Source organism: Nyctibius grandis, chromosome 6 (assembly GCF_013368605.1).
Source record: "Nyctibius grandis isolate bNycGra1 chromosome 6, bNycGra1.pri, whole genome shotgun sequence".
Lineage (NCBI taxonomy): Eukaryota > Metazoa > Chordata > Aves > Nyctibiiformes > Nyctibiidae > Nyctibius > Nyctibius grandis.
This window is the reverse complement of record NC_090663.1, coordinates 52273071-52345159: the sequence shown is the minus strand read 5'-3', so window position 1 is coordinate 52345159 and position 72089 is coordinate 52273071. Positions and strand designations below refer to the sequence as shown.

At 39.0% G+C, this 72089-nt stretch overlaps 2 protein-coding genes across 5 annotated transcripts; one reads left to right on the top strand and one right to left on the bottom strand.

Annotated features, from left to right (window-relative positions):
• Positions 1-14967: 14967 nt before the first annotated feature.
• On the bottom strand, positions 14968-17723 carry TIGD4 (tigger transposable element derived 4). The gene has a single exon (XM_068403901.1). It carries the CDS (start codon positions 17699-17701, stop codon positions 16169-16171), a length of 1533 nt encoding a protein of 510 aa, XP_068260002.1. The 5' UTR covers positions 17702-17723; the 3' UTR covers positions 14968-16168.
• Positions 17724-18338: 615 nt separating this feature from the next.
• Positions 18339-64805, top strand: ARFIP1 (ADP ribosylation factor interacting protein 1). 4 transcript variants are annotated; one of them, XM_068402906.1, is made up of 10 exons: positions 18339-18599; positions 23017-23096; positions 28538-28639; positions 37884-37998; positions 40737-40832; positions 42284-42393; positions 47226-47447; positions 50919-51076; positions 54140-54314; positions 63207-64805. In XM_068402906.1, exons 2-10 carry the CDS (start codon positions 23019-23021, stop codon positions 63360-63362), a joined length of 1212 nt encoding a protein of 403 aa, XP_068259007.1. In that variant the 5' UTR covers positions 18339-18599; positions 23017-23018; the 3' UTR covers positions 63363-64805. The 4 variants fall into 4 exon arrangements, with proteins under 4 accessions (XP_068259007.1, XP_068259009.1, XP_068259011.1 ...); XM_068402907.1 differs by lacking the exon at positions 18339-18599 and adding an exon at positions 18992-19067; XM_068402908.1 differs by lacking the exon at positions 23017-23096 and having other exon boundaries at positions 18340-18599.
• Positions 64806-72089: the final 7284 nt, after the last annotated feature.

The following is a 72089-nucleotide window of genomic DNA, read 5'->3' as shown; positions in this document are numbered from 1 at the left end:
ACAAATAAGTACTAGGTCTGAAATTCATCTCTCTGAGTCCAGGAGAGTCTGCACCCCAAATTTTACTCTGGAGCATCCCAGGTTTGAGCCATTTTAAATACTTGCATAAAAATTTCCAGTAATAAATTAAGGAAGAAGAGATGTATGCTGCCAGTGTAGCAGTTTCCCGGTGCTTCCCCTAGACATTAGTCTGTGTCAAAATGTGATTTCTGGTAAATTAGTTGAATCTGGCAATGGTGGATCTTTCTGTTTAGATTGGTGGGAGCTGCCGAAGTGACCAATTGTTGCTCTGCTTCTGAGGCTAATAATTTCTCTTAACACACTGATACTTTCATAGGTCATTAGTTACAGTTTCTTAGCTTGAGTAGCTGAGAAATAGGTCATTGATTCATTTAATGACCAGCACGTTAATAGATTTAAAACAGCTGGATAATTTAGTTAACTAAAAATCTGAAGTGGTTGCTTAGTATTGTCAATGTATGTTTATGCACTTCATACCACAGTGGGGAAAAAAACAAAGCAAAGTTACAACACTGCAGCTACAAAAAGACAAAGAGGAGCTCAGAGTTATGAAACCACTGACTGACTAATTAAATATTTCTAGGAGATATTAATATAATGTCATAGCCATACATGACAATACTTACCAGACAGAAGTGTTAGAGGTGAGACTTGCGAATGCTTTTAAGATTTTCCTGTTTTAAAAATTACAGAAGTTCCAAGTATTAGTAATAGTGTCTAATTGATACAGATACTTTCAGTTATGAAAGTCCAGAAATTGAGGCTACCCGGCATAGCCTCTGTGCTCAGAGGTGCCGTGGCTTTGTCTAGTCTGGCAACGGGAAAACCGATAATCAGCCATTGGGGCTGCACGGGCAAGGACTGTCTGTGTTTTGATGAGCACAGACTCAGGCCCTAAGGCTGTTACTATTGTCCAGCCTTGGCTTTTCTTTAGCTTTAGTCAACAGTAGGCAAAGTCATGCCTGTTAACAGTATTTTTATCTGTCATTGATTTAATGCATAAAGGATGTGTTATCCTCCTTGCCGTTTCTTCTCCACCTCCTTCCCAAGTTTGCCCCTCTCTGTCTTTCCCACGCCCCCTGGGCTGAAAACATTTTACCTCGGTTTGTCCTGCCCTGTGGTTTTGGCTGGTTTGCCCCATTCTGTAGACAGCCCAACTCACTCATCCCTTACTAAAACCGCCTAGCTAGAAAGCCTAGCCTAGCCTCAAAGAGGGGAGGGAAAAGAGGAAAGGACTTACTGTTTTTATTTTGTATCTTTGCGGCATTTTTATCTCCTATTTCTAATATACAAGACTATATCCTTTCGTCTTCTCCCTTCCAGGCTTTCTATGTAGGTTGTAGCATTTCCCACTCGGATTCCCATCAACTATTTTTGACACACAGTCGGCTAACAACTCATCCCTGCCCCTTGAGAGCAAGATAGCCACCCACTGGTGTGTACCCAATTAATGATTTGTAAGGCAAATTAACGTTCAGGAAACATGACTTTGTGCCACGTAACACTTTAATTAAGACTTTAGAGTGATACAAAGGCAGCTTGGCATGCAGTTGACTATTTTTTTTTTTTAATTGTCGAGAAAGAGGAATGAGATATTTTGGATGCTGATCAATCGGACTGACATGGAAGGGCAGTTGCCTTGGTCCATCCCCACCAGCGCCGCAATTGTGCTGCCCCTGAAGCACTCCCAGCGGGCTCCCTTTTGCCAGGTACTAACCTTTGCCTTGGTCATCATCTTCAGCCACGTGCTTCTCTCTTCACAGTAGAAATATGGAAACCAAAAGCTATAGTGACAATCCTGCTGCAAAACCAACTTGTGCATTTGGAAACACAAGTGGCTTCAGTCACAGATGATTTTTGCAAGAAGAGTAGATTGTATCTGATAATTTCATAGGCCTTAGTGTACTTAACTAGGATCCACAATGCGCCTTAGCAAAAAAGAAATACCTTTTCACAGGTGAGACAACTAAGTTTCCTGGGTGTTTTCAGTGTGTGTTACCCAGCTGGAAACAACTGCACACACTTTTGGTACTGTTTCATCGATTTTTATGTTATAAAGAGCCTTTCCTGCTGCCTAGCTAGGCTGTTTGCTAATGTTCTTCCCTAATCAGAGAAAGGTTTGCATCACTGAGATTACAGAATGTCATCAGTGTGACATTTTCAGAAAAACAGAAATGTTTTGTAATGCTGCAGCCCCTTGACTCATGCTCTTCTTATTCCTTTTTCCTATGAAAACCTCAACAACAACAACAACAACAGCAGCAGCTAAACTTTTAAGAGTGATGGAGCAAGCTGCTGGTTAGTTATAGGGCTTATATTAAAAACTCCTGATAGCGCAGCTTGTCTGCCATAGATGTCAGCAGCTAATCTGCCTGCTCTGAAGTGAAGGCAGGGGCTAGTGCCAGTCAAGTTCTGCTAGTCCCTTAATGACTTATTTCTGCCTCTGACATATGCTGGGAAAGGACAGATAAAATTTTCCCACAAGTCACCATGAAAGAACGGGAAATTGCACTGTATTGCAATTCAATGCAACATAAAAAAAAAAAAAATCCCCAAAGCAAAGGAGGGTTTGCAAAGTCCACAGGGCTCTTCTCAAGCCAGCCCGAGTGCCAGCTGCAATGGTGCTTGTGTGGGCTGCAGAGATAAGTAAGAGTTGCAGAATCAAGGCTACAATCCACAGCATCCTTGTGTAGAAACCTCACATGGATCTGGAACAGCATCCACGGTTGCACTTGTTTCAGAGCAAGCTTTGCCTGGGTGAGTTATAGAAGATAAAGCTCGCTCTCCAGTAAACTCTGTCAGTTCTAGATTATATGAAAAGACAAGTTACATTTTATTTCAGCCACAGAGGTGCTCAAGAAAAAGATCTATACCTTTCTGAAACCAATGCCACCAGTATAAATTAGAACAATGCTTAGAACAATGAGATATTGACCCTAATTGGGTATCATAAAATAACATAATGAAAATTAGAGTGATAATAAAAGCATAAAACCAAGTACCTGCCAGTTTTACATATCTCTCTGCTTAACTGGGCTTGTAAATTTCTGCTTTCTTTTATTGTCTTTTTCCTTATTTTCTTCCTTACACACAACACAGGCCATTAAATCACGGCTATAATATTCTGGAGACTTCAACAGGAACAGAAAGAATATATAAAAGTATACTTGAAAATATCCAGATGTTTGTATCGAAAATATCCAGATGTTTGTATCTAAGTTTCCTTTAACAAAATGAAAAATGGATTCAAAGGGAGATTTCTAACATTGAAAAACTCCTCCGAAATGAAAAAGGCTGCAGGGTGCAGCTAGGGTGCTGGCAGACTTACGTCAAAGTGTAGCTGGACACTTCATTTCTACTCTTTTTTTGGAACGCAGTACATGGATTTTAAATTTTGCACATGCCAAAAGCTTCCTAAGTTATTTGTAACTTGTGTAAAATCCTAAAATAGATGATGCCTGTATTATATTGTAGTACTGACTGTGTTTTGAAACACGCTTCCTTCTGGGGGCTCAGCTTTACTTTGGGCAAAATCCACAGCTGAAGACTGCACTTCTGAAAGGACGACCTCTCTTCAGCAAAGTCATCCTCTTATTCAACTGCTAGCGAAACACAGCATTATTATGGGATGTAGGCAGTCCCAGGCAGTGCCTCCGTCTAGCCTAGCACGGGGTTTGCCCATGAAATCCTTCACCCGTGATCTTCCAAGCCTCCCACCATTGAAATTCCCCCCTGTGCTGCAGGAAATTATTAGTTAAAGGTTTGTCTCATTCTTTGGAAATAATTATGTAAATGATGTATTACAGTGCTTGGGTCTAAGGTGGAATTAGAGACTGAATGATTTAAACACAATTTTTCTGCAGGGTTGAAATGTATCCCAAACACCTTTGGTATAAAAAATCCAAGATTAATATAAGGAACAAGTGGTTCATCAGGGCACTACAATTTTGTTGGAAGGAGAGGGTCCCCTTCCACTCCCCGCCAGAGGTTTGGGAAGACGCCTGACCAGAAGTGGACCCCAAAACTAGAGTTGCATGTGTATGCACGTAATAAGCTAGGAGGAACTAATTGCTTCAGATGCCTGGCAGTGGGACATGAGCGTGCGTAAATGCCTGTTCAGAACAGGAGCTGACTGCAGGCTCCAGTATCAGGAATAAAGTCTTTCTTTGTATGGAAACGACTGTGTAGGCATAGCAGCAGAGCAGACCTCGCAGTACAGATGGATACAGGACGGACAATAAAATTGTAATGCTAAAAAGAGTATCTGTGCAATTTGGAAAAACACTTCAGAAAATGGAAATTCTCTGTAACTGCTCCTGGCAGCAAGAGAAGAAACACTGCCCAGGTATCCAGCACGAGGATCAGAGCCTTGTCTGGCCACAAGCCTTCATGTGCCAGCTCAGTTAATAGATGCGTCGCCAGAAACTGAAAAGGGGGAAAAAGCCATCGGCTGGAGCATTCATTATCTTTACATGAAACGTCCGTACCGCGTGTCTTACATGGAGGTGCCTACTCATTAGCTGTCACTTTCAAGTCAGTGTTATCTTAAGATTTGCCTTGAAAAAAACCCACAATGCTCTACAGAAATTGAAACATTTTTCTTAAAGAGATAATAAAAAGGGAGATTGATGAAGTAAAGGATTGAAAACACAAACATTAAATCTGCCTCGGGTGTATTCATTGGTTAATTTAGTAAAATGAAGAGTAGAGAAACAAGGTACTTGAGGGAAAGTAAACTAGATTTTTTTAGTCCCTTATTTTTATTTCTAGGGTGCTTCAACTAACTGATTGAAGGTTATTTTCTCAGCTGTGAATGATTCATAAGACGATAATAAAATCTGAAAAGCACATTCTTGCAGTAATACTCTACCATAAAAAACAAACAAGCACATCCAAACTGTAATGTGACTACTAAGATTTTTCCAGCCACACCTTAAGTATCTGAAGATAAACTTTGATGTCCTAAAATAATGCTGCTTAAATGTTGCTTGGTACTTTTTTAGGCTATGGCAGCTCTTATTTGATCCTCCCATCTAAGTTCCTTTCTCTGTTCTTGAATTAAAATGTTCTCTACTTTTTCCTTTGCATATTTTCACTGTAATTACTGAACTTTACTTCACAAATAGCTAAACAGAGTACAGACTAAAAAAGAAACATTAAAGACAAGCTTTTTTAAAGCTACTTAGATACCTAAAGGTGCAAACAAGCACTAACTACTTTCAAGAGTATGGCTATCTGATCTGGGGCAAGTTTGATTCCTAGATAATTTGAAAAAGTGTATTTTCCTAGTTGGTCATTTAAATATCTTTAAAGGATCAAACCCAAGTGCCCAGTTGTAGTCGAGTGTTATAAGCCACCCTTTAAAATCATGGAGGCAGCCTTCAGCCCTGTCTTGGTCCAGCTCTGCAGAAGTTGTGCACATATTTAAGCATGTAAATAGTCCCAGTGGAATCAAAGAGACAGTGTCTGGCTGAAAAACAGACAAATATTAAAGAAAAAAGTGTGATAGTCTGTAGAGAGATTGTATTTATAATATATATACAAGCAAGAGGCTAAATTAAGGCTGTTTGGATGGCTTTCAGCTTGCGTTTCGAGCATGTGCCTTTTTAACTTCAGGCCCCTGTACAGAAAAGCGTTGATGCTCCTGAAGGCACTTTGTCCACTCTTCTATGCCAGTGGAAACTAGGACTGAAGCAATGAGGCATTGGTGGTTATTTTAAAATGGACCTAAGTATATTTTTGAAACACGATTTTAAAAAAATATGCAATCAAAATATTTTCTATGGCACTATATTGTTAATACTGGTTTGACCATCACAGGTGCTTATATGTGATATGTTCCTTTGTCAGTGTGATCATATTAAGCACACAGATCACTAACTCAGTGAGTTTTCTACAGCCTTTGCAACACCAGAGATGCTATTTCAGGGATTTGTAAACTTCTGCATGGTATCTGAAATCATTTAGACACCATGCTGCAACCTGGGGAGTCACATACTTGCACCCTCATTATCAGTAGGCAATGTGAGAAGTATCTTGCCTACAATTCTTATTTCTCTGAAAACAGTTCCCTGTCCCAACACGTGGTGTATTTAATCACTGACCAGCTCTTCACGCAGGTGATAATATTTTTTTTTTGTGATATTTTACTCATCCAAAATGCCATCGGTCACAACCCAGGGAGGGATATGCTGAGTGGATTTATGGCAGAAAGCACCACTTCTCAGCACCCTGTGTCTAAATCTAACTTTCCGTTCAGTACAGCTGACTATAGTGCTGCAAGACTACCTGAAAAATAAATGATCCGAAATTTTGCCTTGTGTCTTTTCTGCTACTTTATTTTTGTTTCTTTCTCTCTGAGATATGCCTTTCTTCATTCCTCATGAGAAACTATGCTGGTTTATTACATGGTTAAAGTAAGTTTATGCGTGTATTCATTTTGTCTGAATATACATAATGGCTCCATATTTAAGTTGCAATATAGCTCTCACTTAGTGAAACCTGAAGAATTTGATTAAGTGTGCAAGTGCTGAGCTTACCAAAATGTCACTTAGTGAAACCTCATGAATTTGTATAAATCGTAGAAACATTGAGTTTGCCAAAATATAAGCAGCTGTCTATGCTCCCTTCCTTCTTCTTGATTCTGGTATGGGGAGAAAACCTTTGCAGACAGCTGGGTTAGATGTGCTGTAGCTCATTTTCAGGTAGATCCATGTTTTGACCAGTATCTGTGACAGCAGTGCAAGCTGGCATACCTTCACTGGGTTTTTTTAGTTGCTGTAAAGAGCTGTAACAGTGAAATATACTTCAGTATGGGCTAGCAGCCCCATTACGTATGCTAATAACACTATACAAACCGATACCCTTTGACTCCTAAGGCTCTTTTTCTATGTACCTATCCATGCCACAGTCACACCTCCGTGCCAAAGTGTAGGTGCAGCAAGCGTGGTGTAAAGCAAGAAGTTCCTGGGTGTGACAGGCTGCTACATTGCCTATATGCTGCTCTCTGAATATTGACCTACTGTCAGAAGGTACCATTTTTATACTTAGGTGTACCCTGTGTACGAGGTAAGCAATATTAAAATTCTGCGAGAATTGGTATTCGTGCAGCTACAGGCAGATGCATCAAGAGTAAAAGAGGTCAATGCTAATGACCTGGTAATGAAGCCCACGATGGAAAGAATCGTAGATATGATCCTATAGGAAATAGAGGCTTCCTGGAAGCGAATGTATAATTACTCTGTTAATCCATTTTGATTCTGACTGCTTAATTGGGAAGCTTTATGTCTCCTACCATGTCTGCAAAGGTCGATTCACACACAGCCTGAATCTACAACCCCCTTAAAAGTCAGTAAGGGCAGATTCCGCCTGGTGTAAATTCTTATAATTGTATCTCCACACGGAGAGAGCAATGTGGAGTTCATTTGAGGTCCACAACTCATTCTTTTCCCATTAGAGCTGGAAATGCTTTTAGAGAATGCAAATATCTGGTACTCAAAAAAAGCAAAAAGATGCCTGCCAAATACAGGAGCTATATTTAAAGCCTGTAAATCAGGTGGGTAGGTGGCACGGAACTATCTCAGTTTTCTGAACTGGGGAACTGATCAGATCAGGCAGGCGGCTGATGGGGAATTTTTAATCTCCAAGGAGCTGGAATGGCAGACAGGAAGGAGAGTGCAGGATGAATGATGAAAAGCAAACCAGTACCTGCATTTCTGCTTTCTGAAGATGTAATCTCGCAAATATGTGCCTTGCCTGAGGAGTCGGCATCCTAGTAAGAGGCTGGCTTAACCCACTCGGGAGGTAGAGCCGCAGTTACACCTCCCGCTGGCTGGAGCATAAGGGCTGTTTTCCATACGCTGCAGCATTTCCTCCTAATTCTTGCAGACTAATAAGCTGGCAAACAGTAGCAGAGCTCCCCACAAAGAAGGCTGCTCAAAATGATACTGCTACCCACTGTGAGATTGCACCAGTGCAAGCCACTGGGTTCTCCCCTCTGTGAGATGAGGTGAGAGGATGAAGAAATGCAAAGGAAGTTTTAAATTCATAAAGCTCCTTAATCCCTATTCTAAATAATCCTTTAGGAAGCTTACATTAACGTATATTTCACATAATCTCATTGTCCAGAATGATATCTACCATCCCAGTATGAGTCCTCAACAGAACAACACTGTGAACGCAGGCATTTAAATAGGAATACAGGATTGCAGTTGCACATGTGCATTAAGGCTGGGTATAGATAATGGTGTAGGTATTGTTAGGGAATGATCAAGTTCTGTTATATTCCTAAAGCCTCTTGGTTGCTATTTAACCATGAATATTTAAGATGCAATCGCAAGATGGTTTCTAACCCATCTAAGCATTAAGTTTGCCAAACACTCTCCTGTTAGCAGTTGTGGGCAAGCTGCTGGCATTAAGTTAGATTTTAACAAATCTTTGAAGGTGCTGTATGACTCAAGGGACTGTACAGGTGGCCCCTTGTAGTAATGCTGCTAACTCCACATGGGCTGAGTGCAGGCCAGGTAAGAACGTGACATAAAACCCTACAAGCTTCATTATGCATTTACTTCAGCTTTACCTTTCATAGTTCTGGTTTCTGCTGCCAACTTCTACGTGCTACAAGGATATGAAGCACGACATTGCCAAATTGGCAAGAAATTATCAAATCTTACATCTCTTTCAATTCATAAGAGGATTTCCTTTGCTTTTTCAAAAAAACTGAGTTGGTAATGGGGCATGTAGGGAAAGCACTTCTGATGGGGCATAGGACAGTCCTTTATAGTCATTCAACAAGTGGAGCAAGAGCCTGTAGCTCTGTTTGCCTGTACATGTCTTTTCTGTCTTGCTGTTGCATGTCTACAGCGCACACCGTGTCTGCTCCTGCTTCTCCACATGTGCTCACCATACATGCACTGCGTCTGGTCACCCTCCACTCTCACAGGGAATTGGGGGTCTGTCTCTGCTAGAATTTGAATTGTTACGTTTGTCTGTGCCATGCGTCGAATGTACATGTAATGCTCTTTGCCACATTTTCTCAGAGCTGTAAAACTGATATCCATCAAGCCAGCTTTTCAAAAATAGTTCAGTAGTTGTTGGGAACTGCACATAATAAGTATCTCTTTAAGTCAGAGATCCCAAGTCCATACCACAAAGTGTTTCTTGGTAACTTCTGAAATGCCATGCCAATTTTCAAGCTCAGCTGACTCTTCCTGCAACTTCTATACAGAAATACTGCTCTTACACAGAAATGCTGTTTCAGCCTTGCTTTGTCCCTAGGCAAATTTCTATTTGCTTACTGAATGTAGATGAGCCCTGGGCAGTGCAGTGACATATGGTTTACATAGATCATGTCTCCCTAAGCTCTGGGAAAAAAACCCTTGTGTCAATTAATTTCGAAGTGGAGCTGAATTATGGGTGGCCATTTCTTGCCATGCTAAATTCAGACAACATGTGGTGTTATCTCTTGTATCAATTTCTGTGGCTAATTTGTGTATGGATGTGGAGACTTTCAGAGGACTCCGAATATTGATTTTGAATAAAAAGTTCTGCTTAACCTGAGTTACAAGTTCTCCTCGATCTCCTGCAGCGGAATCTCAATGGACCAGGACCTCGCCTTTTGACTCTTTTTTATGATCTACCTGCTTTTCTCTACAATCTCAGGCCATATGGGCTGGCTACAAAGCCAAACAGGGCACAAATATCTGAAAACTCACAAACAACCTATTGAAATAGGAAAAATCAGAGTGAAAATAAACAACAAACAATGTAAATTCAAATAAAAACCTTGATAGAAACTAATAAGGTCTGAGCTGGCTTTCAATCTGATTTATTTTATGCAACATTGTAACACAGTTAGCTGTGCAAACAAATAGCCCCAAACTCTTTCCTTGTGCCAGTTTTTTTTTTTTACAAGCTTAAAAAATGAATCAAATTCATGCTGGTGATCAGGAGTGCAAAAGAAAGGCTCAAACAAAGGAAAGACTTGAAAGTGCTAGGAATAAAGAATGGGAGAAAACAAAATGCAAAGAAGTAAATTTAGGGAAAATAAGATTACATAGTCTTTGATCTAAGGGTATCATGAAGACACGCCAAGTATAAAATAGAAAGTAAAAAACTGGTTGTCTCCAGAAAGAGTTAAATATTTGGTTTTGGAGAAGAGAAATAGACACCAAATCATGGAAAGGAGGAAAAGGGGGGCGTTTGCAATGTAGTTTAAACATCAGGTGAGGCCAGTAAAAGAGGAGGGAAGAAAGATCCAAAGAGCTGAGGTTAGGGGTGTGATATTTAGAAATGGAAATGTAAAAGTGAACTGTGGCAAGGATGCTATACAGGCAGATAAGGGTAAGAGATGAAAGAGAAAAGGGGATGGCTTAGATGAAGATACTAAATGTCAAACTGAGAATCTCAAAAGTACAGATCAGAAGGGACCACTGACAGAAGGAAAAAATGGAGACACCTGAAAGGAGAGAAAGATTAAGTGTTTCATTACCAATTCTCTCAGACATCCCGGGTGAGCTGGAAAAAGCACTGCTCACCCTCCTCTACAAAAAGAAAAGACAAAAAGAAATATGGACGTATTAAATGTTCTCAGCTAAACGAAGCAAGGACTTGGGAAGGCCACTAAATACAGCAATGGAGAAATTAGGGCCTGAGATCATGAGCACGCGTACCAAGAGGGTGATAGTAGCTGATACACGAGATGATACAAAAATACCACCTGGAAAAGACAATATTAGAAATAGGGAGAGTCAAGAGAAAAGCAGCTTACCGGAAGGTTGGGCCAACGTTCCTAACATTAACACTACAATTAGCAGGATATCAATGAATATAAAATGATAGAAGGCAATGGATCAAAAAAGATGGAAGAGGAAAGAAATACAATTTTGAATAGCAAAATATCATATTGCATCATTTGTACAGCTTAGAAGTATGAGGCACCTACACTGCTAGAAGAAAAGCAGTGGTTTCAGTAAGTTGTCTCCTTGTGTGCATGATATGGTGGCAGCCCCACAGCACATGTCTCAAGAGAAGTGGATGACTTTAGATTAGAAATCCAGTAAATCCTAGTTATCACACGTCGAAGTAATCCTCCTTGAATAGCGAGTGTTTTGCAAGAGCTTCTCCAGAGAGTAGAGCTCTTCAGCTTTGCTACTGAGCAGGGGCCAGGAGAGCTGAGACCTCTTACCACCCTCCGGGGATGTCCCGGATCCCACAGAGTTTTCAAACAGTTGATCAATATGTTAGGAATGGTGTTTCTTTTGGCCTTTGGGGTGAGGTTGCACCATCCCATCAGACCACAACTTTCTCAGACAGATGAGTCACTACCCTGGTGATTACAACCAAGTGCTCGCACAAACACACAAAGCAACACAAACGCAGGAGAAGTGGAGGATGCAAACCAGCTCTGGAGCTCACCTCCCCAATGACGTGGCTGATGACCTGCTTGCGGGCTGACAATTTGCACGGATTGTAGCTACATGGGCGGTGAGAGGACTGACCTGTTCCCTTTGGTGCTATTCACAGACAAGGCTTGAAAGTTGCGCCAGAGGTAGGGTGGCATGAAAGCTTAGGAAGAACCATGGCTTTCAGCTGAAATACTGTAAAACACAGTAAGGCATTTAAAAATTGTTTAAATATTGCATCTTCTCACTCAGCAGATCTGGAAATTCAGTGTGGCATTCATTCACTTTACTGATCACAGTCATTTGTAATTTACACATTTCTATTCTGCTCAAGGAGCAGAGGTGACACAGCTATGATAAAGTTAGCAAGACACTACTGGTTTTCCCACTCTGCCTTAACCCAGAAGTTGTATGGTTTAACTAGACTGACACAGTTAAACAGCTACAGTTGTAAGAGAGAAAATACATCTCAAATGGAGTAACTCGACTAGCAAGAAGGGCAATGAGCTATGCTTGAATTAGTAATCTCATGTAACAATTATGTGTTTACAGAACAGATAGTTACATCAGTAAAAGGGAATCACATCTCTATACATCACCACTTTAGCAATACAAAAGCTGTGTGTAAAAATAGGCTGTCAGACATAAAATTGTTATCTTTTCATCTGTTACACAGATTTTTCTATTGTTAATGAATGTATCAATAAGAAGTACACTGTCACTCATCACATGGCAAAAATTTCAATTAGAAGAGAGTTGTTTGCTTATGAATTGACTGATTTTCGTTCTGATTTTCAAGAAAGGAACCCCCAAAATAGTCATATTAAAACATCTAGATACAAATATTGACTTCCTTGCTTAAATATAAAATCTCTTCTCTGGTGATAGCCCCAAGAACTTTTCAAAGTCCTCCTTTAACAATTGGCTCCCAAAAATAGGAAGCATAAACTTTTATTGATACTAAAGGAAGAAAATAATGTGAAACACTGCCATTGCATGCCATGGTTGCCCGGTTACCACATATTTTAGTTAACTGTTGAGTAGGCCAATATTCATTCTAACATTTCAGTTAACATAACCGTCACAAAATCTTGAACGTATTTTACTAATAATTACTGTTATAATTTAATTGGCATTTATGAAATTGTTGCAGTTAAATTTGACTAAACCTGTTCCTACTGTTCACTGAAAAATTTGTTACCTACCTGAGCCACCATACCTTCCAGGGTGGTAGAGAGAACAAAGGAAAATGATCTGAAATTAACTGAAATTAGTACTTGCATACGATTGCTATTTTCTACTGTAAGAACACTAGCTAACGAAGTAGTATGGCATTTCTAAAATTTAAGATCACTAAAGATTCTGTGTGTTTGAGACCATGGTTCTCAAGCTTTACATAATAAATAATGAGAAATCATCCACTTATTTACTCCCTCCAGATTACTTAGCTATCAAATTGTCATGGATCTTGGCTACAGAGGCACATGTGGATTGCTCTCCTATAAATCCCTGACTGCCCCCTCTCTTCTGTTTTTGCCTAAAGGTGCAAAAACTTGTTAAAGTAATTTCCTTTTACCATTAGAGGTAACGTTCCTTTGAGTAACAATTTTAAAAGGAGGTGTAGTTTTATAGGTCTGAAAGGTATCCAGAACCACACACAACAGTAAGACACACAAAAATCAGAAATAGTGTAGTATCTATTAAAATTTTCAAATGCAGATGAATTTTGAAAAGCATACTTCATTTTAGATATTACTTGTCTCAAGAATGACTCTGAGGATGCTTTTGATTATATCAAATATATGTTCCAATATTTTTTTTTCTATTTTGGCCTTGTTTGGAAGTTACTCATATTCTTAAAACTTTGTATTTTCAGTTCACACTTCCAGAAGTAACTTTGGGTTACTGAAAGTGACCTCACTGATTTGATGTCAAAGCACGTAATTATTATCTGACTATAGCAGAAAGTAGAAAAGAGTCCAGGAAAAAGCACATAGTTGTCCAGGCTAATATCTGAAGTGTTAAAGCAAATGACAGCCTTAGTAATCTCTTTTGTAGAAAAGGTTCTTCTTTTTAAATATGGTGCGGTCTAAAGCAATATTCTTCCTCTCTCTCCAACAGATACCGCCCCAGACATAAAAAGCCAGTGTCCTGGTGGTTTACCTAGACAATGTAAAAAAACCTCTAGCTCAGACTGTGTACACTGGCTGAAATGACTGACATTTGCCAAGCGTACCACTTCCTTTTTCACTGCTAGCACTTCGTATCTGAGGAGTCTGCATTTCCCTGTGAACAAACACCTGAAATAGCAACAAGCTTCATAATGGATTTCGTGTCCCCTGTTCGACTATAAACATGACCAAAATCCACGTGAAAATAAATATTTGGGCTCCTAAATAGTTTTGAAAGCTCTAGTGTTATAATATAAAGTGTCTGATCTAAAAAAAATAGTTTTGCAGAGTACGTTTTAGCTTGGCTTCTCAGAATGAATTAGGAGGCTAGGAAAAAGTCATATATTTTCTAAAGATAAAGGATTTGTACATTTTTCAAAGCAAGTTCCACAATTCACCTTCAAAGTCCAGATCAAATTAGCAAACGCTTCCTGTTGTTTTCATGAGAGAGTATGACAGCACTCAGTAATTTACTTTGTTATCAACTAATGATGTTATTTCATATCTCCTGATTTTCTAAGCCTCATCTTGCAAAGAAAGACTACACTTCTTGCAGACCGAGCCCTTGTTTAACCAAGATTTGCTGCTTACTTACACAAGTCTTTCTCACTCAGATCAACATTTTCACACTCAGAATTCTCTTGGAAGTAAACAGATCCTTATCTGGACCCTGGGCCGATGAAGTCCTCGTGGAGTTGAATCTTAAAGTATATACAAATTTACTATATGGATAATAGAAACTTTTTCCTAAACTTGCCTTTAGGAGGAGAAGCTGTTGCAAAGAAAACAAAAGATTACTATAGGAAAATTATCCATAGGGCTCTGTGGGATTTAGCTGAACTTCAAATAAGTTTAGCCAAAATGAAAAGTACTTTTCATAAGTTTGTTCTAAAATATTTAAGCAAGAAAAATGTGTTGATTTATTTGACTCAGCTTCCAAATTTACAAGACTTCGCATCTGTATTTTGACAAAATAAATAGTTAACAGAGGTAATACAGAGGGGTGCTTCTTCCACAGAATCTATAAATCTCTGTGTGGGACTTTATTTCTTGGAATTTCAACAGAAATTTCTTATTTCATCAGAATATCCTTTGGATGGAATTCACATCAGATATTGCACAATAAGAAACCAGTTCATGTTTTTTTTTTTTTGTAGGGGTTCTAATAAAACACTCATACAGTTTAGCCATAGGCATTTTCTACCCGTCCCCCCCCCATATTTTCACTGTCTTCCAACAATTTGATACATTTTCTGAAATGCTTTTAGAAATGGATAAACTGTCCTCCACCAGAAAGAACAGTAAACAAAGCTTTAGCCAAACTATTTATTGAAAACTGAAGATTCAACTAAGCAAGAGATTGTTTGTCACAGTTTAATTATAGCCACCACAATAGACTCTTTATTACACAGGTTTCCTAAAGGGCTTCCATAAAATATTTTATTCTTCCTCTAAAATAGAAAAACTATTATCTCTAACTTTTGAAAAAATTTAAATTGGTAGATACGGAAAATATTTAAAACAGGTTTTGAAAAAAGTCATGAGCAGTATGTCTCAAACAAATGGAGATTTTTGGCTCTGGTATGATTACATTGCTTGAACCCCATACTTGAAGATGTGTAAATGTACTTTGCTTTACTCCACACTGCATTCATGCAAACAGCACCCCTGTCAATGACACCTGTAGTAGTGAACTCCATTGGTGCACTGCCTCCTACAGCAATGCCTTCAAGTACAGTAAATGAGTTGTCAGGTTTTCAGTGCAGATACTGCATAAGCTGATTTTTTTTTTTGTATTTACTGTAGAAATACATGGAGTTGCACAGAAGGACCTACAACAAATCAAATACCAAAAAGGCTGAAAGGGAGAGAATGACCTTCCTTTTTGACCTCTTCAAAGCCCAGCTAAAGATTTGTTTGTCTTTTGACTCCCGGATAAATGATTATTCCATTGGTGTGTATCCACACATGAGCAGCTTTAAGAAAACAAAACGCATCCAGAGCTGCTAACTTCCTGCTGCTCATCATCTGCTGCAAGGATAAACTATGGCCAGAATTCTTGAACAAGGACAAAAAAAAATTATTTTAAAAACCCCTTAATTCTCAGAACTTGTATTTTCTGTGTTATTCAATTTTTTAAGTATCAAATGCACCAAGCTGATAAATATTTACTGTGCCACTGTCAACAATACCAAAGACACTGGTGAAATTACCAATGTGAAGAAGTGCTAGTCTCTTCCTGAAGAAAGAGTTCCAAGTGGGCATCAGTTCATCCTGAGTGCACTGAACTGCTCAAAGAATTGCTTTTGCCTGCACTGTACTTACTATAGTTACCATTTTAAAGGTTCAACTTATTTCCTCTCTCAACCCAAAATTTTGTATTGTTTCCTCCTCATTTTGTGGAAAACTTCAGTTCACAGCCCTTTTTCATAATTTCAAATTTCTTTCATTAGGTACATCTCGGCACCTGAGCAAGACACGTTGCAGCAACACTTGTCATTAAACAGCCTATTTTTGTTTACTTACACAATTCCTTTTTTTTCAATTACATGATTTCATACTTTGCTAAAATATTTATTTACATGCTACATGTTGAATAAAATTCTCCAGGTCAGCTAGGGAATCGTGGAGAGAATCGTTCATGTCTTGACTTCTCAGAAACTTTCGAAGGGTATCTAAAGCACTCAAAGCCTCATTTTTTGATGGCAAAGGCTGTTCAGCTCCCTGAAATTGATCACCTTCATCCTCATCTTCATCACCAACAAATGTCCCAGCTTTATTTGATGCGCTTTCTTTGGCACACATCCTTTCATTATTTGTGGGCATTTCGCAAGTTACCAAGCCATCATCTAGAGCTGCATATTCCTCCAAAGAGAAACCTTCTGGAAACTCCACTCCAGCTGCCTGTGCATGTGCAATCAAATCAAAATCGCTTTCAACCTCTGTGTCATTACCATTTGCCTTGGTTTCTAATTTGAATCCTACTTCGTTACAAATTTTTACAATAGTCTCTGGTGTTACTTCCCTCCAGCACAGGTGCAACATCTCAATTGCATCAAGAAGAGTCAGTGTAAACTCTTTATTACCTTCTACACAATCAACAAATCTCATGATAAGACAGTGCCTGTATTTAACCTTCAGACTTCTGATAGCCCCTTGTTTTGTAGCTGTACATGAAGAAGAGTCTGGAGGAGAAAGCACTAATTTGACGGACTTCAGGTTCTTTACTTCTGTGTGAGCTGGGAGAGAATCAACAAGAATAACTACTTGTCGCTGCTGTGCTTGAAATCTCTCATCAAGTTTATGCATCCACTGTTCAAACACTTCCGAAGTCATCCACGCCATATCATTCGCTTCATAATCCACGGGTAGCGACTTCACATCTTTGAAACAGCGTGGACTTTTGTTTTTTCCTATAACAAGCAAAGGAAGTTTCTCGGAGCCATCCATATTTGTACCCACCACAACAGTTACTCTCTCTTTGCTTAGTTTACCTACAGAACAAGTTTCCCCTTTAAATGCAAATGTTTCATGTGGTAACATCTGATACAACAATCCACTCTCCTGCATATAAAAAACATTTTTTGGCTGATAATCACTTAAATAGTAAGGAAGAACATTTTGGTACCAAAGAGTTGGAGCACCCACTGTAGTAGCTGTTTCTACAGGCTGAGCTCTGAAAACTAAACCATACCTTGACTTGAAACGATCGAGCCAGCCATTACTGCACTTAAAATCACTATGTCCAAGCTTCTGGGCAAAATCGTTAGCCTTGAGGCGCAACATAGGACCGTTTACCGGCATATTCAAGCACTGAGCAATTCTGTACCACTTCATCAATGCCTGCTCCAGGTCGGTATAAAAAGCAGTCCTTAGTCTTTTTCTTTTAGGATCAAATCGTAAAGATTCAAAGGCTTCCAGAACTTTTTCTTTATTCTTCATAATTGAAGACAAGGAATTCTTCTTTATGCCATACTTGGCTGCGATGTCTGCCTTTTTCTTGCCACTCTCCACAGCACTTATGATGTCAATTTTTTCCTCAATAGATATGCTTTTTTTCCTCCTCACTGCGGGTCCGGGCAGAGGACTCCCCGAAGCCTCTGCCATGGCACCGAGCGCCGTCTCCCAGGCGTGCACACCCACACCCGGGCAGGCACGCTCCTGCTCTGCCGTTTTCGGCTGTGGGCGCCTTCGATGAGGCCGGTTTTCAAGACCGCACTCTGATCTCAGGGGCATGGCACTTGGCAGAGGCAGGAGCAGCCTCCCGCCCGCAGCTGGCACACACACACGCCAGCGCCGCGAAGCTTAACTCCGCGAAGGCCTTGGCTGGGCAGCGGGCTCCGCAGCTGCCGCCAGCGCCGAGCAGCAGGCCCCGACGCGCACCTCAGGCCTGACAGGAGAGGGCCTGCCCGCACACACGCCGAGGGCTGGACAGGGCCGCCACCACCGCAGTGACCAGCGTACCCCCCGCCCCGTGCCCTGCCCTGCGAGGAGCCACCGCCTCCCGCCGCGCCGCCAGCAGAGCGGGGCGAGAAGCCCCTCGCCGCCGCCTTCCCGCCTCTGGGCACCCCCTCAGCCCCGAGCCGCCCTTCCAGAGGCCTCCGCCGGGCGGTGGTAAAACACAAGCGCCGGGAGGAGAGGAGGAGGGGGCAGGGCGGGGCAGGGCTGGGCAGGGCTGGGTAAGGCGAGCGGGTGAGCAGCGGCGGCCCCGGCTCTGGTTGCTATGGCTACGGCTCGCCCGGGCAGCGACCATAGACACGCCCGCCGCAGCCTAGAGAGGCCGCTACCCGCCGCGCCTCCCCGGCGAGGCCGTCTCCGCCGCCTTTCCGGCCAGGCGCTTCCGGCTCCTCCTGGGCCCGGAGGAGGAAGAAAATAAAACTGGAGCGGGGGCACAGGCGCCGCCCCGCCCCGCCCGGCTTCTTCCTTCCCCCGCTCCCTCCCTCCATCCCGTCCTCCCTCCCCCCTCAGCACGACGCCGTCGGGGCGGCAGCGGCGCCGCCGGCAGGTGAGGGACGGGCCGGGGTGAGGCCGGGCCTGGCCGGGCCGTTGGGCCCCGGGGTCGGTTCGGGCCCGGCCTGGCGCGAGGGTCGCTGCGGCCGGGCGAGGAGGGCTGGGCCGCACCTCCCCTCCCGCTCCGTCCCGTCCTACGTGTCACACGGCGGGAGCGGCCTCCGCTTCCCCGGCCTCCCCGGCAGCCTGGGAGTGCGGGCAGCGGGCGGCTGGGCCTGTCGGCGGCGTGGGGGGAGCCCGCAGCCCCTGGCGGGGCCCAGCCGGGGGCTGTCCCCGCCGGCTTCGTCCTGCCCGCCGCCCCGGGTGCCGGCGGCTGGGCGGGTGCCCTTGCCGCAGGGGTCGGGAGTGCGGTGCGGGTTGGGGTCTGCTCATCTCCTCGCCTGTCTGCGGGGTTCACAGCGGGGTCCCCGCTCCGGCGGGTGGTGGGCCGGCACCCGCCGGCAGAGCCTGAGCTTCGTAGAAGGTGGGTTTCATGAGAGAGAAAGGGAACCTGTTCGTTGGTGGAGGAAGAAAACTCTAGGTGCTGCATAAACTTCATGCCCCTGGGACTTATTCCACGCCCTGACAATTATTGTTTTAAGTGTTCCAATTTGTCTTTTGCAGCTGGATTACTATTCTTAAAACATGGAAACACTGTGGTGTTGTGTGACAAGCAGGTGTTGCATCTGGTATTGTTTACAAACTATAAGCAATTCTTCTAGTGTTGTTTATAGTACATCTCTGATCTATCATTTTTAACCGAAACCCCCTCGTAGCCTTTCATCTTGCATCCCCTGAACTGGATGTAGTTTCAGTGTCTTAACATGCGCTTTTTATGTGTGACAGAACTGGTAACAAGGAGTTAGCACTTGTAGTCAGTGGCTTTGTTACACTTTGTAAGTGTTGATTCTCTAGAAAAGCGAACAGAAGAGTTCTTTTGCAGGGCTGGAGGAGGATGTCATTTGATCAGTGCAACTCCAAAACTAAACGGCTGTCTGAATCATATATATGTTTATGTATATATATTTGTACAGACGCACAGTTAAATGCAAGGAAATAGTAATACAGAAGAACATTAGATTGGAAGAATTGGAAGCTGAGGCAATATCTTGATCAGCTGCTTCTTTCTCTGTAGGTATAAATTGAAACCATAGTGGGAGCTCATGCCTTAGCTAATCTGGAGACGAGCAGAGTGTTAAAGCACCTAGGGGCAGATTGACCTAGAGTAGGGATTGTGGAAATTAGTGGCAGCCCTATTCTCCAGTCCTTATCTCCATCATGTCTTGTACCTTTCAAGCATAATTAGATCTTGCATGTGGAGCAGCCAGGGAATTCAAGAGCATAAAGAGGAAACTATGGTGTGATTGCAGCAGAAAGTGTTTAATACAGTTCTTTAAATTCTTTTTAAAAAGCAGTTGATCTTCATCTTGCCAAGAATTAGTGATAGTGTTCTTAGTTAGAAATTGAAATAAAGAAAACACACATTAAATCACTATTTTCTACCACCACTTGCATTTTCTGCAGCATTACAACAACTTTTATTGCTTATCTATGCAGTGGGGTAATAAGACAACAATAAAAGTGTGTAATAAACTTTGTTTAGACAGCAGATACCTTGTTTTTACCTTACTGGCAATTAATTTAAGAGAAAAACTTAAGTAAGGAGCCAGTGCCTCCTGCTTAGAAAAGCAGATGTAATTGCTGAGAATCCCATGGTTCTCATTTCTGAGACCACAAGTCATTTACTTAAGTAATGTAACTATGTTAAGAATAAACCCCTTATTCAAAATGAATGTATTGTTGATGACAATTTATATTTGCATGAATAAGCAAATATAAGTTTGCCTTTTTTATGAAAAGTCCATAAACATGGTCTTATAACCACTAATTATCATTGGTTAAATGTATCTGAAGTCTTCATCCTAGAGGAAGCTTAGTATGTTGTTTATAGCTTTTTACTTTGCCAGTTAAAGTAATCATATATAAATCCACAGGACATAAGAATTCTGTGGTTTTATTTGTGATGAGCAGAATTTAAAATAACTGAGATTGTAATCTGATATGCATTTAATGTATGCCCCAGCCATGGGGGGCAGATTCTTAGTCTATTCTGTCTCCTTTCTTCTACCCTGGTATAAATATTTGTGTGAATTTGCAGAATTGGTCTAGTGGGAAAAAAAGTAAAAATCCAGAGGGGCAGGAGTGATGAGGGCAGGGTTTTGGGCTTAAATTCATGTCAGAATATGGATCAGGCATGTTTTTTGCAAGTGGAACATCTCTGAGTTGTTGTAATAGCAGCTGATGGTAATGAATGTCTTACAGTCACCTAGCATGTTCTAAAGTCGTGGCTGCTTTAGTGAAAGTGCAGAATTCATACTGTATAGAAGATTAGCAAGCTCTTATAAAGAATGGCCCTTTCTCTGACACCTGCAAGAGAAAATAAGGAACTACTGAGATACAAAAGTCTATATGCCTTTCTGTAATGGAACATTAATTATAAGTAATATATGTATGTAGATACCATATTTGCCACAATTTCACGTGGATGTCTTAACTTCTTAATATTTGTAAACATATAGAAAGTTTTCATCCTTACATCCAGCATTTGATGTTTACATACCCATTTTTTTTTTGCTATAGAAGCAGTTGTCAGGGAATTCTGCAGTTAAACTAGAATGTACAGTTAAACTTTTTACAAAACCCACCTTTAATCTAATACAGTTTTCCCCTTCTCATGTTTTAAAGTTGATCAGTGTCATCCTGCAGATCTGTGTTGAAAGTGTTGATACTGCTTGCAGGAAAAGAATACTATAAAAAAAATTGGGGGGAAGGTTGTAACACAAATGGTGAATCAATTTGGATTTTAAAAAATGAATTATTTGTCCTTATGCAGTATTTTCTACATGAGTTTGTGAGATGGTTCATGGCTTTAGATTAGGTTATCAAGAGCTCTTAAGGCTATCAAGAAAGTATTTTTGCTGCTTATAACATTTAATAGTTTTAAACAGCGTTACCATGGTGTGTAAGTTTGTATGTAAGGTACAAACATAGCTCCAGGATCACTAATGTGGTAAAACTGAGGTACAGGTTGTCTTAACCAAGACTGCACTACAAGATGAATTTAGCTTCTTGTCTAACCGTCAGAGCAAAGAAATTGCACTTCTCTAATCCGTACTGGAAATTTTTTATCTACTCAGAAATAATCTGTTAAGCATGGAGGTTTTCAACCACAAGCAGAGTTTGGACAGAACTGTGTGGGAAAGCAGCACCTCTGCTGTATGGTCTTTCATGTTCAAAAGAATTATAGAAAATTAAGAAAGATGTATAAAGAAGTTATACTTAATTACTTTGAAAGGAATTTTGTATTGGTCAGAGAAAAATCCAACTTCATTCAGTGATAGCCCTGAATGAATTGTTTTTCTGGAGAAAGTCTCTTATTTTACGTGTTTGGTTTTCCAAAGTAAAGTAATAGGTTTATCCAGTGTAATATCATCTAGATAATTTAAAAGGTTCAATTTCTCAGCCTTTGTGTCCTTATTTTATTTCCCTTGTTATGTCAGCTGCTTACCTTATTATTTGCTCTAATTAAAATGTTTTATAGCTTGGGAAACTGAAATACAATATAAATATAAATAGTGATCTCTCCATAATTTTTCTTAATATGATATGTGGCTGAACGTGTATAAAATGGTGCAAGACTTAATGAACTGAAGTCGTGTGATTATACTCAATACTGACAGACTGTTTAATTTTTAATGATTGGTTGTCTCCTCTCAAAAGAGCTGAATGAATTGTAGTGTCACCTGTAATTACCAGCTATTTGAAATAAAATGTAGATACATTTCTTATTTAAGCTATATTAGGTATGTAACTTATCTTTCACAATCACTCTACTCACAGAGTTGATTTCTTACAGCTGTGTTCATTGTTACTGACTTTCTTTGCCTCTATAGGTGAGATTTTTTTGAGAATAAAATGAAAGGGATTCTGTTTCTAGTTAGGCATAACATACTGAACAGCTTACCAGGTTCCAGTGGCTTAGCATCAATATAAACATGCAACATTTGGATAAATTGCATGTCTTAACAAAATTGTGCTCTTTGCAATGGTAGGATACGGTCAGTGTGTTGCTGCAAGTGACAGTATCAGCTGAAGAACCTTGTTTGACTTCTTGGGTTTTATGTTACAAGCTTAGCTGTCTGTGTGGGGAAGGTTGCTTTGGCAGTGGGAGTTTATCCTGGACTATATTCCTAGTCTTGGTTAGATTTCGGAGAGCTAAAGACCTGGTCATCGTCAAAAGAGGGAGGTTTCTCTTTGCTTTAGTAGAACTTGTAAAACAAATGTTTCCTGAAAGCTAACTTCAGTTTCTGTAAGGTGCAACATCCAGCTCCTTTCACATCAATTAATGCATGCCAAACCTATTTTATTTTCAGGTATGTCAGAACACAGCAATGAATCCACAACACTTGATGAATCTCATCCAGCTGCAGAAGAGGTCCAGTCTGACTCTGAGGTGATTGGGTGATAGTTATATTAGTGTAAAATCAACCAATCCCAGCAAGTTTCAGACTGCCAAAAGTTCTCATGTACATAGCACAGTGAAGTTAATGTGGGGCTGTGAGTTCATGCACACTATCTTGAATGGGTGGGTTTGGTTTTGAGACACTATCAAGAACAATCCAGTTAATTCATAACAAAGAATTACTTCAGCCAGTAGGCTTTTGCTGTGCTACGATATTTGTTTTGTAATCTGAATAAATTTAGGCGGGGTAGAGTCTGAAATGTGTAGGTGCTACTGGAAGGAAGGGTTGCATCTTTGTGTAACCTCACTATAACAAGCCATTCTATTTGCTGCTGGAATGGTGAATCTTTTTTTCTTGGGAGCAGATACAGCTTGCACCTTCATTGTGGAGAAATCTGTGACTTTTTAAAATAATGAACAAATTCCTAAGGTTCTCAATAATACTTAGCCAATCAGATGTGTTTGAGAGCTGTTTCAGAAAGGTAAAGAGTAAATGTTTCCCTGGCTGCTCTAGAGTGAGAATGAAAAAAGTTGATGCTGACTTTATCACTATTAAAAGTGAATTGTTTTGAAACTTTTTATAATAACAGAATAGCGATTCCATAGATACTTATATATCTCCAAATCTGGTATTTGCAAACAGAGATGTGCTAAGAAAAAAGTTACTAAAGGATTAATATATCTTTCTAAATAAAATATCTAACTCAAATGTCACAATTTTCCATTGTGCTTATTTCAATCACGCCTAATACAGCAATGCAAATTTAGGAACTTCTTTATATTTACTTTAGAATCTTCCTACATATGATAAACTTTCTTCTGAGGATGCAGTTTCTTTATATACTAAGTTTAAATTGGCTGTGGGCTGCACTTGTCAAAGGGACACTTCAGCAGTATACTAAAGGGCCATTCTTTATAAGAGCTATATAAAGTGTGTGTGTATATGTGTATGTATATATATATATATATATAAAAAACATATACTATACTTCTACTTCACCATTTTAACAGAAGTACTGTTGTGATTTGGTGGCTCAGTTTTCTTTCAGTTCAGTAAGCTTACCAAGACTGTGTGAGGTTGCAGGAACATGAACGCAGAGGTAAAGAGAAATGGCCACTGGTTTTGGCGGTAGTCTACAGTTAAAGTATTTTGAGATACTGCACCGCTGAAGTAAGCTGGTACTGTGGCCGAGAGCAGTCCTTCATTTTTAATAGTGTTTTATTGTATTATTACCTGCTCTGTTTTGTAGGTACAAGTGTTTGAGCTGTGTGGTGAACAGTATTTGGAGAACTGATCTGAGTGGAAAAATTACGCATCCCCTTTTGGGCATAGGTCACCTTCCTTTAACTTCCAGTGTTTCGGCACTCTTGTTTACTGTACAAATACATTGTTCTGGCCCAGGGAAGAGGTGGGGGAATAGTTAGGGGTAAAGAGTAAAAAAAAAAAAAAAAAAAAAAAAAAAAAAAAAAAAAAAAAAAAAAAAGGGGGGGGGGGAGGGGAAGGCAAGGACTTGTTCTTGGCAGCAGTACTAGCTTAGACTGCTGACTAAAATGCAGGTGGGGATTTCTTGTTATGGCTGAGTCAAATTAGCAGTTTATCTGACTTCCCTTTTTCAGCTGCTCACTTCATGTCTTTGGTGCTTGTCTGGCCTCATTGCAAACTGATTCAGCTCACTGAAACTGAGCGAGTTAACATTGATGTGAGTTCATCACATTAACCTGATGAAAAGGTCTATTGTCAGGCTAGTGAGTTGAGTCTGTTTACTGTGCAGTCAGGTGAGTGGCAGGCGTGTGTTGTGGTTGGGAGATGGGATGCTGTGTGGCACATAGTAGGGACTGGAAAAGAGGAGTAGTGAAACATCCTGCTTTCAGCAATGGGAGATGATGGTTTAGTTCAGACATAACATGAAACTGAAGTTGGCAAGTAATTTTTTGCGTTCTCTGAAGCTGATACGTGGGTTTGCCTCAAGTAGAAACACCTAAAAAAACTGTGAATTGCTTCTAGGCCTTCTTAGATTGCATGAGTTGTCCAGAGAAGCTGATGATTTTTTGTTTTCTAATATATGTATTTGTTAGAGACATGTATGCATATGCATGAGCATGTATATCTCTGAATAAGTGCATAAACATATATCAATCTACAGTATTGGCAAAATGATTTGAGATTCTTGATGAAAAGCACCCAAGACAAGTATTTGTTTTGCCTTTAATTAAATGTGGAGATGCAATTTTGTTTGTGATCCCTGTCAAATGAAGTGTATCCCCTGATGGTACAGGACTTCCCCTTGACACTGTTTTCTAACAATTTGCAGAAAGAACAACAAAAATAGCTATGTTAGCCTGTGCTAATCATAGAATGGTTTGAAATTGGAAGAGACCTTAAAGATCATCTAGTTTCAGCTCCCCTGCCATGGGCAGGGACACCTTTCCACTTGGTCAAGTTGCTCAAAGCCCCATCCAGCTCGGCCTTGAACACTTCCAGGGAGGGGGTGTCCACAACTTCTCTGGGCAACCTGTTCCAGTGTCTCACCACCCTCACAGTAAAGAATTTCTTCCTAATATCTAATCTAAATCTACCCTCTTTCAGTTTTAAACCGTTCCCGCTTGTCCTATCACTATGTGCCTTTATAAGAAGCCCCTCTCCTGCTTTCCTGTAGGCCCCCTTCATGTACTGGAAGGCTGCTATGAGGTCTTCCCGTAGCCTCCTATTCTCCAGGCTGAACAAGCCCAACTCTCTCAGCCTGTCTTCATAGGAGAGGTGCTTCAGCCCTCTCATCATCTTCGTGACCCTCCTCTGGACTTGCTCCAACAGGTCCATGTCCTTCTTATGTTGGGGACCCCAGAGCTGGACGCAGTACTCCAGGTGAGGTCTCATGAGAGCGGAGTACAGGGGCAGAATCACCTCCCTCGACCAGCTGGTATAATGTTTCAGTATTGTGCAGGTAGCTGTGAGAGGCCAAGCATTTTGAAAAATACCACACTTTACCAGATCAAGTAGAAGTATAGTTCCTAGCAGTCTTGGAGTTTAAGCAGATGTGAGATTAAGAGCAAGCTTAAGAACCTTGAGCTATTGGACGGGTTTCCTAAATTAAAATCTAATATCGTAGAAACAATATAGCAGGTTAACTAGAACATTTGATCTAATGGTATTGTATAGCAACTCCCTGCAAGGAGCAGGGAGTTGGACTTGATGATCCTTATGGGTCCTTTCCAACTGGAGATGTTCTATATTCTATGAAATGAAATAAATTACTGTTTTAAAAGCACTCATAAAATAAACATAGACCTTTTGGTGTGCTTCAGTATTTTCATTTACTTAAAGGCTATGAGTTTTGAGTTTGTTCTGCTGTATGAAGAATGACAAAAAAAAGTTGTTCTGTGTTCTAGTTGTGGGTGAAGAGTGGACTATATGGAGAATTTGGTATGCTAGATCAATGTGAATGTATGGCATGCAAGCTATTCCTTCCCAGTGCTGAAAGAAGGCACTTCCTGGATCCTAAATGAGAGGGACTTATGGGATAAGTTAGTGTGTTATAAAGTCACTTATTCTTGAATTTATAGCACACTGACTTTTTTAAATGATTTGAAATCTGTTCTCTGTGTATTAAAAATTTTTTAAAAGCTATGCCTAAATGTTCAGCTTCTCATTTTAGGGGAGTGTTTCATAAAGCACTATTTTTGAAAGAGCAGCTTTCAATTTGGTTTTGCTAAGTTTTTTGTAGAGAAAGTCTTGACCCTCAAAAGGGGAGAATATATCACCTCAGATGGTATTTTATGGGTGTGCGTCTGCAGATTGTAGTTCATATGTATGGTTCTTAGAGTGGCTTGTCCTTGGCCTTTTTCTTTCTCTTCTCTGCATGGGTAAAAGGCAGCATTTACTCAGAACTTGATGGTCTTCAGTCTCCTGCTTCTAATTGAAGAAGTTTAGTACACTTTCAGAAATGTAAATCAGATTTTGTAGATGCCAAATACAGTTTGAGTAGTGAGCTCTGGTTCAAAAGACCGACAGAGGTGAAGTTTCAGTAATTTACAGTCTTTGGAAGAGGTTATGGTAACATAGCTTTGAAAGTGATCTGGAGTTAGAGGAGTATGTTTATTGGAGCCCACAGACAGTGACTAGTTAGGAAAAAATCTTGGGAGGCCTCAAAGCTTACTAAGGAAATCAAGATTACTAATGTAAATGAAGTGGTGATAGGTGAAAGTGAGGGAAATATTAGCAATGGGGCATGACAGAAGATGTTGCCAGTTAAGAATGAGACAGGTGATCCTGAGTAAGTACCAGTGAAATCTTTGTGTTATGTGTATATCCTGTAAAAGCTTCATGTGTGGTTGGAGAAACTGCTGGTAGTTCATCCTGATCTCAGATGGGCCTCTTCCTGACCCTTTGACTGAAAAGAACTGGTTCAGTTTGATGATTTAGGAGCTTTAAGGGAAGAAAGCACCTATTCTCAAGTACACATTGGTGGTCTACCATGTCTTGCACAGGTGCATGGACTGGTTTGAAGACTTCAGACAACTTTTATGTGGGAAATTGAACAAACACTGCTTCAGCTGTGTGCTATTTTTTCTACTGTTTACAGTTTAGTTGACTAGTGAAGCTGTCTTGCAGGGTTAGCGGTAGCTTTTTGAGAGGGCCAAAATTTTCAGTTTCTCTTAGTTTTGGAGAGTGTTAGGATGCCATTCCCTCTTCAGATGCTTGTAAATGGTGTGCATTTCTTCTGGGAATGTCTCTTCTAGATTATACCTTAGGTCATTCTTGAAAGCAGTGGTTTCACAGCTGCTGCTACTGTTCCCAACATAGCTGCGTTTTGAAACTAACTTTGATTCTTGAATTATATTGGTGCTTTTAAGTTCTTATTTCTGCATTTCACTTTAGATTTACTGCTGTTGACTGAATGAGAGTTGCATACCAACAGGTTAGTCAGAAGGTGGCACTATATTATGATAAAATAAGCAGCAAGTCAAACTATTTTAAAGTTTGGAATAATTTCTTTTTGTAATGCATGATTAAACTCATTGCACTTCTAATTTCTTGCTCATCATTAGCTAGTACCATTTCTTTTTTAGCCAAGCTCACCTTTTTTATAGTTTGAGATACGTAAACTACTCTAAGGGGCAAGTGTGCATAAAAATATTTGTCTGGCCTCTCATGTCTCATTTGCATCTGACACACATATCAATGGGTTAAATTTTAGTGTTTCTTTTCTCTGAGATCTTGAAACTTTAAATTACTTCTGTCTGAGCTGTGCTACTGTATTAGTGTGATTTAGGTATGTGATTAAATGAATGTATACAGACCTATCAAAATATTACCAACAGGAGTTTGAAATAAAATAACTGTTATGAAACCTGTACATACATCAAATATTTTCATATAGATCACTCATTGGAAATTTAAGACAAATGCTAACCTGCTGCTTCTTATACTATAGGAAGGTGCAATGGCTCAAGAGTCTCCCAAAAATTCAGCAGCAGAAATTCCTGTGACTAGCAATGGACAGCTGGAAGATTCTCACGAGCACAGCTTTAACAGGGTAAGAACTTTCTTTGCTGTCTAACAAGGTACCATTATCAGAAATGCTAAAGTTACAATGCAATGCATAGCAGACTTCACTTGACATAGTTTTCTAGAGCTTTAATGGAAAAACTCCTTTGAAGCTCATAAATTATTATTAAAGTTGAAATAACATAATGTGATTGCACATTGCAATAACCTTTGTTGTATAAAATGCATGTTGTTAGTGGTAAATATTTCTGAACATGAAATAGTGTAATGAATTGGGTGCTCTGTAATGCACAATCAAGTGTATATGCTTCTACATTCTTGTCTCTGATCCTTGAGGATACTGATTTTTTTAACTGATAACTTTATTCATAAAAGAGGACAACAGGCATTTGTAAAATATGAGACTTAACAGGTCCTGTGAATTCAGGTTACCAAATCCTAAATTTTTTATGAAGAAGTATCAAATTGTTCAAGGCAAGCTACTTCTAAGGAGTATTAAGTTTGCAGGCGATGTGCCTAAAAGTTAAGATAGTCACATTCTGATTTGAAGTTGTAAACAAGAGAGAAGTAACTTTTCTTGTGTTGAAACTGAAAAATTACTATTGTGTTGCTGTATGCTATATAGATGAGATGTATCAGAATTCGTCTTATTTGTTGTATGTTGAAAAAAATTATACTTCCATAATGATCTGTATGGAATTTTGAGTTCTTTTCCTTAACCTTCATATATTTTACTATCCATTCTTCTTGTGTTTGGCTGTCCAGCAGAGGGTGCAATGGTATAGCTTATGGAATTTGAGGCGGGTTTTATTTTTTATTTTGCTTTTCAGTTGGAAATATGAAGACTAGTTAATTATCCACATTTATTTGCTATCTGTTGAGACTTAGATTTTTAAGGAAATCTCTCAAGCTTTAACAGTCCCATGCTGACTTGCAGTGCCGGATTATTTCTAAAAGAAACACTGAGCAGAACTTCAACATTTTATTTTGTCCTAATAAAATGCTGATCAGAGGGGGGAACCTTCATAAGTTTTAAAAAAAGTACACATACATCTTGAATATTGGTAAAATAAGCACCTGCCAAATTTTGTCTTCTGATTTTAGCTTTAATGGAAAAACTCCTTCAAAGCTGATAAATTATTGTTAAAGTTGACTAAAAAACCAACGCAGACACTGCATGTTGCAATAACTTTTTTGTATGAAAGGTATATTAGTAGTGGCAAATTTTTTCTGAATGTTAAATAGCATAAAGTATTGGGTGCTCTGTAATGCACAATCAAGTGTATACATTGCTAATTATTGACTCTAAGCCTTGAGGATACTGATTTTTTTTTAATCCAGCAATTCTATTAATAAAACAGGAAAACAAGCATTTAAATATATATTAAAAGTATAGTTTTAAACATGTATTTATTATATTATCATTATAAATAAAAATGTTATTTAAAGATGTAAAAATATGTATTTTAAAAAAATATTAAAAAATAAAATACATCCTGAAAACAACACCTGAGACCATTTGACTATGATTGCAGTTTTGCTGTATAGTGAGCATGGCTGTAAAAAAAGTATAAAACTTCGAAATGGAAATGCATCTATATTAGAGCTTTTATTAAAAAATACTGCACTTATTACTGGGTGTTTTTTCTACTTTTGCTGAATAGGCTATGATTTTTTTTTATGAATAGCATTACAGTGAGGGAAGGCTTATGTTTCTTAAGGTTTGTCATTCAACTAAGATCTACCAGTAACATAATGTAAAAATTAGGATGATGTTTAATGAAATAAAGTTAAAACTAAATTTTGATAAAGATGTACCTATGTTTAGGGGGGGCAACAAAATTATACCTTGAAGTGGTAGTGACTTTGGGTTCGTTTGTAAGTAGAGAAACAGATTTACTGTTTTTTAAGCCCGATGACACAGAATCATGCTGCTGTGACTTGACTGCTAGGTTATCTTTTCCTTACATAATTGTTTCTTCGGTGTAGTGCATTCAGTACTTCTTTATTAGTAACAGTAAATGGACCTTGCACTCTTGTTGACTGGGTCAGAGCCCTTGTTCAGTCAAAATATAGTCACCATTTTCTATGGAAAGTTGAGATGTTAAGGTAGTTTTTGTCTATGGCCACATATAAAAGTTGAAGTAGGTTTTTGCTGGCATGCTAATTATTTTACTGGCTTGGAGTTAACTATATTTTGAAACTTTCACAAAAATGGGTCAAATATTTGGTCAAGTTGCAGAAAATTTATACCATGCAAGCATAGTTGTGTTTGCTGCTGTAATTATTTTCACAATGCTTATTCTGAGATCAATGAAGATGAAATGCACTTCAAATATTTTATTGAACTGTCTTGTACAAGTTAACACCTGCATGTGTGACCTAAACTCAGAATACGTGATAATCAGGACTTCTTATAAATAAAACAAAGAAAACAAGCTTCTTGGAATTAACATCTAGGTCTGTTTACTAATCTGTTGGTCTCAAATTCTAATATTTAGTTTCTATTCATCTTGCTTTGTGTTTGTTATTTCTAATGCTTAATGCTACACTTCCTCTTTTTTCCCTTGCCAGGTAATTTTTTGTTTTAACCTAAAGGAGTATGCATTGCACCACAAAAATTCTGGGCCAGGTTTTTAGGGGTCTTTTTTTTCCTATCAACTTAGGGAACTGACAAGCCAAGTACTGATCTTTAGGAGGTCGCTTAAGAAAGGGGCAAGAAACCATTACCACTTTAAGCTGTACTGTGACCACAGTAGAGTTTAGAGTCCTCGAACTCCAATGCATGGATTTCAATTACACCTTCTTGGGAAGCTGTGGAACAAGGTTATTTTAGTTTCTTCTTACTGTTGTGATCAGGGAGCTGTTCATCTATATGTTGTACAATTTAGATGTAAACAATAAAACATAGTCTTCTACAGCTATTTTGTGACAAACATTTGAGCAGCTTTGATTGTATGTTTTTGATAAACTGAGTAACGAGGTAGTTGTACAAGCTTTTCTTCAGGGTTCTTTAATTACAAGACTAAACTTTCCTCTAGACTTGTGTCCTATTTAGCACTTCCATCAGGCCTCATCCATAAGCTGCTCAGGCATGAAAGTTCACATTTATTTTCCACCAAATGCAGGATTTGTACGTACTCGAGCATAAGAAATATTTCATTTTGCAAGGCAGTGCAGTGCAAATGTATTTTCCTGGAAATGGCAAGTAGGGTTGCTCCTTCTTTGAAGAAAAAGACCATTAGTTGTGCAGAACGTCAGGCAGCACAGATTGCCATAATGTCATTTCAGAAGGAAGTATATTAGTTCCTGTCTTATGGGAATGTGATATAGCACTACTTTATGCATCTTCTTGGTTCCTTATGTTTAAGAAAAAGAATCAAAAGCATATTTATAAGGTAACTTTAAGTGTTTGCCTAACTGTAAAGTCTCATTCAGAAATATGCTGCTACATTCTAATTCTGTCTTGTTTGTAATAATGAGATGTCTGTGGAATTCTGACGAGTTTTGTCCTGCCCGTATGATGGATGGAAACTTTTTTTGACTAAAAAAGCCTGTAGCTTCAGTTGTCATTGGGTGAAATGTCTAACATCCTTTCATTACGAAAAAGCTTGACCCAGTGCTTTTCAGCTCTCCGAGCTCTGTTGGAACTCACTTAAGCTTTAAAAACTTGGTGTATAGAACCGTTTGCCAATGTTTGGATGTTTGTTATTCTGTCTTAATAACAGAAGATTTCAGCATTTCCTAATCAAACATGTTTTTCTTACTACTTTGTACAAGAAAACTCAACCAAAAAGTCTTGCTGGTTTATATTTTTCACTGGTTTATTTCACTTATCCCTGACTTCTAGAACACAGTTTTCCTCCCATGCTATTATAATTATGTGATTAGAATAGTGGTGTTTTAATGTCACTGAGGGGATTAGGAGCTGAGGACTGTGGGAAGGAGCGAGGGAAGTATATTATTCCTAATTCAATAACATGCTATATAGTATGAAAGCTGCATAGGAATAAATTAAATTAATCAAAAAACTGTTTGGCATGCCAGTAAAGGTGTTCAGGCAGCTGTAAGCTATTTGTTATGTTTAAACTATTGTACAAAATCTATATGAAGTTCTTATCAGTCTGAGTCTCTGAAATTGTTGTTCCAATTGTTTCCTTTAATTTTTAGTATAGACTCTCTTTTCCTGTCTCTTTTTGCACTCTTATGGGGACAAAACCGTTATTAAACATGTATATAATAGCAGTAATAAACTCTAGGCTGCAAAAGATAAATTAACTTTGTTGTGAGTCTTCAATTCATCTTATTAGAATTACGAAATAAGCTCTGGGATCTGATGAATTTGGGTGCATGTGTTCAGTATCTTGTCCTGTAATTTTATTGCCGGACTCCACAGATAAGGTCAATTCTTTTTTGTCTTTTACCTTCTGAAAAAAAACTCACATTGTACCTGAAACATCTGAGTTCATCTCTTAGGTTTTGCTGTGTTGACTGGCATAGTTAGATTTTACTTTGAGCAGTTACATTTTAATTAATGTAGACTGATTTAAAATATATTTCTGTGTGTCAGTTCTAGAAAACTGTTTTTAGGAGATGAAACAAAAAGACCAGTCTTTCTTTTTGTTGCTACGTGGTCTGTTTCATACAGTCTTAAAAACCAAAAATATGAATGTTAATGATGAGAGTAGAAGGGAAACTAATTTAAAACTGGATTGTAGTATGACATTAGGTAAGTCAAAAGGGATGTAGTAGAAGAAAGGGTCTTCTGAGTGAAGAACAATGTATTGGAGAAGAAATGTGTCATCCATGTTGTTTGCCACTTCAGCATAGATTAAAGCCTTCAACTGTCCTCCCATTCTTTTTATGCTTGAATTTATATTGATGTGAGGGTCTAGTGGCTTAATTCATGGAAAATAGGAGCTGAGTGATATAATAGGGCAAGAGAAGAAGAAAATGCTGAATACATACAAGGAGCTCCACTTGCACATGAATTAGGGTAAGAAGTTAAAGTTCAAAGCCAGTTATCTTACTGGATAGATGTTATGTCTGTCTACATAACATTTTGCCTCATGGGAGGTGTAATCTTTAAAACTTTAAACTGTGAACTTTATAATAAGATGTGTTGCAAATGTTTCCTAAAGGTAAATTGAGTAGTTTTATTTAAAATGTCATCCATCATTAAAAAAATAAATGAGCATACCATTGCGCCCAGTTTAGTTGCTCCTTTTGAATGGACTCCTTGAACTAGCTAGTGATGTGGGGTTTTTAAAATACCTTTCTGCAAGGTAGTAAATGCAAGTAAAACCGTATCTTTTAAACTTACTGTTGGTCCTAAGCAAAAGATAATGCTTAATCATGCATTAATAATGGCTAACATAACTAAGAAATTAATACAATGTTCTTTGCTTACTTTCTGCTTTGTTTCTGCTAAGCTTTGGCTAAGCTTTGGCAAAGCAAGCTTCTACTACGTTTCTGCTAAGCTAGTTTCTGCTGGTGGAGAAACAATACAGTTATGCTATCTTTCCCCTCTTCGTTTTAGATTATTATGGAGAGCATGGATGTGAAGCATGTTTTTGGAAATAGTCTTGTAATTCAACCAGCATTCCTTCATGAACACGCATTCTGAGCAACTTCTTTGTGTCTACTGTCTCGACAGGATTGATATGTCAAAAATTCATACTTGTTCATCTAGATGATCTGTATAATAAACTGATTAGATGTGTAAATAAGGCTAACCTTACTAAAATGTTTAGTTTAATATGGTGATTTGAACTAATTAAAATGGGATTTTTAACAGAGGGCTAAAGTGGTTTAAATGCTGTATGCAACATAGGTGTGCACTGCCTTCACTAGACCAAATTAAGCTAATGCAGCTGTTCTGTGTACCTATATTTCATGCTTTTGCTTCTTTGAGCCTTTACCATGCTAAATGATGAGAATTGGATAGGTAATCCAGCCTTTTGTCACCTTGGGAATCTTCTGAGTTGTAGGGTCTTTATACCTGTCTCAGTGAAGTTAAAATATTAATATATTTCTGCTAGATGATAACTGCATAAACATGCAATGGTTTTCAGCCTCATACAATTGAAAATTATGAATGAAGCATCTTTTTTTTTTTTTGTGATGGTGATCACTTGACAGATTTGTGGTTTTGAAAGGTATCAACAAATTTTGATGAATTCTAAAGACTTCATTTCCCTTTTATGAAGAAGGAGGGAAATCACTTGAGTTTGAAAGCAGATCCTTCTGATCATCAAAATCTTCCTCTCAGCTAGAAGAGCAATATGTAGTCAAAATATCATCACCTTATTGTTGTAGGGGAATCTGTCCTCACTTCCTGTGTTGTAACAGCAAACCTACATTTGATGGGAACCAAGAAGAAAGCTATTTATGTTGCCTTCTTACCACTCTGAAATCTCCTTAAGTACTGTCATACCTTCTCTTAAATGTGAGGTTTTGTGCACATCTTTTCTTATTCTAAGACCGTTTCTAAATTATCCTTCTTTGTAAATTATTGAAGGGATAAATTGCTTTGTCAGAATGATTACAGATTTTTGGGTAGCTTTTTTCTTTATCTACACTTGTGGAAATAAAAAAGCAAGCACACAGTTGCAAGAATAACATGTTAAAAATTGAAGTTTACTTGCAGAAGCATGTCTCTACTGAACAGCAAGTTGCATGTTTACAAACAACAAAAAGGTAGTGTATTGATGATCACTGACTTTTTGATGACAATTCTGGTCATGTATAGATCAACAAATGGTAAATCTTTCAAATTCATATGCAAGGATGTCTTTTTTCAGCAGGGTATATTTCAAATGGTTAATATAGGCGTTTAAAACAGGTTTGAATGCAGTTCTTTACAATGAACTTTGCCTTTTTGCCAATGAAAAAAGTGTAGATCTCTTCGAACAAATATGTGTTTGTGTACATATACATACATATGTATATATATTTATGTAAAAAACCCTGGTGTGCATATATACGCAATTGTAGATCTTAATTTTTATGATGCAAATATCAGGTTTTTATTTAAGAGCAGGATGTGTTGTGATATTCTGATTTATTTAACTCTGTAGTTTGTTCAGCCTATGTTTAGCTTCAAATTAGAATTGAGTTGAATGTACGGGAGTAGTACAATTGCTTAGGTTTATATCTAAACTTCTGTCTTTACAAAGCAGATGTTCTGCATTTTAACCTTAAATACAGATGGTTGCTTAGATTCCTATTGCAAACATGCTTAAGCAGGTTAGCTGTCTACATTTCTTTGGCTACAGATTTAGATATTTCTGAAAGCTATACATCGTGCCAAGGTGCCTTCAGGAAAGAAAAATGATGCCATGTCCTTTTTGTTAAATCAGTGCATCTTCTCCTCTGCAATCTGGTTATCCTTTTTCAAGTCTCTCTGCTTTTTCAGCTCCTAGTGACTTGCTACATTTTGAGTTAAATGGACTCTGTCTATTAGCTAAACTAAGTTGAAGCAAAGGCTTTCCAGCGTACCACCAACTGCGACTACTTAAATGGAAGCGCCAGTGTTAAGTCAGTTGTGAAGACTGAAAACAGTATGTATCCAATGTTGTGATATGCTTAATTAGTGAGATCAGGTTCTGCATGTCACTACTAATTGTTGTTTATGCTGTTTATTTTTCCTTTTTTTTTTTTGGTATAATGCTTCAGATATACAAATATAGCATAATCTATTATTAAATAGCCGGTTTATGTGAGTGAAAGTGTGGCTATAGGAATTGCTTATTCTGATTGCAGTAACATCCTGGGTTTTTGATGTCAACAAGATTTCTGTTCTGATGGAATTCATATGTTTGTAGCTCTTCTTTCTTTACCCCTCCCAGGAGTTTGTCTTAAGCTAAAGACAACTAACTAAGTCTGTGGAGATGTGATCCACAGCCGCTTCTCAGCAGTCTGAGCCTCTAGGCAATATCATTCTTATGCACTAGCTTGCTTCTGGTTTGTGGATCGAGCAACTACAGTAATATGTCAAACATGGATTGTATTTTAGAGGTTGTGATTTCTTTGTAATCAGAAGCATTGCATATATCATAGTTACTGCACATGTCCAGGCACTGACATTTTAAAGCTATATATAGTTTTTCTCTTCAAATTCCACTATTGCTCCTCTATACTTTTTCATCTTTCTTGCCTCTGTGTAGAAGCAGAGGGGATACAAAAGAGTACCTGACTCCAGAAACTGCCAGTTTTCCAGTTTTTTGATGGTTAATTTTTTGTTTTACTTTTTTGCTTTCAATTCCAGAGTAGCTGTTCACTCACTTTTTACTTTTACAAATTAGTGGTTTTAAATTGCTTTGAATACCTGAACTTTTTTTAAAGCACTAAGTATATTCCATAATACCAGAGGCTTAAACTTCAGTCAGATGGCTGGAAATACAGTCCAGGAAACCTTTGGGAGCTATTTGTAGAGGTGGGTAAGATAGCAAAAATGGGCAGTAGGATGGTGGGTGAATTAAGGTATATGAACTCACAGTTCAGTAATAGGCCTGCATTGTGTTTCTGTGAAGACTTCAGTTGCCTGAAAGTTGCTTGTAGTTAATCTAGATCTCAAAAGTTAAACAAGGTGATCTTAGGCAATTTTAAATCAGTGATTTTCAAAAGTAAACAGAAGTAAATGGCAACTTTGTGCTGTGAGCACTTGTGATGTAGAGAGGTGCTCAGAAGGAAGCTGTTGAAGTGATGCCTTTTTGGATGTTTCTCCTATGTCAAATTATTAAAGAGATTTCATGTGCTATTTGTAGGATTAAAGATGCTGTGAATTTTAAAGGTATTTCTTGCTTAGAGTGAAATAATTTTCTTTTTCTCTTTAACAATGATAGTTGCTTCCACATTTTTTGTTTGTAAAATGTTGTCTTCTCGTAGTCTTGGATCATTCTGTACCCCTGTCAGTTCTTAACTGGAAACATTATTAAACTGATATGGTTGTTTGGACCAGCTTCAAACCACATAACATGACGTTGCGGGCCACGTTTCTGGTACTGCTGCTCTAAGAGATGGCATTCTAGTTGTTCATCAATATAAAAAAAAAATTCTAGAATAAATACACAGGCTATACTTAGTGTTTCTCATTCATTTATGTTTTATTTATGCATCACAGTAGAATGCTGTGACACCAGTGAAGACATTCCAGGCTAAAGGCAGAATTGCCTGTTTGAGAGCTGCTGAAATTGCATTATAATACTTTTGAGCCATTTTTATCTTTTTTTAAACATTAATTTTCCATTTTTTATTCAAATATTTCCAAGGACTTGAAACTTTCATTACCAGTTGGACTTGGACTTTCTGAAACCAAAATAACATCTCATGGCTTTGACAGCACCAAAGAGGGAGTTGTTGAGGCAGGACCATTTCCAGATAAAGGTAACTGCTTTTTTGTCTTTATTTCTCAATTCAAAAATCTTTAGGCGTATTTTCATATGGTCAGGAATACAGTGTTCTGTAGCTGCTTTGAGCATTTTGGTGTAAATGTACACATTGAGATGTGCATCAATGACAACCTGTTTATCTTCTCTGGTAGCTGGGTTGTTGAAATAGAGTATATATGCTACACTTGTAGTATATGTCAAGGGACTGGTGGTAACTACTTAGTGTTAAATTGGTCTGCATTTACAGGAAGGGAAGTCCTTGAGCACCTTGAATTGGTGTCAGACTGAAGAATTTTACTATTACATGGCATTGAAGTCTTCTTTAAATGTTGCAGGTATTGCTCTGATTTGAAACATAACTGGAGAGTTATTTATTTCTTGATATACAGTTCACTCACCTGGAGCAGATTAATGAGTGGAATTCTTTGTTGCCCCTGAGACTTGTTGCTCCTTGTTTTGTTATAGTGCATATATTACTTTAATGTTTTGATGTTTTGTTGTTAGGGGTGATCATGATTTGGGTCTCTTTTTCTAGATACTACCTAATGAAAAAAGTCTCTGTTCTCATATTTTCTCAGCACAGAGTTGTGGTTGTTCATAGCAGAAGGATTTTAGTTAATTAATATTTAATCCACTGTGCAAGTATTAATGTATGTTATAGAGAATCTAAGCTAGTATTAAACAATGAGAAATACAAAGTGATAAACAAGCCAGTAATGTCAGTGTTTCCCATCTGTCTAAAAATGAGTGCCACGATACAGTATGTGAAAGTGATATTTTAATGAATTATGTAGCTTTGACAATTTCTGAATTTGAAACGTTTGAAATGATCTCAAATGAGCAGCTGTGAAAATAAGTCTCTTTGTACTCATAGATTTAATTTACGTTTTGCTTCACTTCCTGTTTGGTAAAATGTTATGCTTATGAAAACAGTGATTTACATGCTGTACTCTACATATGTTACAAAGTGAATGCTGTGGTTTCTGTAAGTCTTTGAAAGCAGCAAAACATCTAACTAAAAACTGGGCAGATGGCAAACTGCTCACCATTCTTGCCTTTTTGTTTTCTATTAGCAGGATAACTGTTGCAGCTGTTAAGTGCGTTAGCCTGTAAGGGAAGAAGTGTCTAAGATGTGTTTCAAGCTACACTAATATGTTTGAAATCCAAATGTTCTGTAGTATGTACACAAATGATGAGCTTTGGTCATGTAATTTTTAACACTTTAGATACTACAGTTTTCCTCCAAGGATATTTTTGTCAGGTTTTTCTTAATGCTCTAACCAGAGCGAGAGAGAAGTGGTAGAAACTAAGGGTTCATATGAAACTGTGGACAAAAGTAGAACGATTTCCCTACTTCTAAAAATTTTGTTTTCTGTTTGCATTAAAAAATGAAGCCCTAATAAGGACACTTAAAGCAGACAATACTGGAGGGGAAGGGCTTCTAGGATTTGGGGTATGTTGAATGATGAAGCATGCATAAGGCTGCCTTAATACTCTGTCAAATGATAAGGAGTTTTTAAACTGCTTGTCTTAGCTCGCTTGCTGAAGTGATTCAGTCTTTAGGCCTTTAGCGGGATCTTGCAGTCAAACTTTTATGCCTGAATGAATCCAGTTGCAGCTCTTATGCAATGTATCGATACAGAAGGACACAGCAAGTGAGCTATCTTTCAGTCTCATCTTTTCTGTGCAATTGGATCCAAATCATTGGTTAATTGTACTCCTTGTTAGTAGTGCTCTGTAGTATGTTGAAAAGGCAAAAGCTGATTCTTGATTCAGTTACTTTGAGTGATGTTTTTGGTGTTACTGATAACTAAATTTTGTTGAAACTGCTAAAGTTCAGGTTTGATTTCCCTTTCCTCCAGCACACTGTCAACCCTGAATTATCTCAGACTTTCTCAGCAAGAGCAATGAAAGCTCCCCGCAATGTGATGGTTACTCATCACTACAGAGAAAAAGCTAATTTGTTTGGTTGGTTTTTAAATCCTGAAGACTTCATAAGAATGCCACTTCATGTTTATGTGACATGAAGGAGCTGCAAAACTCTGCAAAGCATAATCCTAAAACGTCTTAGAGAACACACATGGTGCAGGTCATTTAAAGTTGCGTTTGTTTTTTTTAAAGAGAACAAGCAAGTGCTGTAAAATCTTCCTTTTGGGAAGGAGATTACACACCTTAACAGCTAATGGCTTGCATGATCTTCAGGACAGTTTATTGCTGTGTGATTACACAGACTTAGGAGAGATGTTAATCAAGTATATCTGAAATTGGCACAGATTTCAGAGCTTACTTCACCCCTTAATGCTGCGAGTACCAATCTGTGACAGTGCAGAGTGAGATCTACCTAGACCTGAAAAAGGAGGTTTCAGCTGTGGAAGCTGTATGTAACAATCTTTCATGGGATTTTCTGTTGATAGTATATACTTCACTGATGAAGTAAAGTTGTCAGTTGTATTTTGATTACTCTTACAAAAAAAAAACCCAAAAAAGTTTGGCATCATGACCTAGAGAAAAAGATTAAGTCATGAAAACTTGGAGTAGTTCAGATGAACAGCTGCACCTCTTAAAAAGCATCTGCATCAGAATTTCCAGCAACTTTTCCGTGAATGCTTCAATTTAGTGTGTTGCTGAAGCAAATGTTTCTTTGTTTTTGAAAAACCCTGTCTGTGTAAAAGTGCACATTGCCTTCTAAGGGAAGATGATGGATTTTCATGGTTAAATATGTTCCCTTTTCAGGTTCCTCAGCATTACCCAAATCATCTGCTGTATCTCCTAGCAGTGCAGCAGCTAGCAGACTGGCTGGACAAGGTTGTGATTTAATTATTCCCACAGGTACCAGAGCACTGAATGGATAACACCCTTGTCTCTGCTGACACTGTACTAACTCCTCCATGTCTACAATAATTTGATTTACTGTTAGTTGGAAATATAACTTCTGGGGTTTTTTTGGTGGCTCTCATTTCTGGCTTTTAACAGTTCACAAAGTAACCTCTGCTTTCCTTTCTGTATGCTGCTTTTTGCTCTATAAAATTTAAAAAATAATTACCCAGTATTAATAATAACAAGCAGTAGCTAAAATGGGAGTAACCAAAATGTTTTATTTAGGTTTAAGCTGAAATTTTTGGCATCTTTTGCCAAAATGATCACATATTCCAGTAGAATAGAGTATGAGGTGGCCATTAGGAATTCAGAACACCCAAACTAGGCTTTGCCACTTGACTCATTTTGTGCCTACGGGCAAATTACCTAACATCTTTGTCTGTTTCCTCCTATATAAAAGGAGAAAACCTATTTAGTTACCTCATAAGGGTGTTGAGAGGATTATTTACTTAATGTTTGCACAGCATTTTGAAGACGTAAAGAGCATAGTAGAGCTTGATGCCAAAGGAGCATCTTGAGGCATCTGTATAGACTTTTTTCCAAACTCTTATTTACATAAATAACCTGGCAAGACTAAGGTGACTGTAAGTAGCAGTAGGGATTAGAGGCAGGATTAGTCAAAATTGTACATGAATAAATAAAAATGTTGCTTAAAAAGTGCTTTGCAGTTCTTACTATTTAGGACACTAGGAAATATTTTTGCAAAATTAAAGCTTCGACTCCACTTGATATCCCATACTAGCTTGAAAATGCTAAGTATTGGCTATTAATGTGTGGTGATTGGCCCTAGATATTTTAATTTGTTGCTTTAAATTCTTGCTGCTGTTTTTATACTGGTGGTTTGTAGAATTAATTATTTGTAATACAATGAACTAATAAAGCTGAAATAAGGTAAATATTGGCTGAAGACATCTGCTGTAAAGGATGACGTTCACTGGAAAAGGTAAAAAAATCTGTTTTGAAATTTATTAGTTGTTCTCTGTGACAACAATTTTTATATGCTGATAATTTTCATTTAATGGTCTGCAGGTTGTAAACAGACTTCTAGATTGGCTAAATCCAAGAAAGTGTTCAACTTTTGGAATTTTAAAACATAGATTAAGTAATAAATATGTCTCAAAAGCTATTTTAAGGTTGGTTAGTAAAACTCCATGCATTCAGGTAAGCTTTGTTCACCCTATTACTACATGAAATACTGAGGTAGGCACACACTTTATATCAGTTTTAAAATAATTATTTCTTTCTGGAATTGATTTTGGAAATTTGCAAATTTGTCTTAAGTTCTTACTGTCACTTTGCTTTGCTTTTGCATGTGCAATTGCACAAATCTTCCATACCTGCTATTAATCCCTTAAAACAAAAAAAAAACAAGGCCTTGAAGATTTGCTTTGTGTCTGACATAGGGGGCAGAGCTCAGCAGAAGAGTGGACCTGTTGTGTTAGCAGATGAAGTAAAGAATCCAGCAATGGAGAAATTGGAATTGGTGAGAAAGTGGAGCCTCAACACTTACAAGGTATGGAGACATATATTTGTGTGTGTGTCTGTATGTATTCTAGAAATGAGTTTGCTCTAGATTGGAGTAAAGCTTTCAAAGTGTTGTACTACTGTATGAAAGTAATGTGTTGTTGCTGTGAGCATAAGCAAGAATGCATAGGGGGGGCTTTGTCTTCCAAGTGTGGCATTCTTTGTGAGCCTTTTTAAATCCGTGGTTTTAAGTGGAAAATCTTTCATCGGTATTACTGATTTTAACAAGGTAAAGAATGTTCTGTTTCTAATGTCCCCTTCAACATAGCGAATGTACAGATTTCACCACTAATGCTTGTAATTAAATCTTTTTGCTATCTTTGAATTGATTGCTGATACAATAAAATTGTAGCTGATGGGGAAAAAGTCGGGCCCATCTACAAGTTCTGTACTTGTTAATCGCTCTTCTGCTGTCTTTGTTCTGTCTTGGCTGATTATTTTTTCTTAGGGTTGGAGTACTTGCTTCAGTTTGTGTGTTTTACTCTTGTGTGGTGCTTCTTTGTGATCAGTTGGTATTTGATGAAATTAAAACAATAACGAAAGAATAAAGAAGGTGCTTAAAGCACAGCAGTTTGCCAGAAGTGGCTCTCATTACAGAGCCATAAGGTAAGAAACAATTGTCAGGGAATACATTACTATCAGGAGTTTTCAACAAATACCAGTTTTTAAAAATAGCTTTTTGTTACACCTACAACTTAAATGACAGAGGTGTGGACAGGTGGGTTGTGCATCAGTGGGATCTACATGAAACCATGAAGAAATGAAGAATCTGTGGAAAAAACTTCTCTTGTAAAACACAAGTCTGAATCCCTCCAATGTTCTTAAGTCCAGATAAGGACTTACATCCCAGTGAGGATGGGAAGCAGGGATGAAGACATTCTACCCACTAGTAAGTGCTTATGCTGTTCTTTGTGTTAGAATCAGAAGTTTGCATCTTTTTTATGTCTAATTAAACTGCTTTTAGAATTTCTACTTTTCTTGTAATCTAAATTTTATAGCAACTGCACAAGTCTGTCAGCTACTCCTGGAGTGTGCTGTGGTCCAATCAGAATACATGCTATTCTCCTGAAGCCGTTCTTTAAAATTCTCTCTCTGTTTAAGAAACATTGACTCTTGAGATTGAATCTGCTGTACCACAACTAAATAGGAGAGGACTTGACCTTGTCAAGTGCCTTGATTTGGAAAACAAAACCAAAAAATTCTCCATGTCTCAATTGCAGAATGATTGCAAACCCACTTACGTGAAGCAATAGCCAGAGGACTAGTGAAAAATGCTGGTAAAAGTGCTCTCAGATCCTTGTTTAGAACATTATTTCTTTGCCATTAATCTTTGCAAAGTCTGGATTTTTCAGATTTCTTTCTTGGCTTAAACCTCTCCTTCCCTGAAATCCAGAATCCCACCAGTTATGGCATAGCAAACAGACTAGCACTTTCAGAAAAGTAAATGAATCTGTTTTCTTGAAATCTATAAGCTTGAAGTTGTCTCCCAAATATGGCTAAAGAGGTCAATTATGATCTTTCTAGAGTCCCATAATGGCATCTTGTGCGGCTTTTTTGGAGGAATAGGATTGTTCAGAGCTCATGAATTCATTTGAGTTGAGGGGGCATTATGCAAATGTCCCTGGAGATGCCATACATTTGAAAACACTTTGTAGGCTACATACAAAAAGCATATTTGATTTGATTAAGGACAATATTTTGGTTTGTGGACGTACTGGCTTGCTTTGGTTCCCATTAGGAAGGTTGTGGGAAGAAGCCTCCTCCTTATCTCATAATAGCTAACTGATCATAGGTTAGAAGATGCAGAAATAAAGGGCAGGAGTAAATGGCTAGTGGAGGAAAGTCAGCAGTTGAACCCCTCTGAGCTGAAAGCCATGCTGTTCAATGTACCAGACCTTAATCTGCAAGTGGAGTTAGTGGTGAAACTTGCTGTTAGGAAGTTCTTTAGGGATCTGACATGAGTAGTTCCTCTGTAACTGTGTCTGTATCGGGAGTTGTGCAATCCAAGTTATTGGATACGTGCAGAAGTCATACCCATCTCTGAAGAGATGGTTAAGTGTGCCTTCGTCTATTTTGAGTACCTTGATTTTTGTCCCGCATGCACTTCTGTGACTGAAAGACAATTGCTTTTGTTATCTCCCACTTTTATTTCTGTTTTAAGAAACTGTTTCCAACTGAAAATCACGGGAGGTTAAAGCTGTTCTTCTGTCTAGCCTAATCATGAATTTTCTTAGACTGTATTTAACTTTTTCCTGTAACTTATAACTTGATAAGATTATTCTGTTGCTTTTGCAACTACTATCCCTCTTCGCTCTCTCCAGTCTTATTCTCCCTAGTAATCATGAGCTAGCGTCAAAAGAAATTGCCCTTTTTTCCATAATGTAGTGGCAAGAGCTTTTTCTGTTCTTTTCCCTTCCCCTGCCTCCCCCTTTGGATGAGAAAGGTGTTTTCAGTTTAGCAAGAAGACATAGGCACAAGAAAGTTGTGACTCTTCTTGACTTTCAGCAATTCTACTAAAAAGCTTATCTCTGTTTTTCATACTACGTAAGCTTTGAGAGGAAAAAACCCCAATACACAAACCTCTATGTAATACTGGGCTACTAGCGGAACTTTTATTTCTGAGACGTGTCCAGTAATGTTTCTGTTCATCTTTTACCGTACACAATTTAAAATAGATTTCTCTTAAATGTATTTTTGGTGGGTTTTTTCTTTGAGGGGAGTTGTTTTTCTTAAGCTTTCCTTTGTGTGACTTCTTTTTGAGGAGTGTGGTCTCATTCAGGACAGTGTTCTTTACAGATACTCTTTTAGAACAAAGCAGAATGGAATTAATGTGTGGAATTTTCTGTTTGCTAGTGAGAATATACAGTAACTTGTGTGTCTGTACTAGTCCGCTTAGAACCAGAGCAAATTAAAATAGATAGGTGCATCTTCTTTCTCAGCTGTTCTTGTTCAGTCTGTGTTCAACTTTAGCTACATCTCAGTTTAACAAAGTATGCAGTATAAGTCTTTCAAATTACTAGTTTTTCTCACGTGTCACTGTTGGGGGTTTAAGTGTTTTGCTGTAACTTCTGAAGCAAATACCTCTTTTTTGAAAATAATTCCTTCCTTTGTAATTTATTCTTGTTTCCAAAAGTTTTGCCTTCCATGATTCAGATTTCTCTTGCATTTCCATAGGTGTGTGTTTGTCTCAGCTTTTTTTGAAAATAGCCAAAATTTGTCCATCAATTCTGTAGTTTCCAGTGAAATGCTTATTTACACTCTGACCACACTCATTGTTAAGCTGTATTTTGCAATTTCTGTTGCAGACTTTGGTAGTAAATTTGTATTCTGTGTTGATATGATTTGTTATGCTCTCCCAAATTTCTGATTCTTGACAGACAAATTTCTCCTAGGTTAGCTGTGCTCTTTCTTGTTGATTGGTTGAATCTAATGAAGTAGCCCAAATACTATGTACCTTTCAATCTAAAGCTTATGAGTTATGACCAACTCATTCTGCTTGATCATTCTTGAGTCTGTCTTGTGTTTGTTTATTAAATTTAGAAAGGACACAAAAGTTCTAGCAGGTTAAATGTGTGTCTCCTTTGGATGTAAGTAAAGACTGGATTAAACCAAAGTCCTTGAGTTTGGAAACCCTAGGAAGTCCAGTGATGTAATGTATTTGGGGAATGTGATATAAGATAGGCTGGGGCATTATTTCACTTAACAAAATAGCAGCTTTGCACTTAACCTAAGTCCCTTCAGAGTAGTTGTGGCCTTGACTACTAACTTAGCTTCCTTGTAATTCTGTTTGGAGCAGTAATTCTTAATATGTTTAACTTGGTTATCCCTTCACCTCTTGGGATCTGAGATTAACTTCAAGTAACTTACTCTAATAGTAAATAATTCCTGCTTTCCATAGAGAAATTGTATGGCTTTGCTATGCATCTGCTTTGCAAATGGCTTGTCCTAAGTCTCAGTCAAGGGAAACCCAAATGTGCATCTTAGGACACTCACTGCTAAGTTGGGTTCAAATCTTTGGCAGAGGAGGTGTCACAGATAAGTGGAATGTGGTAGCAGCCTCAGCTGTCACAGCCATTGGCTGGGCGAAAGTGTCTACAGCCTCATAAGAGCATGTTTTCTGCTCGCTGTGTTAATGAACTGTAAATCTGTTGAGTTTGACTTGTGACAGAAAAGAAATACTAAGTCTGAGACAACTAGCTCCATCTTACAGATTTGTAAATAATGAGAAATGCATTTTAATAGTTTTACGTATTTCTCAGTAGAGTTCCCAGTTTCTCAGTCAGCTTTAAAAAACATGCTGAAAACAACCACCTCCTTATCCCCGCCCGCCCCCCCCCCCCCCCCCCCCCCCAATAAACCCCCAAAATAACATTTTTGGAAAACATAACACGGATGATCTGGAATGGGATGGTTGGTAGACAAAGCCCAAAAGATCACTAACTAGATACTTTTATGCAGAACTAGTAATACTCCCATTAACTGACTTTAATGCAGTGGGCTAAATTGCTTCTTTTAACTCAATGAGATTCACCAAACCTAAAAAGAGATAAGAGTTCTTTTACTTGAGAAACAATTAGTTATGCTCTTGATTTGCTAACTTGAATATTCATCTTAGGAGTTGAGACTTGTCCAACTGTTCTTGCTGAGTCCTGATAAACTTCTAAAGAGTGTGTTGTTTTTTCGGTTTGTTGTGCAAACTTACATTGGGAGGGGTGATTGTGAAAGAATTGTGTGTAATTATATGTCCCTTGAAGCTGAAAATGGGTGTATGCTGTGTTGCCTTGAATATACTTGATTCTTTATAATTTTTTTTTTCTTCAGTGTACACGTCAGATCATCTCTGAAAAACTGGGTCGTGGCTCAAGAACAGTAGATCTGGAACTAGAGGCTCGAATAGATATTTTGAGAGATAACAAAAAAAAATATGAAAATATCTTGAAACTGGCACAGACGCTGTCCACACAACTCTTCCAGATGGTACATACCCAAAGGCAACTTGGAGATGCATTTGCTGACCTGAGTTTGAAATCATTGGAACTTCATGTAAGACTTTTATAGTGTTAAAAAATAAAATGGCAGACGTGAAGATAAGCCTAATTGACTCTTGCAGGGTACATAGTAGTTAGGAGCCATTTTTCTAAACATTGTTGTTAGCAATATATTATATGCTCTTTGTGTTAAAAGCTTATGTAATTCACTTGAAACTATAGGAAATTATTGAAATTACTGTAGTTCTCGTTTTTTTCGTAAATGTTTGCCTTTAGTTAACGGTTGGACTCAGGAACTGACAACTTTCCTTTGTATAGAAAATGGATTTTACTAGTCATTTTGCTTCTAATGAAATGTCATCAAAGTGTTTTAGAGTGTTACATCGTTTCAATTACAGGATGTCTTTGGGGAATATGCCTGGGAGTAAGTAGAATAGGGCACATCACTTGTGCATGTTGAATGTAAGTAAATTGGTTTTCTGTAGCATATTCAAGCATTGATATTTCATCTCAAAGTCGTTTTTTAATCAGAAGTTTGCTACTAATAGGACTATTCTGTTTGGAGTTTCTGAGCAAGAGAGGCAATCTTTAGATATCTGCATTTGGGTTGTTATGATTCCTGGTTTAGAAGTTTATGTAACATTGGCACTTTTTGTTGCCAATAATAAAACGGTCTCCTGTAAGGACAGAGAAGGTAGATGTTGCATACAAAACATAGTAGCTGGCTTGCTTCTACATTGATTGTTCTGTACTTCCAAAGTTAAAGCAATTTGATAGTGCTACTCATCCTTTGGAAAACCAGTATTAAAGGGCTTAATGATTCCCTGAGACATAGCTGCTGAAACAGCCCAAATTACCTTTGTGATTATTAAACTTAAAACCTCTGTTTATTTTTCCCTTTTCATGATGTCTATTCCCACTGAGTTTTAAGGGAAGAGGTGAAGCTCATGCTTGCACTGAGAAACCTTAACTGATAGCTAGCTGAAAAAATCAGACTCCTGCACTGGAGTACAGGAATTTTTAATATTAGTCTGACAGATAAAAAATCTGTGGAAGCAGAGCACTTCTAGCAGCTAAGAAATTAAATAATCTGCTGAAAGAAGTTGTTTTTAATAATCAGTTTACTCTTGACACAAACATGGGCATGTGGTTTGTGTCAGAACTTAGTTATTGTTATGAAGTATGTGCTGAAGCTGGATGCTTCTTCTGAAACTTGGATTAAATCTGCCATCATACTCTTCTTTAATAAATGTTTGGTTGTTTTTTGGGTTTTTTTGTTGGTTTGTTTTGTGGATTTTTTTTTAATGAATAGCTTGTAACTTCTAATGGGAATACTGTTCTTCCAGGTTCTTTCAGCATCTTGTACTGGTCTTGGAATTTGTTTCAGTCATTCATCTCTTGTGTAGATTATTGAATGGGGCTGTTGATGCAAATCAAAGGTTTCTGCTGCTGTAATAAAAGTTATCTAACCTTTGCCTCTTGGAGACTTGCCTGATGTTTGTCTCTTTCCTCTTTGTGTTTCCCCTTTGTTTAATCTGTACTGTATCACCATCTGTAGCCTGGCCTATTCTTGGATGTCTGGATAGCATTGTTGCCTCTAAAACTTGTGCAAGGCTAACAGTAAAATTTCTGAACAGTTATTCTTTAATGTTTAACGTGATAACGGTACATAAGTTTAAAAAAAACCCCAAAACTAACACCACTTCTTGAGGTAATATTTCTTATTTTATGCATGTTAACAAAATGAGATCTTAATGTGGTATCTACAGAGGTATTACTTAATCTGAATGTTTTGCTGTTTCTCTTTTGGATACAAAGATAAGCCTGGAACCAAAAGTTATGTGCCTCTAATTATATAGACAGATAAATTCCAATTTTAATTGACCTGTGCATAGAGTATGAATTGAGTGTATACCCCTGATACAGAAAGGATTTCCTGTCTGTTTCATAAGAGGTATCTGCAGAGGTCATGGACAAAACTCTAACCCCTTTCTGTGAAACTGTATGAACCAGTAGAAGGACTGTTTTGGTGGCTAGCATGTTTCTTAGTACTGCAGGCCACTGCAGTCCTGTCCTTCTAACCTCACTCCTTTGAATTGGTTGTTCATTGAGTCTGTGATGATCTGGGTCAGAGGATCAGCTGGAAAACTAATTGTGGTCTTGCCTGCAGGAGGGAAGAGATGTGGCTAAACACTGCTGAAAGGGGCAGTCCTACTGCTGTTGTCTCTGCTGGTGTGCTCCTACTTCTTCCTGGTGCTACTGCTTGTGTTACTGTGTAGCTGGCAATGTTACAGCTAAACCAGCTGAAAAAGAATTCTATTTTTTATTTTGGCAAGATCTGTGGTGGTTTGGCTGGCTGCTTTTGCCCCACAAGCAGCTGTGCAGAGCAAAGGTGACAGATCTTTAGTGGTGTTTAGAGGGCTTAGCTTATGAAAACTTGCCCTAAGTTCCCTTCCTTTTTTCTTCTCCCTCAAATTGCTCACTTCCACTGTACCTCCTTTTCTAGAGGCTTCTTCCCTTACCATTGCCCTTTACACTTACCCTCATGAAGTCATTAATGTTAACATGAAATATCATTTGGCTTTGGTGTTTGTGTTCTAGACAGATGAAAGGAAACTGAGAATACAACGCTTCTGAGTCAGTTGTTGACAGTGTACAAGCCTAAAAAGACCAAGTTCCAAATACGAACCTAGTGTGTCTTACAGCCATTACAACCAGAAATTGTACTCTTTTGTGAGAACTCCCATCTGCAGAATATGAAGATGCCATATGGCTGACGTAAATATAATAATTGGACTCGTTTGGCATCCATGCATTAGGAAAATCTTTGCAACTTTGGTCAGAGCTTACACTGCTGTTAACAAAGACATGAACAAACATCCAAATGTGACTGAAACGCCTTGGAAATAAATTCACCCTTGTCCCTTTAAAATTTATGGCTAAGCTACATTATCACTGTTATTTGCTATCCATTATAATGTTCTGCTCTTCAATTATTTACAGTTTATTAAACTGTGATAGATGTTGGGGTTTTTCTTGCAGTGCTCTTTTCCAGAATGTAAGAATAAAACTTAATAGCTAATTAATGCTGTGTGCCCTTGTGAATTTAGTTATACTACTGTATTTAATGTAGTGGTGTCTCTGTTGGTATTAAAGCATTACCTAGACAACCACGTGAGAGATGCTGGATTAAAACCCTGCTGAATGACAATGTGAAGATTACATTAGCACTTACTTTTAAGTAACATTCAAGACTTCAGAGTGCAGAAAAATCACATTATAAAGTAGGATTTAACATTACGTGTGGTGACAAAATTGTAAACCATGTTTTACTGATGTTAGAGAGATTTCATAAAAACTATGAACTGAATATTGCATTGAAATAATATCTAGTTAATCGTAACCATACCCAAACAGAAGTGACAGAACTTCCACATCTGTATGTTTGTAATTTTTATATAGTTGCTGATGAATGTGATGACTTTAAATGATCTACAGTTTTGTTTTCTCTGCTTCTTGTTTATAGGAGGAGTTTGGCTACAATGCAGATACACAGAAACTTCTAGCTAAAAATGGAGAAACTCTTCTCGGGGCTATTAACTTTTTTATTGCCAGTGTGAATACACTGGTGAATAAAACAATTGAGGATACACTATTGACTGTGAAACAGTATGAAAGTGCCAGGTAGCTATTCTATGTCTAGCTATTTTCATTACAAACCCATCTTCAGGAAACACTTTGTATCAGTTTAGTCCTTGTATTTGAGTAACTAACCTGTCAGATAAAAACCTTATAACACACCTCTCATGTAATTAGGATTTACAGTTAACTGCCTCATTGCACATATCTTCAGGTGTTCTGTAAATGTTCGGTTGTAGACTTAATTTTATTTGTTAGCTCTGTATCTAAGAGTAATTACAGCTATTTTTTCCTGCCTGCTAGATTAAGGTGGCTTTCTAAGCAGTGTGACAGTGCAAGATTTACTCTTTTATTTACATTGTAATAGGTGAAATAAGTTCTTTGAAAAACATTTAATCTTGCACTTCTGTTGGTGTACAATATGTGCAATTCACACTTCAATTTTTATGCAGAAGTTGCAGGCTTAGTTGGAAAGGGGAAAATAAAGAAATTTCTTAGTGACTGAATAATACCTAGCAGTAGATAATGGGTTTCCTGCCCTGGAGAAGGTTAGTTTGGGATATGGTATAGTATTCTAAATCCAGGTTCCCTTCTCCTGCCAGGGTTTGAACTTGTGCTCCTTTCTGATGCTTGGTTCCATTCTGACTTTTTCACATAATGGGATAAAGTGTATTTCTTTTAATTTGCCAAGGGATGTAGTTTATGCATGTTATTTTTTGCTATTTTTTTTTTTAGGTCAAAAATTGCAAACTGCTTGAGTTTTGAAGTTATTTCTTCCCCTTTTTTTCATTGTTCTGTTCTAATGCTTTGTTTAGAAGCAAGATAATACGTTATTGCTTTGACATTTAGGTGAGCTTTCAAAAGGTGTGAAAGGCAGAATTAATCTGAATGTAAAGGATTGCTTTATTTTTACATTAAAGTATAAAAAAAAATAAATGGGTTCACACATTTTTCCAAGTATCCCTTTGAAAATTTGTACAAAATGCATCTGCTAAGATTATTATTGCCAGATATTGAAAATGACTGGTTCTTCCCTCCTGAAATACCTTCATTACTTTCCCTTTCTGTTCATTAAAGACATCAAATATTTTGCCATTTTAATAAGGCAAATAAATTACAAAGGTAATTACAAATTACATAGCCAGTCTATCATTTTACAGTGTGAAAATAGGTCACATTTATTTCTATGCCTCTTCTTTCCTGTCCCAATTTGCACTTCAGCATTCATCTGTTCCCCTCTTCTATCAACTCTATATTGGTTTGTTTCTTTTTTGGAATTAAGTCATAAATTATTTAAATAAAGCCTGAATCGTAGTGGCAATGAGAATCAGGAGAGCCCTGTGAATGTTAGAATTCCTTTTACTTCTGAAAATGTTATATTTTATTTTGGAGCAGTTATACTACCAACTGAACAGTTGTGTTTATAACCAGTTTTTAATCCTGATATTTTTTTCCCCAGGTTTTAGAAATGTCTGTTTGAGAAAATATATTTGAAAAGCCAGAAGTAGGTTGGTTTGTTCCATTAAAATTGGCATCTATCACATGCTGATATGCTAGGTTCCATTATTTCAAAGCTACAAAGAAGTATGGAAGGAAGAGTGAGGCTTTGGGCAGGGCTGCCCATGACTCTGGAGTAATTTCTGGCTATTGTCTGTTGCTTTACCTGGTCAAGTGCTAGATGGCTGTGAACAAAGGAGCACATCTTGCAGATGAGGAGGAAGAAAAAAGTTAGAGGTTGTTACTACATTTGTCTTATCCATTTGCAATAATGTTTTTAAATATAAAATAGTTCATCTGGCAAGGATCCAGCATTCGGTAGACTTGTATGAAACACTGGAAAGCAGAAGATTTATTTAGTGATACAATCTTTAAACTACTAACATCCCTTAGGTGCTTTTCCCACTTATAAATGCTATATGTTGATGAATAGAAAGCTTAACTTAGATAAACTTTCTTTAAAAAAAACAAAACAAAACAACAACAACAAAAAAATCCCAGAACAATGTTTTTGAAGACTGAACTGACTATTCAAACTTAATTCTGTATTAAAAATACTTCTAAGGCGTTTTGATTTGTTCCATTAAAATGAGAAAGAAGGTATGATTGGTTCATCTCCATTTGTGTAATAAAATGGTACAGTCTAATATGGAAGGATATCAAGGAGGCTTATAACTTTTTATATAAATAGTGGTATATGAAGACTAGCTGGTTCAATTAAAATGTCAAGTATCTGCAGGCAAGAGCCTATACCATAACATAAATTCTATTTTTGCTAGCAGTATCCAGGATAGGTAATTTGGAGAGAACCAAGTGTAAATTAGAAAATACTTTTCATCTGTCTTATCTAGAAGTGGGGTATATACCTTTGGTGCAGAGTTAGCTTACTTACCCAGCTGTTAGTCTTAACCTTCTGTCTTTCTCTTCCCTTATCTCCTTCAGTGGTGGTATTGATCCAGAGAGCCTGACTTCCCCAGGAAAATAAGATAGGCCCTCAGTAGAGTATAAATAACGCATCGTCTTTTTGCAGCCTGTTTATCTATAGGGAAGACAAGTTCTCACAAAACTATTTATGGAAGAACTATAGAACTGTTCCAGTTAGTGCATATAGAGAAGCCTAGAGCAAGCTGAAAAAGCCTTGGGACAGAGTTTGGTGGAAGTGAGCCATTGCTCAAACATATGCTTAAAGGAGTTGTCGTGCTCTTAGTGCTTCTTTTGCTCCCAACACAAGCTCTTCGCTGAACTGATTCAACAGCAGAAGAATAACCTGAAAAAAAAATCACTAGCTTTATCTGGGTTAGTAAGCTGAGATGTCTCAGGAAAGGCTCTGACCACTGAAGCCAGCATAAAACAGGACTGGGAGCATGTGGCTGAGACAGGAACAGAAGAGGGAGGGTACTTGTTGAGGCAGCTTTATACAATATACTTAAGGGTGGTTTTGCTTGATGAATAGGAGGAGGGGAAAAAAACCCCATGCCTGGGTTTTTTATTTGTTCAGTACTTGACTTGTTTTGTTCATCTTCTATTGTACTTGGCCCTATATGTGAGGTCTGTTTTGAGACACGTTGCCTTTAGATTTTTTTTTTTTTTCCTCCTCCCCTTTCTTTTCAGGATCGAGTATGATGCATATCGAACAGATCTAGAAGAGCTGAATCTGGGCCCTCGTGATGCAAACACTCTGCCAAAGATTGAGCAATCACAACAACTGTTTCAAGTGCATAAAGAGAAATATGACAAAATGCGTAATGATGTATCTATCAAATTGAAATTTTTGGAAGAAAATAAGGTAAGATACAACTTCCGATGTTGTGTTTAGGAGTTTTGTCCTGTAAGTTTCTGCTTTGCTAGAAATACTTTAGTTGTTAGATCTTAAAATATATCTATCTTTAAAAGTAGTGCGAGCAAAGAAAATAGGCTGAATTTTCTGAGTTCTTGCTGTATCACTGGAGGACAGACTTTTAGAGCAGGCAATCTTAAAAGTCCCTGATCAAGCTGCTCCAGCTACAAATGGCAAACACTATGGCAGTAAGTTTCTTGTTGATATGGGAGGTTTCAAGTTTGAAAAAGCATTACTTTTCCAGTTTCTTGCATTTAATGGTTAAATGAGTCATGTAACTACTGATTTAAGATTCAAAGTAATACTTATGTTTGACAACACTGTCGTGAAGGATATGCACAGAGAAGGTGAGACAACTGTGGAGAGGCTTCTTCAAAATTAAACTTTATTTAAACTAATAACTTGAACCGAGAAATACAACTTTCTATAATTAATGCCCTTATAGTTCTTTAATCCCAAACAGGGCTCTTGAACTCTTGGTTTGAAGGTTTTTTCCCATATGTGTTTATTCCAACCATACGATTTCATATATACCCTCTTAATGATGGAATTCTTACTCCTCTTATTCTGTCTACCAGGCAAAACCAGAATTGTCATGCAGAACACACTTTTAAACTCTGCTTTTTTTCAATAAACAAGTCCTTCTAAATTGTTTCTACTTAGATGTAAAAATGATGGTCTTTCAAGATGTGAGTTTTGGTCATACTCATAGTAAACGAAATGGTTCTAATCATCTATGACTATTTCCTATGTCTTCAGAGGGAGGAAAAATATGATCAAAACTTAGATAAAAGATAGTAGTTTGTCAGTTTGTCCATGTCTAGCAGTGGATTCACATTTTCAGTATGGGTTAATTCATATATTCTCAAGATCTGAATGTAGGTAACAGCTGCCTGTCAGAGAATACAGGAGTGGCCCCAAATGGCAACAGTAGCAAACCATGCTGGTTGCATGGAAGCAGGAAACTTCAAGGGAAAATTATGGGGACAAGCTAAGCCAATTAAAACTGATTATTATTCTGAATTCTTGAATGTATTACTACCTATGCAGTTGCATCAGCTACTTAGAATAAAGATGGAAGACAAGGAAGAAACATGAACCATTAACAGAGGAGAAGAAGAAAAAAGTAGAGAAAATCAACAAACCTTTTGGTTTCCATAACAATATATGCTGAAAATGTAGCTCTTGAGCATTGTTACTTCATATAGACACCTGCATTAGGACCAGGGGTCTGGAATCACATAGCTGTTAAAGAGTTGATGAACCAGATCATCAGATGATTAAAAACTGGTATTGCCTTGACTTTCATTTGTTGTTCTTGCTGAACTTGTAGCCCATTAACTTTCAAATGAAAAAAATCCATATTGAAATTAATTTTCTTGAACAAGCTGAAGTCTAATCTAAATGCTCATACTTATGCTTAAATTAGAAAATGCTGATAAGAACTGAGTTATAAAGCTATGCTGGTTGAAAATCGGTATGCTGAAGGTGTCTCTTCCTCCCCTCCCCCCTTTTGTTTTCATCTTCTTGTACGTTGTTTGCTACTAATATAATGTACTTCTGTTGAAATTGTTTGATCCTTTCAGCTCATATCTGTACAGGAATTCTGATGCTTAGGTTCAAATTGGTTGAAAATAGCACTTACCCTGCTTCCTCTTGGTTTGCATTCACTATGTAGCATACTGATCATCTTGTACAAAAAAGTTTCTGTATTTTTCAAAAAAAAAAAAAAATTAGATAATTTAGGGAACACTAATGAAGTTGTCTTCTGAGTGACAGTCTTGAATTAGATCAAGCATCCTGTTAGCAGCCACAGCCTACAAATTTTGTTTCTGAAAGAGATTGTTTTTTCCTTCCTGCCTTTTCTTTTAGATTAATACAGAGGGGACCTTCACATGCTTAAGCCTTTTTACCACTGATTGACATATCTCAGTTTTGACACTAGAGATGTCAAAATATTTATTAAAGGGTGTATGTAATTTTGTTCCCAAATAAGCCGTAGAAAGGACTTCCTTTACTGTCAAATATTGGTTAAAATACAATTATCTATTGAGAGCTTTACTAGGGTAAGCTTTACTTTGGTGTTTTCTATTTATTGTATAGGATTCTCCATAGTAAACAATATGTAATCTTAATCCTAAATTTTCATTTCAGGAGTACTTTTTTTTCTAGCTTGCATCTGTCTCTGATAGTTTTTGTTCTTCTCTTGCCCAGAATGCTTCCTGGGGTTAGTGGGAGGCAGTGGTTATCTGAGATGATGTTCTTACCAATCTGACATCTTTATTCCTTTTTCTGGTGTCAACCATTTTTTTATTAATGCCATTGGAGGGGACCTCCTGTTAGACCTCATACTTGTCCTGCAGCTAGTATTAAGACATTGGAATGCACAATGGATTTGCCAGACAACTGTATAACCATTATAAACAATACTTCTAATTTTCAGCCGTGTACAAAGTGTATGTGACTTCTCTTAAGTCAATTATGCTTTATATTTTAAAGGATTGTTATCTCAATAAGTATAGGATCAGTAAGTGTAGGAACTAGGTTTTAATTTCAGTTAGATTTAATAAACTCAGATGTTCTACTTTTTCCAAAGGTACATGATAACAATTGCTATGATCTGTCATAATTTAAAGATCTATAAATACAGTATGTGCCTAACATGATGGAGAAGAAAGAGAGGAGGAAGAGCACAATGGGTACAGCTTTATGAGTGTGTCTGTAACACAGCTGCTTCAGCTGTTGGAATAGTGCACTGTTTAGGAGATAGCTTAACTGAAGGCAGTATGTGATGTTGAACTCCCAAGTGGAAGGGCAATTTTGGTATTGTTACGCTGTTGCAGTAGTCCCAGGGAGGGAATTATACTGGTTATACTGATACTATATTCTTAGTAACAGGAACTTGCCATTTTGTGTGTCTAGCCCCAGGAATAGTGTGGCCAGCAGGACTAGGGAAGTAATTGTCCCCCTGTACTCAGCACTGGTGAGGCTGCAGCTCGAGTACTGTGTCCAGTTCTGGGCCCCTCATTCAAGAAAGACATTGAGGTGCTGGAGCAAGTCCAGAGGAGGGCAGCAAAGCTGGTGAAGGGTCTAGAGGGTATGTCCTATGAGCAGCTGGGGGAACTGGGGTTGTTTAGCCTGGAGAAAAAGGCTCAGGGGAGACCTTATTGCTCTCTTACAACTACCTGAAAGGAGGTTGTAGTGGGGTGGGGGTCAGCCTCTTCTCCCAGGCAACTAGTGACAGGACTAGAGGATGTGGCCTCAAGCTGCGCCAGGGGAGGTTCAGGTTAGACATTAGGAAAAATTTCTTCTCAGGAAGGGGTATTAGGCATTGGAACTGGCTACCCAGGGAGGTGGTGGAGTCATCATCCCTGAAGGTGTTTAAGAAAAGGCTGGATGTGGCACTTAGTGCCATGGTCTAGTTGACACAGTGGTGTTAGGTCAAAGGTTGGACTCAATGATCCCAGAGGTCTCTTCCAACCTACTTGATTCTGTGTGACCATGTTGGTGCCCATTTAATAGAATGGGAGATCAAAATAAAGGAAGATCAGACGGACAAAATACTGGTTTTACTCAGTCTCACAAAGGGCCTTTTTGTAGCCTGTTTTGGAAGGCCTGTGTTCTTGCAGGCTTATTGCATACAAAGCAAATGAGGGTTAGTATTTGAGCAGCTGTATCAAGACACAGCCTTGCCAGACTCATGTTACTATATACTAGAACATGCAAATTTCTAATCATCGGTTTTATTAATACATATTGTCATGGTGCTGAATCCAGATGTGAATTAGTATTTGTTCTGAGTCTAATTAGAGAAGTCTTTTTAGGTAAGAAAATGATATGGTGGCCATATAGTTTTTCTGCTGTAGATTGTAAACCTTTGGGCTTCAAGTCTTGTATATATTGATACAGGATGTAGTACAATGTAGTCTCAAGCTTAGTGGTTATTATCACTTCTGTGTTGTAAACAAAATTGTCTAATGAAACCTTGCCATAGCAAAAAAGCAATTAAGCAATTTAGGGTTTAATTTTAGGTAAGATAAATCAGTTTGTTATTATCTCCCAATAAATATGTTTTTAGTCTGACCAATATTAAACATTTTTTAAAAATAAATTGTATATTTTTTGCCTGACTAATGTCAAAACAGAATCCTAGATGTTCTTTTGCAAATGTATCTCCACTAGATATGCTCAGTTATGTTCTCACTCAAAAGTTTTTCCCCATATTTGGTTAAGCATGACATATGAGGAGAACAGGGAAAACTGGGAGGTGATTCAAGCTGTCAGTGCAAAAGGACTATAAAGCCAGTTTAACTGGCTGGTGGGCTCCAGTTGGTCTGTGTTGCTGCCAGTGTCACCAAACAGCCATAATCTAGCTGGCCCTGCTTTTAGGTGAAAAAGGACATCACATGGTTGCAGTCTCTTTGTGCCTGTTCTCCTGGGTTCATATGTTAATATTTCAATTAAAAGTCCCCAAAGGTTCAGAGAACTGAATTACAGTAATGCTGGGATTGCAAGTTTCAGTCTGTAAAATCAAGATACACAAGATTTCTATTCACTTTCATTATAGCATTTGATATTGAAGTTAGAACTGATTTCTTTTTTTTGATGTTGCTGCAAAGTTATACTGATGCTATCCCCAGCTGGCAGAGTTCTGTAGAAGTTTGTGGCATTGGGTAATGAGTATAAGAATAGCTACAATCAGAATCTGTAGCTTACAAAGAGTTAATTTTTTTTTAATAAGGATAGTGGCCTGTTCTTAGCTTAAAGATTTCTGCCACTGAAAAATTTTTGAAAAGGCATTGTCTTTTTGAGAAAGGAAAAACTGTTATTCATGTATGCACTTGAGAAATGTCAAATCTTTCTGTGTAAAGAAAGAAATTGAATGCTTTTCTGTGAGTTGTACTTCAGGGGTTTGATGTTTAAATGCTTGCTTCTACAAATGAAAGCAATATGCAGTCTAATGGAAACCCAGATGACATAAGTGTTTAGACAAAATTACTTCAAATAAAGATAGCTAGGGGAAAGGATTATGATAGTTGTGAGGAAGTACAAAGTGACAGAAAGATTAGAAGGGGGTAGTTTTTTTGGTTGTTGAGATAGCTGAAACAGTATGAGTGAGGAGGACGTAAAGAAATCTGTATTTATTGTGCCGTGGAAAATACGGTGTTCCGAGGGAGGTGGGGGGAAGAGGACAATAGTTAAAAAGAAATGAAATATCAAGAGCATCCAGAGGAAATGTGAAAAACTCAAATCCAACCTACAGTATCTTCTGTATGTGAAACTTAAGTCGTCTGTTTAGGGCATGCCCATTTTCAACACTTATCCACAAAGTTCAGTATTGTTTTGAGTCTTAAGTTTGCCAAGTCTATTATGGAGTACATACTCTGCTCGTAATTAGGAACAAATAGGTGTATGTAGTTAATTCATGAGGAGCAATGATTTTAAATGATGTTCACCTGTAAGATGTGATGGCTTTTTGACAGGCATGCTGGTCATACACTGGAACCTGTATTTTAGCAGCATACCATTAATATTCTTTTACTGAAAGGCAAATCTTCAAATGCTCTTTCACTGGAATAGGTGCTACAGCTTAGTGCTCAGGATTTGGCCTTTAGCACTCTAGTCTGACAGTCACTTCAAGGCTTTGCTGCAAAAAAAGTGGTCCTTTCATTCTCTATCCCCCTTCCCCCACATTGCTTTCTCTGTTGTGTTTTCAAAAGTGTTTTTGCAGCTGTGCAGAGAATCAGATTGGGGAACTGATCCAGGTTAAAGCAAATATGTTGTTGTCTGGTTAGTTTTAATCTAGATCTGTTCCCTGATCCAACTGACTGCATAACTGCATTAATGTTTTGCCAACAGAGGGCTAAGGTGAAACGTAGTGTGGAAGTAGGAATTGATGGCTGGATACAGGAGTGGGTCAGGCTGAGATTCTTCGTGGGGAAACTGGTTAGGTTTCAAGGTGGCTTTAAGTGAATACTTGTTGTCCAGTTCTTAGCTGTGATTGCAGGTGTTTTTTGCAGTGGACATCAGGTGATTTGAGATGTTATAGCTTTTTCTGTTAGCTGGCTGCTGCTTCATGGTAGAGCTCATAGCAGAGCTTCTTTGTACAGTGTCAGATAGTTTAAGTGGTCTTTTTCTAGAAATTTAATTTTAAAGTTACCTGAATGAAGCTACGGACAAGAAGATCCCACCATCACTTTTGGGATTCACCTAACACCTTGAACCTCTGCAACCAGTTTGATAACAATCACAAAACTTACACCACAGTGATCTGGCTTGGGGATAGAACCTCATACAATGAGGTAGCTCTGGTAGTTCAAGAAACCCTACTAAAACAAAACATATTTTTTTCAGTCCGAATCATCTCTCTTACACTGCCAGTTCCTGCCTCTGTGTGTGTGTGTGTGTGCACGCATACTTGAGCCTAGGCCTGACTGAATTTATAAAATTATCAGAAGACTTCAGTGCAGTTCACAGTAGCTTTGTGTTAAAAGCTACCCTAACAAAGTACCAAATTTGGTCTCAAAGTGATGAACTTGGGCTGGGAGGGTGGGTTAATTAGCCCTGTTTTATTTGAGTTCCTATAAAAACTATGAATAAAACTCTTGCAGCATTTTAATAACACGCTAGAACAGTGAGTGTACTTCTGTAGAATTTCTAGCTTGGATTTTGTGAAGTCTTGTGTGTCAATGATGAAAGAATCTGCTCAAGAAGACGACTGTACCTGCTAAATTTTTTTTTTGCTACCTAAATTTTTAAAAGCAAACCCTTTATGTTGTTGTGACATTTTCCACTTGTATGATGTAATATTTTTGGGATGAAAATTTTTATAGATTAAAAAAGTGCGTGTATTTATATACATATATTCCCACACTAACTGAAAAAGAAGCCATCTTTTATGACTCGGAAAAGCTGAACTATGTTTGAACAAGTGTAGTTAGCTGAATTCTACATCTTCTAAATGTTAAAATGCCTGTACGTAATGAATTTCATGAAGTCTATTGTAAATGAAGAAAACATTGCCTCAAGATATGATGTGCATGGAGAACTCCTTTCTAACCATACGCATCTCTTATGTTTTTTTCTTGGAGAGCCTTTTGATGGAATAACCTACAATTTTACACCATCAGTGAGGCAAAAAGCCTATCCTTTGACATGTATTTAGTTAAATTAGCCTGAATTATTAGGGAAGAAAACATAGGGATACCAGTTTTCAAATTGCCAGAGCAACTTAGACCAAAATTTGGGTCACCAAAGAGAGGTTATCGCTTAAGTAGAATACTAAGGTCTGTACAGTTGTCAGTTTATGGGCAAAACTTAATCTGTGAAATGAGACTGTTCAGTAAAAAAAAATAACCAACCAAAACAAACAAACAAACACAAAAAAAAAAACCAAAAACTGTTGTATACTGATAAAAGAAATTTCAGCTTTTAGTTCCGAAACTTACATGCACCCGTGTGCATGCATGCACACACACACACGTGCTCAGCCTTTTTTCTCAAAGTATTTTATTTTCAAAGTATATTATTACATTTCTGTATAATAGTGTAAATGTTACACTCTTCTAGTGTAATAGCATGTCTAATCTATGTTGTTTTTTTTAATTCGAGATCTTTTCTTAAATAAAGGCAATAAAGTGTTTCTGGATTGAGTTGCATGCATTTCAGAAAAGCATGTTAGCCAAATAACTTGTTAAAACAGGCATGGCCACTGGTAGGCATATCCCAGCCCTGGCCCGAGGCCAGTTTTGCTTCCCAGCATGACAGGAGTAGACTGTCCCTTGTGAATTGTGCTGAGAGATGAGGCTGTGATCCAAAATTGGCATAGAGAAAGCTTAATCTGCTACCTAGTGCATCCTCCCTTTGGGCTCAGTCAGCCAGCCTGTTCCTCCGTTCTCTTCTGTTGGCTAAATGCTGTTGGGCTCAAGGTCTTGTAGGCTGCAAACAGGCACAGGGCCACCACCTTAGGGATTTGGGCGGTGACACAAGAGTAAGGTTGTGCTGGGCTGAGAGTACATTGAAGAACAAAAAGGACAGGTTTTGGCTGCAGGAGAAACTGGACAGATGCCTTTTCAGCATACTACTGTTCATCACTCACAACTTCAGGTTTACTGGTGTGCTAGGATGAAAATGTAACATTTGTTGAACTTTGACTTCATCAGTGCTATAGCTTGTCATCATAGACTAGACTGGAAGAGAAAAACAGTGATGCCTGCCAGCTGCTCTTGTGCTCTTGTCCCCAAGTTTTGATTGCTGATATGACCTGTTTCTTTCATGACTACTTTGCACCAATGTTATAGTCAAGATATTGACCAACTGTTGTAGGTAATCCTGTGTTACAGGAGATGGGCAAGAAATATTGCTGGGAAAAGGACATCAGTTTCATTTGACTTAGGTATAGATGAGCTGGAAAACAAACTCTCTGCAAGGGGGGCAAATAAATGAACTCTATACTTAGATAATGCATTTGTCATGTACTGTCTCAGGGAAGTTTGGCCTGCGGGTAGGTTGGCCTGCTCTGTATCTTAAACAGAGGGTTGGCATCGAATTTCAAGGAATCAGGTACTTGTAATCAGGTGTTTGATATTTGATAACATTATGCTGTTCAGTGAATTGCTTTTGGTCCATGCATACTGAGTTGGTATTGACTGTTAAGCATACTTTATGAAAACTCTAAATCACTTTAATGTTGAAGAATTTTGTATTTGCATTTTTAAACTTGTATTAAATAAGCCTGCGTGAAGTCTGAGCATCTCAACTACATCTAGTTTTTTATAACTGACCTGTGATGTTGTTAAGGTCTGCCTCCTCCTCTTAACCTATCTCTATTCTTGCCTGCAGGTTAAGGTATTGCACAATCAGCTTGTTCTGTTCCACAATGCCATTGCGGCGTACTTTGCTGGGAATCAAAAGCAGCTTGACCACACACTTAAACAGTTCCACATCAAATTGAAAACTCCTGGAGCAGATGCCCCGTCCTGGCTTGAAGAACAGTAATCAGATCAGAGAAGAGGACCCAATGTTAACCTAAAATCTTTAAATCTGATAATAATTAAGGGTTGGGGTTGAAGGACTGTTGTAGTGGTTCTTGCACAGACAGCTTTAAATTCTTTTCCCCTTTTATAATACTGTAAAACTGAATTTGGTGGGAAAGTGGGTGACTTTAAGGTAACCAAACATAATTTCTGTCATTTCAAATATAGAGCACTCCTTTTGTATGTGAAGGTTGGTGGTTATTTCTGTAACTGGGATGGGGGAGGGAGGGATGGAGGGAGGGAGGGGAAAGAAAATTATTACACATTTGCACTGGCAAATGATGTTTGTGATATCTGGTCATTTTGGTGGCTAGTCAAAATCTTTCCAAGTGGAGGTTTACATGATTTGTACCAACATCTGGTATTTTATAGATGAATATAGAAAACATCTTTAGTAATTTTCGTATGACTTTTAAAAAGGAGAGAGTTAAAAGAATATTTTGCAGATTAATAATATAAGGCCTATATGCGATATCTGCATAGAAGGCGGCAGTAGCAGACGGCTCATTGACTAGTGGAATTGCAGCAAATGCCTTTTTAAGACCTTTTCCATCATAGGTTCAAAAAAATAAAAGAAAAACACTAAAGTAAGAATCACTGTCAGTCTGAGGCTTCTAAGCACACATTTTTGCTTTGCACCAAGTGGTTTGCTGAGTGAGGCCACCCATGCAATATACTAATTCATTTAAAATTTTACTTTCTCTGAAACAAATACCGTACTAGCCTTAAATCACAGGTATGTGCCTTTTATAAGATAATATTTTCAACCAGTGTACATAATCCAAGAACCCTTTCATGTAATGGTTTGTCAGTTCCCAACAAGGGAAAGGAGACTGTGTAAATGCTGTTTCGTTGTACGCTTAGAGCAAGTTAAAGCTTTTAACCTTCGTGGACAGGTAAGATTTTGAGAGAGGAAATCGGGCCAGTATGGTTTTTCTATTTAATTGAAAAGCATACTTCAGTAATGGGAGTAACATGGAGGATACTTCTTTAATTTCTCCATCAATCATATAGTCATTAAATGTAAAATTCTATGTCAATTTTATCATAGACATTTTAAATTCAATATATTGGAGTCCTCATTTGCACGTTACGTTGCTTTGTGTTCTATTAAGTAAAATGAAATACTTAAAATATGTTATTTACAATGGTGTGGATTGTCTGATTTATGTACTGTATGTTCAAATGCCTTTCAGCTGACATTCTTAAAGACTTCAGTGCTTAAAGCAACTGTAATGTAACTGTAAATCAAACTTTTTAATCATTCCTCATTAAATTCTTGGCCTGACAGAGCCTTCTTTATGTTTTTGTTCTGTCAGAATCTCTTGTAATAGTTCATTTACGTTCCCCAGAATGTATACCCTATGTGAATTTTGTATTCATATTAAAGGTGTTTGCGGTCAAACTTCCTTGACTTGTGATGGTTAAGAGTAGAACCCAGCTTCTGCAGTGAAAGCTTAGTCCTGATTTTCTGAGTTGCCACCCCTGCCCACGAATTTCTGGTAAACCAGTACTAGGTGGCAACACTGATGCTGTTTTATTTCAGGATCATTTAATAGTGTGCAAGTTCAACTTGAATGTAAACTCATAGTGAAGCAAATCTTTCAGTATATGTAATTCTTGACTTAAACTTTTAAAGCAAGTTTCATTACACTTACAACTTTTACGAAGCCATTGATTTCCACTGTCTCTGAATCTTGGCATATGTATGGTAGGATGGTGCAAGAAGTTAGCTGTATAACTGTACAGTTGAGCTGGGAAAGGCAGATAGCATTACAGCGATGATGAAGAATGCAAACCTCCTGACTACGACTGAAATACCAGCTTTCAGAACACTATAGGAAAAGGATACATACAGAACATGTCCTCTTGGTTTCTATCTCAGATTCACGCATCTCCTGCTGAGGATAGTCCCTGCGGAGAAGGAACTCATCTGTCACAAACGGTAAGAATTTGGATCTTAAATTGCCTTGTGCAGGAACGACCCGTGTGGCATTGTGTAACTCTCAAACTTTTGCAATGGCTTAAAGCTGTTAGAGTCTCTTCACCTGCATGAAAAGTTTGGACAAGAGATTACTCACTCAAATCTGTCTGTGTATTGTTTAATACCGGGAGAAGGAAGAATGACTTCCATTTTGCTCACCGAAGCAATTGTTCTAATTGATAGCCTCAGTGAGGACAGTTATGTGTTCAGCTGATCGATAGGGTATTAAACTGATTGCCTTTTGCAGTACTTTAACTTTCTTTGCCCCCAAATATATGTGCTTATGAAATAATTCAAGCACCTGTCTTCTATTCAAAGTGAGCTCTTTAGATGTAACCAAATTTAGAAACTTTTGCTTATGGAGATCATACGAGGAAGACCCTTCTGAAGTTTCTAATGGGAAGTAATTACGGTTGTCAGGCTTTCTGATACTGACAAAAAAGCTGTATAAGTATCTTCAGGTTGTAATGCTGGCATTTATCTAGGTAGAGAGTTGTCAGGATGGATTTTTTTGTTGTTTGAAGAGGGGGCCATACCCATGTAATAGAGTGGTGTCTGTGAAAGATTTCGTCTCTGTTACACGTTACCACATTAGCGCTTCTAGTGTTGTGTGAGGTTTTTAAGGAAGAAGAATTTAAAGCCATTAATAGTGTTTCAGATACGCTGTTGTAGCTGCTCCACCAAATAGTGACCCAGGGAGCTGTTTTGTTTCTCAGTGACCATGCTGTAAGTTATCTGCACTCCTGGCTTGTTTGAAACTTGTAGCTCGTGTTATTTTGTTTGTATGAATTCTACAAACAGCTCTTCTGCTCTAAAAATGCTCTTTGGCATACTTCATGTTTTGTCAAGCCCTTACAGAGAACCGTTCTGGTTATAAAATGTATCTATATTTGAAGAGAGGTCTATGCAAGTAGAGTACAGTAACACACCAGTATCATTGAAGTAACAGCTTGATTTTAATCTCCTGTCAACTGGTTTTCCCAGCAACTTTATCTCTGTTCTGTCTCTGCTTCAAAAAATGATCAAAGTAATATAAAAGGAAAGCTAAACGATCCCCTCAGTTCTGTTTTGAACTGAACTGGGGGCATGTTCAGTTTGTATTCTCTGCTTATCTGCTCTTGTTCCTTATTGTGGTGTTACAAGAATAATAAGGTATTATAATTATTTAGCATTCCTCATCTGCAATTATCTTCAGTTTTTTGGGTTTTTTTTTAGTCTGGTTATCTTTTCCATGCTGCATGCTTGATGTGGAGGTTGTACTAGTCACAGATTTTTAATTTAGTCATTAATTGCCTCATATTTTGTGATTGCCCGCATCCCAAACTTATCCAACTGCTGGCAGCTAAGTTGTGTCGAATTGAAAGCTTATTTGTTTGATGAGAAGATCCACAGCAGAGTTAACTGTTCCTCGATTTATATTGCTTTGTTCTCCTCGTGACTTGTCATTGTTAGTAGTTCTCTGACATCTTTGTGTTCTTTCAGGTGTTGTGGTGTTAAAGCTAGTGGTGCACAGAAAGCACAGTTCGGTGGCCGTGACAGCGGTCTCATTCACCTCGCTGCACCTACCTTCACTGAGGTCCTTTCTCTTAATTTCTGTCAGTCTTGTATGGGAACTCAGTGGCCAGGTAGGTGGGGTGTGTCACCATGGCAATAGTTTGAAGTGAATTAAGGAAGTATTTTACCCTGCAGCATAAGAGTAGCAAGTAGGATGGCTTGTGCCTGCCTGGGAGAAGGATGGCATAAACTCATAGAGCAGCAGTGCACAGGGGAAGTGATGTGTTGCTGTCTTCAGAGTCCCTATACTGAAATGCAGAGAAGCAGCATATGAACCTTGCAGACCAACGGGCTTGGATGTAAAAGCTCAATCTATGGTTTGCAAATCTTTTGTTTCCTACGGCTGAGGGTGCTGGCACAAAAGCACTGCCTTTACACTTCAGCTGCCTTTTGAAAAAAAAAAATTTTTAGAAGGGGGCAGGAGCAGCAACAATTCTGTGCTCTCCACTATTGGTACTGTATTTCTGTTAAGTACTTATGCTCAGCAAAACGTATGTTCAACTTTTTTAATTGCTGTGGGTGGGAAAAACCTTGTTTTCTGAGCAAATATACTCTGTCTCATCTCTTTATGAGAACTTATTTTAAAGATAATAGCTATTGGAGGAATGGAAATATGTGATGTTCCAGGAGAAGCAGAAAAAGAGATCAAGAGTATCTTTCCAGAGTTCCCTTGCATCAATGGTTGGTAGAACTTAGATGGGTGCCAGTGTGGCTGTATGATAACATTTCTTAATTAAGTGCAGAGATCAGATATAGAACAGAGTAAACTTGAAACAAATTTTTAGTTTGGGTTTGCCCTGTTATTATTGTTTATGCCAGCATAAATCCATTGGTTCAGTAAAGAACAGTTCAGCTAGCAGCAATGTGTTCGTAGTAAATGGTGCTTAACAAATGGTATGTCTTACTCTGTTAATTAAAAAAAATAATTATTCACCTTGCTACCTTTTAAAGAATACTGAAGGCTGTAAATTCAAGCACTAAGAGTTAAATAATGCTAAAAACTAGTGTTGCCTGTTCAGTCTTGATTTGCCTTTCTTATATATGGGTACGCATCATGCTAGTTTTATGTGATAGTGGTAATTAATTGCAGGGTTTTGTTTCGAGAGGTTAACTACCATAGTGCTTAATTTTGAAACCAAATAGAACTTGGTTTTAACGTGTCTGAAGTGTCACAATTAACTTTCTCTCCTGCCTTTGTCCAAACACTGTAGAAATGAGGGCTTGTAATGAAGATGATGACACCTTTTGTTCAGGTGGTATAAGTTGCTTTGTTCCCATTAGATCTGTTTGTCATTAAATTAGGGTTCAGCCTAAAGCATTAGAAGCTCTTTGTGCTCTGAAGAAAAGCAGACTTTACAAAAGACTTTTTTTTTGTCATACAAGAAAAAAAAGTAATGCCTTAAAAGAAGTAGTCATCTTGAAAAAACTGTCTTGAGCATTTCATTAACTAGAAACCTTAAAATATTAACAATAGGATTTGTTTTCATAGTATACCAACCCATTTAAATGCTATCTGTTCTGGGGAGGTGCATTTGTTGCTTATTATAGGTGGGGCTGCTCAATCAACCTATTATTAAAGTTGCTTAATAGTTCCTGTTGTAAAGACCTGTTTTCAGTTGTTTGTAACTCAGATGAATTTTAGCCATGTGGGCAAAATCTTTGCCTGCTGAGTGTTCACATCTTTAGGGGGAAAAAATAGCTAAAAACTTAAAATTAATTTGCTAACATTGTGTTTTGGAAAAGTTCTGGGGAAAAAAAAACCTACAGGGTGAGGAAAAGGTGAGAGTTTCACTTCACATCCAGACTGGCTTCCAGGTCCTCTGCTGCCCTGTTCAGTTTTGAGTTTGGTTTTATTTTTTTTTTTAAATACAATACCATTATGCAAGTCTCTTGTTTGGCTTGGTCTTTCCGTCTTTTCAAGTGAACGTTTGTGCTTATGACTGGCAGCAATGAAAACAAGTCTCTTTGGTTCCAGCACAAGCAGCTCCAGTCCAAGCAGCAATGCGCTTCCTCGCTGGCGACCTCAGGGGTGACCTGACACTCTCGAGGAATGTCCGTGCTGGCTCAAAGCTGAGTGTGTCCTCCCCAGCTGCCGCTAACCTTGCCAAGCAGAGATGTGTGGTGTGATATGAATTGCCATTTACTGCAGCTGGACTGTTTTCACTCAGTGGATTTTGATCTTAAAGGACCAGGTTCTGACATCTCATTCCTTAAATTTTCCTTTTGTTCTAACATTATTTTTTATTTAAATCGAGTAACTCAAACAGGCTGTCTTGCCAGACCAGCAGGTCAGATCTCTGGCCGCAGAACTGTGAGCCAGGATGGTGTACTCTCAGCGACCACGGGCCTGGGGCCAGAGGAGGCTGCCTGGCCTCCTGCTCTTCCTCCAGTTCCTGCCTCCTGACCCCCGGGCAGAGGCAGCAGCGCAGGTTAAGCGCTTCGCACCGAGATGAGACATGCTTTTGTCCTTCTGCTCCTGCCTTCCCACCCCTGGCCATGCCAAGGTGTTATTTTCTCTCCTGTGCTCAGCTCAGAAATTCTGGTGGGTGATTGTGCAAGGGTGGAGGTGAGGTTCGTTCTTTCTCCCTTCCCCTTTCTCAGGAAAGGAGGCGTTTCTGATTCTGCCTCGGAATTGACCTCCTGTAAAAAGTAGCGTTGGGGTATGTGGGCTGTGTTTGTTTCTTACAGACGTGACTATTTATGTACTTGAGTGAAGTTCTTCACCTTTACTCTTTTTGGGAAAATAGTTTTATTTTTGAAATGTCATTCAGTCTCTTGGCAAAATATTTTAGAACAATGTATTTGTTTGCTGTATCGTCTGTGGATGGTACTTTGGTTTTCAGGTGTCCACAAGTCATGTGGACACCTAGTATGACATAACCCAGGGCTGTGATCCCATCTTAAAGTTGTCTTAAGTTCGCTCACGCTGTCTGCTTTGGAGAGTGACTTTCAGCCTACTGCTGACACAAGGGGCTCTGAAGGGCGGCTGGCATGGCCCTCTCGCCTGCCTGCTCCCGCAGCGCTGGCTCTGCTGAGCTGGGTGGGTAGTGCCTGGGTGAGGAGGTGGTGTGGGAAAGGGAGGGGGAAGGGGATGGAGAAGGGGATGCTTGCCTGGGAGTGAGGGCAGAGGGCGAAAGGCTTCAGCCGCGGCAGGGAGCCCGTTCTATCTCACCGGGAGTGTGGCTGACAGCGCTGCTGTCCTGTTTCTGTAGAAATAGCTGCTGTGAGTTCGGTCCTAGCATGTGGTAAATTATATATATATATATATATATATATATATATATATATATATATATATATATATATATATATATATATATATACACCCTTCAGACAGCTTATGAGGAGCTTGCTCAGACCAAGACCCACCGAGGACGCCACTGCCCACCTCCGCACGCCGCGGCGGCAGCACCCGGCGCTGGGGCGTGGGTCGCCCTCCTCCCGCACAGGCGTTTCGGTAGCACGGGCCGGGTACAGGTTCGGAAGGAGACGGGGCGCCGCGGTCCCGCGGTGAGGCTGAGGGCGCGCGGGGGCCGCGGCGCTCCCGGGACCGCCACCGCTGTCACCTGCCGCGGCCCCGCCCGCGCCGCGCCTGCGCGGTGCCCCTCCCCCGCCCGCTCCGGCGGCGCGGCCGCGGCGCGATGGGAGGAGGCGGCGGCGGCACCGGGCCCTCCTGCGCGCGGCGCCGCGTGCTCCCGCGGGCGCGGAGGTGAGCGGCAGCGGGAGGGGAGGGGGGGGGGCGCTCCGCGCGGGTCTGCCCCCGGCTGGACGGGGACGGCGGGGGCTCTGCGCTGCCGGGGGGCGCGGCCGCGTGCGTGGGTCCTTCTCCGCCTCCCCGAGACGGCGGAGGGGAGAGCTGAGCGCTCCCGGGGAAACGGGCTCCCCTCCCGGCGGGACCGCGGGGTCCGGCGCTTTCCGCCGCTTCCCTCACCTCTTTGGCCGCGCCGTCACCGGGCGGGAGCCGCCGCTGCTCCGTTCGCACGGCAGGCGTGTGCGGCGGAGCGGGGGCTGCCGCGGGGACCCCCGGCACGCTCCGCCGGGGTCGCTGCGGTGCGGCCGAGCGGGGCCCCCCCGCCCACGTCCTGCAAGGGAGGGGGTCGGGCAGCTCCCACCGGGGGGGCGGTGGGCAAGAGGGCGCCCCCTGCGGGCGGGGCGGGGCCGGGCCCGGCCGCTGGGGCGGGGCGCCTCAGGGTGCCCGGGATCCGGCGGCCGGCGGGAGCCTGAGGTGAGAGGGTCCAGCCGAGCCGCCGAGGCGGCATCACCCCGGTGCAGCTTCCCCCCGAAAAGCTTTCGGTGCTCCCCCGTGGTCTGCGGCGTCGGTTGAAGGGAGTCACGAAGTAAGGAGCCCTCCCCGGGCCCCTCGGGTGGTCCTGGCGGCAGAGCCCCCGCCTTCCGTGCGCGCCCCGCTCGAACACCCGCTCCGGACGGAAAATCAAACGGTAAGGCTGAGGGCTGATCCCCTGGCGTCCCCTTCTCTGCGGCGGGGTGAGCGCAGCGGCTGGGAGCCCGGGCGAAAAATATCTGGAATGGAGCCCCCTGACACATCCCGCAGGGTCCCTGCCTGGCGCCGGGGCCCGCTGTGCGCTGCCCGCCTCGCTCGCGGGGTGAGGCCGGCGGGGTTCCCTTCCCAGCCCGGGTGGCCGGCGGGGAGGTCGTGCTGTTTGAGGGACCTTGTTGGATGCAGTAAGTAGTTGAGCGCTAAGCTGCCGCGATAGTGCGAGCTGCGTCTTCTTTGTAACCCACACGTTTTGGCAAGGTCAGCGGCTGGTTATGTGAGGCAGCGTTTGCCGTTTATCTGCAGTTAGCGACTGGTTGCTCCGTTTACCTTTTTGTGTAGCTGTTGTCGAGACCCAGACATCCAAATGCTGTGGTTGGGCTTTGGTGTCAGGATCGGCGTTGTTCTCATGAGAACTTGGAGGACGCCTGACACAGAACGTGGGCAGCAGAGAACTTAAGGCATGAGTTAAAGGGAGTAATATCTTGCAGTATGAATTATGAGATGCCCTTCAGCGCATCGTGCATTTCACCTGTTAATTTGTGTATGCAAATATAATGTATGTCCGTCTCAGTGGCAACTGCCTTTTTTTGCAAGAAACAAATTACTTTAGAGTGTTTGTTTTCTTACCTGGGGAGAAAGTTCTTCCCACCCTC

Coding starts and splice junctions, on each gene's coding strand:
- TIGD4 (XM_068403901.1), bottom strand. CDS start 17,701: ATGGCAGAGGCTTCGGGGAGTCCTCTGCCCGGACCCGCAGTGAGGAGG.
- ARFIP1 (XM_068402906.1), top strand. CDS start 23,019: ATGTCAGAACACAGCAATGAATCCACAACACTTGATGAATCTCATCCA. Junction 51,077..54,139: donor AAACAGTATGAAAGTGCCAG/GTAGCTATTCTA, acceptor CTTTCTTTTCAG/GATCGAGTATGATGCATATC. Junction 54,315..63,206: donor AATTTTTGGAAGAAAATAAG/GTAAGATACAAC, acceptor TCTTGCCTGCAG/GTTAAGGTATTGCACAATCA.